This window comes from Sorex fumeus, unplaced genomic scaffold (genome assembly GCF_029834395.1).
Source record: "Sorex fumeus unplaced genomic scaffold, SorFum_2.1 ptg000035l, whole genome shotgun sequence".
Classification (NCBI taxonomy): Eukaryota; Metazoa; Chordata; class Mammalia; order Eulipotyphla; family Soricidae; genus Sorex; species Sorex fumeus.
Window position 1 is genome coordinate 34,495,695 of NW_026606092.1, and position 72,089 is coordinate 34,567,783.

General features: G+C 39.7%; 1 protein-coding gene across 1 annotated transcript; it reads left to right on the forward strand.

Annotated features, from left to right (window-relative positions):
• The first annotated feature begins 3,742 nt into the window (after positions 1-3,742).
• ACTR3 (actin related protein 3) lies at positions 3,743-55,624 on the forward strand. The gene is made up of 12 exons (XM_056117621.1): positions 3,743-3,956; positions 24,208-24,263; positions 28,915-29,039; positions 33,316-33,426; positions 37,250-37,345; positions 39,019-39,126; positions 40,109-40,252; positions 44,191-44,364; positions 47,571-47,663; positions 47,840-47,965; positions 53,347-53,430; positions 54,399-55,624. The coding sequence occupies exons 1-12, from the start codon at positions 3,913-3,915 to the stop codon at positions 54,492-54,494; spliced, it is 1,257 nt and encodes a 418-aa protein (XP_055973596.1). The 5' UTR covers positions 3,743-3,912; the 3' UTR covers positions 54,495-55,624.
• The last annotated feature ends 16,465 nt before the right edge of the window (positions 55,625-72,089 follow it).

Genomic DNA, 72,089 nt, shown 5'->3' on the forward strand with positions numbered 1-72,089 from the left:
CACCAATGTCCCCAGTATCCCCCGCCTCCATCCCAGGGAAAGTAATTCTTAAAACACATAAATGATTAAATAAATCTCATGGTAAGTGGTAATACTATATCAGTCAAAATTAAAAACTGCTTGCAGAGTTACAACTAGAGATTCCTAAGGAGGTGTCAGAAATGGGTTTTAGGTGAACAGGAATATGGGTGACCTACAAAACACATGTCTTTCATGCATGAGAACTGGATTCAATCCCTGGTGAGTATGCACATACACACGTCTGCGTTTGCACGCGCGCACACCCACACCCACACCCCAAAATTCAAAACACATAACCTGATTTTGTTCTGAATTGCTTCTTAGTTTCTCTAACAGATTAGGACAATCACTGAATCTGGGCTTCTGTGTCATTTAGGGTTACTTAAATTGAGGCAAGTAGTTGAAATTGTTACTAGCAATTTTAGCAAAGGGGATTTAATGGAAGAATGTCCTAAGAGTCACAAATGTTTGAAAGGTTGGCCGTTAGGCTTGGAAATGAACAAGAATGAAGCAACCTAGATGATGTGGATGCAAAAGAAACCAGGATGCTTTTAGGAAATAACGTGGGAAAGTCAAATAAACCCTACCCATCTACCTCTGCTTTCCTTTCTGTCTCTAAAGACGTTTGATCTCTGGCATCCTCTACTTTGTGCTTGCAGAAGGGTGAACAAAAACAGAAGGTGGTCAGAAATGTTTCTGCCGGATGTGCATCTGAGGCTCTGTATAGCTGAGGAAGGCTTTGTCACAGCAGCGGTGTAGACACTAGCCAATTTGGTATACAGTAAGCAGGAAGTAAAAAGGTCTTTAGTAAGCAAATTAGTAGACAAATTATGAGGAACAAGCACAATGGCATTTACAAGAAGCTACCAAACACTTTTTATAGTCACAGGCTTCATAGACACAGGACTATCATAGTTATGTGAAAGGGACTAGGATAGGTTTCCTCGTGCCTGTGAGATAAGATTACCTAGGACCCTTAGAAGATTCATATTCGAGTGCAATAGATTAGTAAACCTTAAGCAGTCTCTCAAACAAAACAATGAAAACTGGCTACTCACAGGTCAAACAGAGACTGCAGACAATTACCAGCAGATACAAAGAGAGTTCTATTATTTCTTTAAAAAAAAAAGAGAGAGAGGCTCTGGCAACACCACACCTATAGCTCTCAGCAATAGCTTTCCACTGTCTTTGGTGGCTTTTCAGTGTCATAGCCTCATCAAAGCCCTCTGCACTCATAAGGTCACATCACCAGCCTGGACGGGGAAACATTCTTAGTTTCTGATTCTTGAAGCCAGAGTGTGGACAGTTATCTTGGGGGGCTACCAACACGGGTGTCACCCAGCAACCAGTTCAAGTTCCTAACGTCTAGAGTCTCCGCTGTACAGATCTGATCCTGTCTGGGTGCTACTTCTCGTGTTTCTGTATTTCAGATGCTGGACTCCAGCATCTATGGACAACATGAGACTTGCTATGAAGCAGCAACAATATTTAAACAAGGGCTGAAATCTCTTTAATAGTTCCAAGACTCTTTTAAACTAAGGTTTTTTATTTTTTTTGCTTTCTGGGTCACTCCCGGCGATGCTCAGGGATTACTCCTGGCTCTGCACTCAGGAATTACTCCTGGCAGTGCTCAGGGAACCATATGGGATGCTGGGATTTGAACCTGGGCCGGACACGTGCAAGGCAAACGCCCTACCTTTGTGCTATTGCTCCAGCCCCTTAAACCAAGTTTTTAGACCGTTACATAAACCTTTATCCAGGACAGTTTGACTCTTCCTCACCTTCCACCTCCCATCCTATCTTCCTTAACTGGCTGCACTTGGACAACTTCAGTCTCTTTCAATCCATGCAAGCAGCCGAGCTTTTGGCAACTTCAGGCCTTTTGCATTTCTGGTTCCCTTTCTCTTGGAGACTCCTATTCCTTCTCACCCTTTTCTTTATCTCCTACTATCCTTCAGGCTTAACTTTTAAAAGGCATTTTGCCAAAGAAGTCTTCCCCATCTTCTACTTCTCTCTCATTTCCCACTCACTTTCGTTTCTCAAAAACCCCTGCTCTCAGCTTTTCGTTGCTCTGAGCACAATGTGTATTTTCTCACTAAACTAAGTTCTTTGCGGGCTGAGGCCGTTTATTTGTGCTCTGAGAACCAGGGTCTAGAATAAACTGGGTGAACTAGGCCTATCTATCAAATGAATGAAAAGCCCTTTTCACTCTTCTGATCCATCCGTATTCACGTTTCTGATCTTCTGGAGCAAATACGAAATCCTTTCTTAAGGAAAGTGTTTTTATTTCAGCCTCATTAAGCAGATTCATCAGGATTTATCAGAAGATAAACTCGGTCCAGATCCATCACCTGGGAACGTGGTAGCAATGCAAATGACCTACTCCCACTGCAAATTCTTTAACCAGAAAATTTCAGGTGTGTGTGTGTGGCCTAACCATCTGTGTTGAACAAATGTCCCAGAATATTCTAAAGCAAGAGAGGGCATAACTCCGGGGTAGAGCATTTGACTGCAGAGCCTTCTAATGCATACTTAAAATGAAAAATCATTGTTTTATGCTCTCGAGCTCCTTTTTTTTTTAAACCAATTAAAAATTTTTTTAGACCTTAACTCAAGGCATAACAGCATCTTAAAACTGCCCCAGGGGGACATCTGGATCATCATGCATTTGAAAGCTCTGATAAAATAAAAGCCTATTTGTGCAGAAGCCTAATTGAGAGGAATCGTGGGGCGCGGTGCGACGCCCAGGAAGGGTCAGGAGCTAAACCGTGGACAGTTGCGGGAGGCTGTCACCGGGCACACGTGTCGCCCCACAGAACCTCCGCACAGAGGCAGAAGCAGCGGCGGTGCAAAGCCTTTGTCCTTGCTGGCGCTGCGCTTCGCCGTTCAGAAAAGCAGCCGCCGCTCAACTTCTCGGAGCCTTTTCCACCAGGCCGTTTTCCAGCAGGACGCCGGCGGAAGGCACTCGCGAGAGCAGGGCGCGGTGCCTCCTCCTGCTCCTCCCCCTCCTCCTCCTCCTCCTCCTCCTCCTCTCCTCCTCCTGCTCCTCCTGCTCCTGCTCCTCCTCCTCCCCCTCCTCCTCCTCCTGCTCCTCTTCCTCCTGCTCCTCCTCCTCCCCCTCCTCCCCCTCCTCCCCCTCCTCCTCCTCCCCCTCCTCCTCCTCCCCCTCCTCCTCCTCCTCCTCCTCCTCCTCCTCCTCCTCCCGCAAGCCGGGAGGCGAGTCATTGTAACGAAAAAGCCGCTGGCAGCTTCCGAAGCGACTTCTCCGCCCCGCCCCGCCCCCATAGCCCCGCCTCCTCCTTGCATAGCCCCGCCCCCACCCATCATAGCCCCGCCCCTCCTCGCCTCGCCCCGCCCCTTTCGGCAAACCCGGCGTGGACCCGCCGCCCCGCGGGACCGGAGCCGCTCCCCGCGGGCGCCCCGCAGCGCGCATGCGCCGCCGCCCCGCCCGCCCGGAGCCGGAAGCGCTCGCGCTGGCGCTGGCGGCCTGGGCCTGGCCTGGCCGGGGCGTCGGCGCTGGCGGCCATCTTGGCTCCCCGGAGCGAGGCGGCGTGCGGCGGGGAGAGCAGTTGTAGGGCGGGGGCCGGAGTGAGGAGGAGGGGAGAGCGCGAGAGGCGGGGGCGGGGGGGAGGAGGAGGCCGCGGCGGGGCGGGGCGGGGACGCGCCCGCCCGGCCTGCCCGCCCGGGTTGCGGAAGTGGTGGCCGCTGACGAGCCGCCGCCGTTGCCGTTGCCGCTGCCGCTCGCTCGCTCGCTCGCTCGCTGGCCCCCGCCTCGCGCCCTCCCGCCACCCTCCCCGGCCGCGGATGGTCAGCTAGCTCGCCCCTCCCGCCGCCCATCCCCGGCCGCGACCCGCACGGAGCAGACGGCGGCAGCAGCAGGCGAGCGCGAAGATGGCGGGGCGGCTGCCGGCCTGCGTGGTGGACTGTGGCACGGGGTAAGGCCGGGCGGGGCGGGGGGCGGCGGGGTGGGCGCGGGGGGCGAGCGGGGCGGCGGGAGGACAATGGCGCGCCGCGGGGGGCACGCGCCGGCGGGATGAATGGGGCCGCGCGCCGCCGTGTGTGTCGGCCGCCGGGCGAGGGTGGGGCCGCGCGCCGAGACCCTCCCCGGGGCCGGGCCGGGCCCGGCGGGGCGCGGGGGGTCGCGAGCCGGGGTGGGGGGGCGCCGGGCCCCGGGCCAGGGCGGCGGTGGCGGTGTCTGGGCGCTGCCCGCTTCCTGCCCGCCGGCCCGTGGGGCTTGGGGTGGGGGCGGGGGGGGGCGTTGTGTGTCTCTGTGTGTGTGTCTGTGTGTGTGTGTCTGTCTGTGTGTGTGTCTGGGGGGTACCGCGGTGGTGGGGGGCGGGCTTGCACCCGGCCCGGCCCTGGACGGGGCTGGCGGGGGGCACGGGAAAAGGAGAAGCGCCGGCGGCTCGTGGGTTGTGCAAGCAAGCTCGGGCCGTGACAACACACCGCGGCGCTGCTCGGGGTGTGGGTGGGTGTGCGGGGGTGCGGGTGGGTGGGTGGGTGGGTGGGGACAGGCCGGGCGGGGGGGACTCGGGAAACGGGAACCGAGACCGGGGCTCGCCTCCTCGCCGCCCACCCCCCCACCTTTGGGCTCCGGGGCTGTGCCAGCTCGCGCTGCCTGCGTGCGTGCGTGCGTGCTTGCGCGCGCGGGAGTGTTGAGTGTGAGTGTGTGTGTGTGTGTCTGTGCGTGTGTGTTTGCAGCCGTTGGTGGTGGAGACCCGACTCGCTCCCGTCCGCCTTCGCGGGCGGAAAGTGTCAATGTGCGACTCCTCTTGCCGGGACCAAGTTTCTCTCCTCCCCCCAACACACACACACACACACACACGCACACACACACACACCCGCAGCGAGCAAGCGCGCTGCAACTTCCTTAGTTTTGTCAAAGCCGCTTCCTGCCCGCGCGGCCCTTTATACCCTTATAAGGCAGTTTTTTCGCCTCCGACCTGCCCGCAGCATCGCCCGGCCGCTTCCGAGCCAGCCGGGTCCGGGGTCCTGAGCGGGCTCGGCGGCCGCCCGAGGAGGGGATGGACCGCGTGCTGGACGCCCCTCCGCGGACGGACGCGGGCCGGGAGGCTCTGGCGTCCTTCCGACCAGCTGGTGGTGCCAGGGAGGTGCAGTGAGGGTCGTTCAAGTAGGAGACGCCGACCCCAAGGGTGGACACGGGGCCTTTGGCAAGGTCAGCAAGGCAGTTGCAGAACGGTTGCAGCACGCCTAGGGGGGAAAGAAAAAAAAAACCCCGAAAAACTGAAAATAAGGCCTCCTTTAGTATTAGGAGGTTTCGTGATGGTTTTTATTGCCACTCCAAAGTGCTCGGGTGAGGGAGGGGTTTCGGGGCTGAGCGCAGTGAGAATTGGCTCATCAGTCTCCCCCCACCCCCCACCTACCTTTTGTGATTCAGCAGACTTTTGTCACTTAACAGACATAGGTGCCTCGCTTTTCTAGGTTGTGAAATTGCACCGGTGTTCATGCCCGCACCTCCACGCTGCTGTTGCAGTTGCCAAAATCCCAGCCGTGCACCCGGGAAAGGAGCTGATTTATTAATACTTTCCCCCCGGGAAGTGCCAGCCTAGTTTAGCCTTGAAGTCTCCGTATGTTTGGTGGACAGCTCATACATAGGTCTTCGTCTCGTTAACCCGGGTAGCCAAATTACCTTCAGGGTCAGTTTTTAGACTGGCCTGGCCTGGCCTGAGAAGGAATCTTTTCTTAAACTTCTTCTTTTTTTTTTTTTTTAATTGTCTCTAACTCTTTCGATTCAAAGAACTGTGATTGACAGAGTTGATGATAGTTGAATTTTAAATGATGTTCCAGCCCCAGTCCCACCACCAGTGTCAACTCCCACCAGTGTTCCAGTTTGTGTCCTGTGTCATCCCCTGCCACCAGCCTGCCACTTTGACAGGCACGTTTTAGAACTCTGTGGTTGCAGCTTGGATCTCATGGTTTCATTGTTGTTGACTCTGCAGTTTGGATGTTTAGCTCTGTCACTCCCCCACATTACTGATGTTCCTGGGGCTGGTGACCCCTCTCCCCCATTACTTCCCTCGGAGAAGAAATTTTCAAGCAGGCTTTGGTGAAGAAAAATTATGTGATTTTTTTTTTTGTTCTAGAAATCGATAAGTGTAGATAATTGTTATCCTCATAAAAATATGGTAGCATATTAAGGAGAATTTCCCCCTCTCCCCCCACTTAGGTTTTTCCTTTTGAATTGTCATTATTTTCTGAATGGGACTGATACTAATAGAGGTTTAACTGCTTTAAAGGACCTCTTGTGATAGGGGAGCCTTGAATTTAAAACACTTGCTAAGTGACCAAAAGGTATAAGGAGAGCCATTTGGTCATTATTTAGAATGTTTGTCTTTTAATACTTTGATTGTTACCACATAATTATATTACGCTTTCCGCACGAGAAGTTAACTGAGACCCAGCATAATGGCTGGAACGGTTCTAAATTGGGATGTTGTATTTCTCCTTAACCTTCTTTTACCATCCCTCAGTCTGAAATTTCACCTGTAGACATCTGTTTGTTTTGCTATTCGAATTTTAAAAAAAAATTTGCCCTGTTGTGCTTAATGCAACTCTTGGAAAGTTGAACCTTCAGCTTTATTAGTCCATTGGAAGATAGCTCACATAATAAGCATCTCTAAATTTGGCCCTGACAGGGTAGCTTATATTCAAGAGTACTGTGGTCCTGGGATTCAAGTTGTGTGCCTGTAGTATTTGTTCATTTGTGCTTTAAAAAAATGCACTTATGGGGCAGAAAGATGGTAGCACGAATGGAGTGTAGCCTGGTGTGGGCCATCCCCCACCCCCAAGAAGGAAAACAGAAAGAATTCACTTAACGTTTTCATAGGTTTCTAATGCTCATTGCACAAGACATGTACGTGAAAAATTATGATCAGTCAGATTGTTCATTCCATTTCCTTATTTAAGTTAGACAAACAGTGGCCAAAAATAGTGGTCATTTATGAAAATCGGTAATGTTAGGGCAGAAAAACTTTTAAAGTAAGGAAAACAGGAAGATTAACCCCAAAATTTAGAGATCCTGGGCAAGTAAAGATGTTTTATCTTAAATGAAATAAAGAATTACTTAAGCTCAGGTTTCATGTTGTGAAAGAAAGTAATCCCTTTCAAAAAGAATTTGGAAATAATTGCTTCATGTTGATAACCATATTTACACATCTTTCTGGTCTGTTAGAATATCACTGAAGAATAGATATATTAGGTTAGGGAATCTCATCGATAGAACTAATTGCTTAAGAACTGAACTTCTCAGTTAGAAATTCAGACCTACCAATGTTGAAAACATTTTTAGAAAAGCGTTTTTTTAAAAATATCTCAGCACTTGTTAAAAGTATTATTTGCATGTATTTAACATTCAAGTCAAATAAAAGAATTCTTACACTTTTTACATATTCTTATACTGGTTGTTTGGTTACAGACACTTGTACTGTGAAATTTTCTTTTTTTTTTTTTAAAGAAACGTTCTATAAATGTCTCACAATGGTAAATTATTTCCATTGATTATGGTAGCAGAGGTTCATATTGCCAAACTTTTGGTTATATTCAGACTTAGAGTGAATTTTGTTTTCTTCTGACTTAGCAATCTTAAAATGTAAGCATATGTAATTTGGAGTCAGTGGATGGAGGACTTACTTTATTCATTTTGTGTGGCTACACCTTCTAACAGTGTAGAAAGGATAGTCTTGTGTGAGAACACTGGACACGCGTGAGGAGAAACGTAAGTAGGAAGTTCATGATTTTTACTTGAGTTCTGCATATCGATTTTAATAATCTATTTTCCCAGCCATTTCTAAGGGCAGACTCATTTACAATAGCTTGTGGCTACTTTAGAAAAAAAAAGATCCTTACTCCTTTATATGCAGAGTTTTGATTTGCTTTCTCTTTGAAGTATAACACATCCTCCTGTTGAATATTGAGAAGTACAAGAGTCTTACTTAGGCTTACCTAAAATCTTTCTCCTTTTCTTTCTTATCTATCAACCCTCCCACCCCCTCCAGCCCTGTTGCCAGATTTGAAATACTGACTTTTGGAATGTGTTTTATTCTAGTTAGTGAACCTTTGAATATTATTGTAAAACACAAGTTTGGGAAATTTTATTTTTACTGTACTTTTTTTTTTTGTACCATGCCTGGCAGGGCTCATGTCTCTCTTCTCTGGGATATCTCCTGGTGACGCTCAGGTGACCATATGTGGTGCTGGTAATCAAACCAGCATTTATTGGCAGTGTTTAAGGCAGTGCCTTAACCCCTGAACTGTCTCTCCAATTCCAGAAGTTTTTTCAGAGGAGAAGAGCCACTGCTGGAGGACTTGCTGACCACACTTACCAATTTATTTTCATCTTGCAGTTGTAACTTATTATTGTGGCTGCCATTTTTGCCTCATTTTACAAGTGAGGAGACAACAGTACTAGGAAATTTGTTTTGTTTCTGGGCCACACACCTGTTTTGCCCAGGACTACTCCTGGCGCTGTGCTTAGGGATCACTCCTCCTAGTGCTGGGGACCTTATTCGGTGTTGGAGATCAAACCTGTTTCAGCCACATGTGAAATCTGCACCTTAGCCCCTGTGCTAGGCCTCCTGCTGGTGAATTTAATGGCCTGGTTGGCCCGTAGTGAGAGTTGTTTTTTAAGACCCATCCTTGGGCTGGGGAGATGGTGAAAAAGACCAGTGGTGGTTTGGGTTCCCTGGAGGCACCGCATAGTTCCTGAATGTTGCTAGGTGTTGCACCTCTTATTGGAAACACCCCTCCCTCCTCCACAGAGAAGCTTATGAGGCTTAAGTTCTGTCTATGACACCGTGGGGGCTTCTGATCTCTGTTTTAGAATTACTTGTTTCATTTTATTTTTGTTAGTATAGTTGTATCCTTGTTTAGAGTTATCCTGTTTAAACATTCCTGGTTGTGCTTGTGATTTAATCAGAGACAGTTTATCGTCAAACGTTTCTGACTTGATATTTTTTTCTGGATATGTGAATTCCTAGGCGTTTCCTAACATTTAATCTCTAGAAAAAATTTCACTCTAGGCTTTATCAGGAAATAGGGATAGCTAACATTTATCAAGACTTAGGTGACAGACTTTTTGGTAAATACTTTGTATTTTTTCATTTACTTTTCACATAAGCCTGAGAAGTATCATCACCATTTTGTAGACTTGGTTTCATAAAACCAAGTTTTGGTTTAGAGACATTAAACTGTTTGCCCAAGGTATTGTTGTATATACATATGGTAGTCAACAAGTCTCATAATGGAGACTTTACTGGGCCTGCTTGAGCAAATCGATGAACAATGGGAGGACATAGTAACTTATGGTAGCATCTAACTTTAAATCATTAGGTATTTTTTCGAGTATTCTCTATGATGTAAAGCTGTTTCATGTTGGTAGCGATTTGAAATGTTAATAATTAGGGGGTTGGGTTTTTTTTTGGGGGGGGGGCTTTTTGGGTCAGACCTGGCGATCCACAGGGGTTATTCCAGGCTCTGCACTCAGGAATTACTCCTGGCAGTGCTGGGGAGACTATACACCTTCAAAGAAAAAAGCCCTTGCAAACCATAACAACAGAAAATAGTATATGCTGGGAATCGAACCCCGGTCAGCTGCCTGTAGGGCAAACGCCCTACCCAAGGTGCTGTTCCTCCAGCTCAATATTTAGGTATTATTTGCATTGGTAGATTGGAATCAGAGCTTCCAGCTTAGCAGCTGGCTAGGTATACTTGGAATTAAAATGAAAATGTGTAACACATGGTCTTTAAGAATCTCTAAGAGAAGGAAGCAAAAAGCCATTCAAAAAGGAATTAGAGGGCCAGAGAGATAGTACAGCTCGTTGGGCTCTTGCCTTGCACAGGACCAACACAGATCCATCCCGCATGGTGCCCTGAGCACCGCCGGGAGTAATTCCTGAGTGCAGAGCCTGGAGTATGACCCCAAGCATTAGAAGCTTGCATTTCATCAAATATTATGGTAAATATTTTGCTGATGTAATTCAGGTATGTTGTAAGTAAGGAAAGATTGTTGTGGATAGTCCAGAAAATTTTGGTGAAGGTTGGATCTGAACTATCCTCTAAGTATTCGGATGGCCCCGGGGAGGATAAGCTAAGATACAGCTCATAGGGGAGAACAGCTGCTTCCTGGGTTTAGCCCTCTTGCACCATTCCCTGACTTTAAGAAATGAGTGTTGTAACGTCATGTGACTGGATTATCTAATGTGAGAAGGAACTAATTTATTGATCACTTACTGTATACCAATCATGATATATCGCCAGTTTTTATTTAAAACTTTAAATTTAATTTCTAGAAAAAAATTAACTCTCTGGGAAATTAGGGAACTAAAAATTCTCCCGTCGTGGAGTGTACGTGTTGAATATAAGACTTTAAGAATATTTGTATTTTTAGAATGGGATTTAGTAGAATCAGATGTAGAAAAGGTATTTGACATGAAGTTCTTGAAAGTGGTACATTGTAGAACACTAGTCGTTATTGGAGGAATGACCTCCGTTAATGGAGGAATTAAGGGTGTGGTTAAAAAATTCAAAAATACCCAAATCCAGTGACTTAGAATCCCAGTTGTCTTAGATGATTTTTAAACAAGTCTTAGCATCAGTTTGTAAGAATTTTGAAATAGGGCATTGGCATATAGTAGTGGAGCAAATTAGATAAAATTGAGAAAATATGTTTCTTTTGTAGCCCAAGTTTATACCTGCTGGCATTTATATTATTTTCTACTCCAATGGAGACATTACTGGGCCCGCTCAAGCAAATTGATGAACAGTGGGAGGACAGTGAACGGTGATGGTTTGCAAGGGCTTTTTTTCTTTGAAGTTCAGGGTCTACCACTTGCCTCCTTTCATGACCTTGTACTCAAAGCTCTGTATGTTTTGTTCCTATCTGTAATTTGAAGATTATAGCATCTATTTTTGTTTTGAGATACATTGTGAAAAATATTCAGCAGTGTTTGATGCTTAGTATGGACACAATATATTGTAATTATTACAATTCACAGCTTTTTAATTGAAGTTTTCAAGCAGTCTAGGATTGAGAGTCTAGTGGATTATAAATAGGCACCAAGGTAAATTTAAGATTGTGTGAGTTTATGTGAGACAAAGGAGTTGTTAAGTTGGGATTTGTTACTGAATTAAATGATCTATAATTGGAAGCGTCCTGGAGGAAATTAAAGGTATAGGAAACTTCAGCAGTGAAGGTGAAGATTAAGGCAGACATCTTTATACTTTGTGATTAAAGCGAAACAGAATTAAAGTGAAAACAGATTGCGTATCAGTATTTCTTTTAAAACATGGCTTTTAATATGTAATTTGACTTCTTGAACATCATATTGAGAACGAACTAGCACAGGTGATGCAGTTGTGAGTGATTGCTGTGCTAATAACATTGCCTATCTTTTTGTTTTTATTTTTGAGTGGCACTTAAGGAGGGGGTGGGGTTAATTGCCCTGCCTTGTGCTTCAAGGGTGATCGTAGAAGTGGCTCTGAGGACCTTTTGGTATTAGAGATAGAATCGGAGCTGCTCAAATGTAAAGCATTTGCTCTAGGCCCTTAAGCTCTCTCCCCTGACCCTCTCTTCACCTTTTATGAGACTCAGCCCTAGGAGAGTTCAGCTGAAGGCTTAGGGCTAGATTTTTCTCTTCTGTATACGTTCTTGTCCTTACGCTTTTTCTCCACTCTCTCTTCACATGGAAACAGCTAAATGTTCTACTTGGGGTAGAGGTGTGAAATTGTTCAGATGTAGCTTTAAGTAGTATAGTTTTTGAAACAAAATTCCACTTTAATAAAGACATTTGAGTGCTCACATAGTTCTTTGGATCTTGTAACCTTTTTGTGATACTGTTGATCTGTGTAATAGCCGTTGGCATGAAGAAACAAGAGCGGGGCAATTATAATAATAATACAACATTAATATACTTTATAGGTTATCAGGCACTTGGAATTTATTATTATTAAATAATTTTGCAAGGTTAGGTGTACTGATTTTTAAATTTGATTCTCCAAAATAGTATGATTATTATTGCTTGTGTGTTGATTGATTTATATATCTTTATTTGGACCTTTATGAAACATAAACACATAGCCTCATATAATTGGCAAATACCAGGGTAAGAGACAAATAATATCCTCATTTTCCAAAGGATCATTTTGTGGAATTTTATTTTATCTTTTGTTTTTGTTTTGGGACCTCATCTGGCTATACTCAGGCTCCTGTGCTCAAGGGTCACTCCAGGAAGGGCTTAGGGGTCCATATGGGGTGCCAGGGATTGAACCCAGTTTGTCTATGTGCAAGATAAGTGCCTTACTGGCAAGACTGTCACTATGGCCCCATTTGGTGAAATTTTAATAATTTTCAGAATCGTTTGCAAATGTTCTCGGGGAAATAACTCTTGAGTAAGGCCATGAGTTGATTCTTAGTACTGTCCTCTAGTATCACATGGGTTTGTTCTTTATAAAGAAAAAGTAAAGCAAAATAAAATTATAAAAAGGCTTGAGACGTAGCTTAGCTTTTGAGAACTTACATTGCATGTGTGAGACCACGAGTTTGATCTCTATCATAACTAAGGAAAATGCACACACATGCTCACTCACACACACGATTTTAACTCAGATCTTTCCATATTCCTTGAATTAGGAATGGAATGATCTTGAATTTATATAATTGAAATTATTCTTTTTTCGCCTTTTTTTTTTTTGCCCCGTTCTTCTACTATCCTGTCCCTAGCACATAACCTCCAGAAACTATTTTCTTCATCTGTTTTGATGCTTACCATTCATTCTTAATAATTCTCTGGTTGAAAGGGCGTACTGCCCATTGTGAAAATTCAGTGCTCAAATAATGTATTTTTAAGAGCTTTTTTCAGTACAGTATTTTGAATTAAGGGATCTGCAAGGAGGATAAATGTCTGAAGAGGGAGATTATCATTAAGAAACGGTTTTGAAACTGTAAAAATATAAACTGTGCTCTAAGTATTGATCTGTGATAAAATACAAGTGTTTGTTACTTGCTGTTTTAGAACTTAGTATGATTAAATACAGCATGCTTTTTCTGTTTTAAGCATTAAAAAAATTCAATTATTTTGAGGCTTCAAAAACTAGTGACTATAAAACTTTTTTAGTGAATTAATGGTGGAACCTAATGATTCAAATGGATTTTTGAAGTTGAAAGAGACTTTAAGAAGCAATTTAATCTACTTTTTATAATTGAAACAAGTCCAGAGTTGAGAAATGTCTTTTAGGATTATTCTTAGTTATTAATTGATGGCACTGCTTAATTCTCTTAAATATGCTTAGAATTTCATAAGAGTTACATGGTAGCACTGTAGCACTGTCCTCCTCTTGTTCAACAGTTTGCTCAAGCGGCTCCAGTAACATCTCCATTGTGAGACTTGTTACTGTGTTTGGCATTTCGAATATGTCAGGGGTAGCTTGCCTGACTTTGCCATGTGGGCGAGATACTCTTGGTAGCCCGCTGGGCTCTCCGAGAGGAGTGGAGGAATCGAACTCAGGTTGGCCAGGTTATTCTTAGTTGAAATAACTGTAATTAACAGATTAAGTAATTTTTATTGAGACGGTGAATCAGGATAGTGTTTTTGTTTTAATGCAAAAATCGAACTCTATGAAACTGACTTTTTTATATATCCCAACATAGCTTTTTGTTCTTATGGAACCAGGGATCAAACCCACCATAGCATTTTATTTTATTTATTTAGGGTGGGCCTAACTACCCTCCTACACCTCTAAGTGGTGCTCAGGTTTCTCAAGGGCAGCTCCAGGTGATTCAGCAATTCAGTTCCAGGAGGGCCTGAGGATGTGGTGCTGCTCAGGCCCTGCCAATCCCTGTGCAGAGTTACCTGGGCTATATCCCATTAGTGCTGGAGGCCTTCAGGGCTCTATACAGCTTGCTCAAGGACCACAATATAACTTTTTTTTTAATTCTCTCTTTTTCTTTACCCTAATGCTAGGCATAGCATTTTAAACTGAGCGCTGGAGTCATGTATAAGAGATATTCAATAGCTAAAATGAAGCTATACGTATTTCTGCAATTTGAAAATAAATAATTGACACATTAAGATTATTCTTCTCAATAATTGTGTAGCACAAAGAAATGAAACAGTCAAACTTCCTGTACAGGGCTGTGACTCAGTAGTAGAATATCTGCCTTACATGTGTGAGGTGCAGCGTTCTACTCTTGAAGTCCTTCTCACATTCCTGAGAACAATTGCCAATCCCCCAGTAGCTGCAAATACTCTTTAACCCCTCTACTGCAGCAATAACCACCAAAGAATAAGCACGTAAAACAGAATTGTAAGAAATTTTTATTTTACTCAAATTCAGAGAACTTATTATTTGATTCCGAAAAGAAAGAGTATGTAGATTAAGGAAAACCATGGGTTATCAGAAAGTAATAGTTCACTCCCTACCTTCATATAATTAAAGATACTGTTTTTGTTTCTGAAGGGCACTGTGTGTGTGTGTGTGTGTGTGTGTGTGTGTGTTAATGTTAGGCCACACCTAGAGATTTTTAGGGTTTACTCTTTGCTCAGGGCATTGTTGGGGGATCCAAAGACATGTAATTTACCCACTGTACTGTCTCTCTGGCCCTTGTTTCTAGAGTTTTTAATGAATTTGATTCACTTTATGAAAAAAATCACAGTTTCACTGAAGGTTTTTATATTTCTTGTTTGAAAATATATATTTCTCTAGGGTCCATACCCAGCAGTGTTTGGGAAATACAGTGTAGTCCTTCGGGTAGTGAGGAGGGCAAGAGGTGCTGGGGATGAAAATTATGACTTCATACGTGTTAGGCATCTTCCTACTGGCCCCAAGAGAACTATCTCACTGGCCCCAAGTTATTTAAGTAAAAGGACTTAGTTCAGAGTACTGCTTTATAGGAAAAAAAGAGGGACTAGGTCTCAGGAACATTACTTTTAGACTTTTTTGTTTTTCTTTTCTTGGTTGTTATACAGAAGACTAGTTCACAATTGTTTGTTTCATTTGTGGGCTACTGCTGGTGGTATTCAGGACTTCCTCCTGGCTCTGCACTCAAGGATCACATGGGCTCCAGGGACCAAATGGGGTGCTAGAGATTGAACCTGGATCAGTTGCATGCAATACAAATGCCCTGGCTGCTGAACTGTCATTCTGGCCCCTGGTTGAGAATTTTTATGCCTTCTAAAAGTACTGTTGGTAGTATAACGTTTTAGAATAATTTTCGGCCGACCCGAGTTCGATTCCTCCGCCCCTCTCGGAGAGCCCGATATGCCAAACACAGTAACAACAAAGTCTCCAATGGAGACGTTACTGGGCCCGCTCGAGCAAATCGACGATCAACGGGAGGGCCTTTACCTTTACCTTTACCTTTCATTCTTAAAACTGGGTAAAAACATTCCTTTCTTATTGTCAACTTGGGTGAGTGATCTGCTCTGTTTGTTTTAGATTGCCTTGAAACTGTGAAAGTTATATTAGAAACGAACCAAAAAGTGAAGCAGGAATAAAAATTGGCAGAAAGAATGAGAGAAGTAGAAATGAGAGAAATAATACCTTGTAATGTTACAGAATTAATAGGAAGCCTAGGAAATAGACTCAGAAATATAGTAAAAAAGAGAGTCCAGGTAGCAAGATTCTCAACACAGTCCTGGTGTATATCAAGTGCAGAACGCTTCAGCTGGATACTGGCAATATGCATTTCAAACTTTCTTCATGTAGTTTAATCAAGATTAATAGTTCTGCTCCAAATTTAGATTGGCTAGACTACATAGGTCATTTATTATTTATTATCAGCTGTGATTGTGAAGGGATAAAGGGTTTTGTTTCCTGCTAAGACTTACCATTGGTGGGTTCCTCAGACTAGAAATGGGGATTCCATTCTGACAGTAAAAATGTCAATTAAAGAGTTAAAAAGGAAGGTACATGTCCCATTTCTTTGTTGTTTTGAATTTATTTTCATTTTGGTAACTGATTACTTCATTACTAGCAATTTGAACACAATCTTTTACCCTCGAAACGCTAAATTCCTTGTGGATTCCACACTGTTCTATCTAAACACTTCAGTTGAACAACAGTTGGTTTTTAAAAAGAGAATAGTAGACAATGGCATACATAATATTGAGTCTTCCGTTAGGTAGAGGTATAACTGTCTGGAAATTTGGGAGTTATGGAATATTCTGGAAAGTAGGACATAGTTTTGATAATGCAGTAATATGATAGACTATTTCCTTAAAATTTTTTAAATTAATTAGAATTGTAATGGAAGAAATTTAACCTATACTTATTCTTTTCTCACAGAAGATAATATGTATGTGAGTACATGTGAAAATAGTTCTGCACATATGTGTGTATGTACCAGTTTGGAAAGGAGAAAACAGTCCATGCATTGTTTATATTTGGAGAAATTGATTTTCAGCTAATCTAGTAGTCATCTATGCAAAGGGATAGATTTGCAACACTTCTTCCTGTAGGGATTATAAAACACGTAGAAAACAGTGCTTGTCCGCCTTTAGGAAACATGTACACGAAAAACGATAACAACGTTGTAAATGCTCTGGCAGGTGTAAGTATGAACTCATAGGTGAAAGAAGATTACATTTTTTAGTGGAGTTAAAAAAGGACTCCTGGAAGAGGCAATAATCGGGTTTCAGTGTGAATAAAGTTATTAGTAGGCAGAAATAGGACTAGAATACCAGTCAAGTGAGTATACGGCGGAAACAGTGGGTGGCGGAAAGTAAAGATCACGTTGAAGGGTGCTGGGGCTTGACACTGGCGCAACGAATAATGGAATGTTTGATGAGGTACGGGGAAGTGAACAGATCTGACAAGGTGCTCAGTCCTTGCATGGAATTGAAATATTTAGAACTGAATTGGGGAAGCCCATCAATTTTTCAGGGGTTTAATAGATATTAGACACATAAAGTACAAAGTAAAATAACTGCCACATAATATAAAAACTAGTAGTAATAAGGGCACCGGGAATAATTGCCTATGTAGGTGAGGAATAGCTTTTTTTTCTGTTTCCAAAGTTCTATGACTAGTCTAATATTTGACCGGCAGTTTAGCAGGAGGGAAATCTTCTATTCGATTCAAGACTATCAAAGATAGTCAGGGCCAAAGAAATGATAAAAGCAGGCAGCTTTTAACTTTTCAGGCAAACAATAAATTCATGAAGAATAGAGAAATCCAAGGGGATTGAGATTATGGTAGGAGGTAGTAAAGAAATTATCCAGTTGATTTTTACAGCCCTCTTGACCCTGAATTCCTTGTCTCTGGTGATAAGGATGACATTTTGTTACAGAGAGCTTACCTTTCAAGAAGCAAGTTTATTTCCTGCTTTTAAGACCACAGTGTAGGATCAGTCTGTCTTTCTACTGTTTCTCAAATAACTTTAAAAAATAATCAGAAAAGTATATTTTAGTTCAGCTTATTTTGTTTTCCTTCATGTGTTTTCAGTTCTTTGGAAATAGTTTCATATTGCATATAAAGAAAACAGCATGATTTTGTCCTTGAGACTTAGTTTGGTTCCAGAGGTGAAATGAACAGGAAATGATTTGGGACATACAGGTATTTTGGATTTTATTTTTTATTTTTATTTTTTTGAAGGTGGGGGCATTTGGCATTACACCCAGGGGCATTTGGGGGTATTCCTGGTTCTGCTCCAGAATCACTCCTGGTGATGTTCAGGATTGAATATGGGTGCCAGATAGTATGTGGTGCCAGGGATTGAACATGGGTTGGCTACATGCAAGTAAGTACTTTATTCTCTTTAGTATTTTTCTGACCTCGGTACCTATTATGAGACTGATAAGGTAAGGGCTTTATTTGGAGGATGGTTTATAAAAGAGTTGAAGATCAAATTCTTGAAAAACAAATATGATCTCATAGATCAAATAGTAAGAGGACTCTGGATGTAAATTAAAATGCTAAATTACAAGTTCTGATGGCTGAGTGTCTCTTTTTTTCCCCTCACTCCAAATTATGGATTTGTGCTAGTATTAAATAGTGCCCAAGAAGTATTTCCCATCTGAAACTTGACTGAATTATACATTTGAGGGAGGGTCCAGTTAGGAGATCTCCTTACATAACTGAGATATTCCTATTGAGAGCTATGCGAATCCCAGATATTTTTTTATAATGTGTCATTTCAAAAGGATTTTAAATGAGGCAGAATGGCTTGGAATTGATTTGAAAGTGTTATGATAGCTTTTTAGCAAAAGATTGATTAAAGTTAAATTTATGCAGTGTAGTCAGAATCTGTTTTTCTTTTTCATCCTGTTTTGAATAGTTCTATTGAAATATAATTCCCATGCCATAAGATTTACCCTCTTAATGTATGTAGTCGACTGACTGAAATATTCGTAAGAATATGTAAATACTTGCACCATCAATTTTAGTCACTGAACTTACCAAAAGAAACCTAATGCAAACCTAACACCTCATTAGCTGTTAGCGCTTCTTTCTACCTGCTTTCTACTCTTGGAAACTATGAATTTACGTTCTGTCATTATGGATTTACATATTCTGTCCATTTCACGTAAATTGAGTCATATACTTTGTCTACTTTTTTTCCATCCCAGGTGAGCTCTTTGTTATTTTTTGATGTCTTTTTAATTGAAAAGTAAAAGAACAAACTCATCTTTAACTGTCAAAATAGTGGTATTGCTGAGTCAAATGGGAGCTCAATTTCTAGTTTTTGTTTTTGTTCAGTTGTTTTTTTCTTTTTTCTTTTTGGGTCATACCCAGCGATGTACAGGGGTTACTCCTGACTGCACTCAGGAATTACCCCTGGCGGTGCTCAGGGGACCATATGGGATGCTGGGGATCGAACCCGGGTCAGCCATGTGCAAGGAAAACGCCCTACCTGCTGTGCTAGTGCTCCAGCCCTACAATTTCTAGTTTGTGAGTAATGTCCATATTGTTTTCCCAAAAGGCTGGACCAGTCGTCATTCTCACCAACAATGAAGGAGAGTTCCTTTCTCCCTGCATCCATGCCAACACTGGTTGGTTACTCTTGTTCTTTTGGATGTGTGCCAGTCTCTGTGGTGTGAGATGTTATCTCATTGTTGTTTTGATCTGCATCTCCCTGATGATTAGTGAAGAAGAGCGTTTTTTCATATGCCTTTTGGGCCGTTCAAATTTCTTCTTTGAGAAAGTTTCTGTTCATTTCCTTGCCCCATTTTCTGATGGGTTTGGATATTCTTTTTTTTGTGTGTGTGTGTAGAATTCATTCAGGGCCTTGTATTTCTTTGGTATTAACCTTTTATCAGAAGGGTATTGGGTGAATATCATTTCCCTTTCCGTAGTTTCTTTGTATCCTAGTCACTGTTTTGTTTGAGGGGCATAAAGTTCATAGTTTAAGATAGTTCCATCTCTTTATTTTTGCTTTCACTTGCTTGATAAGTGGCATTTCATCTTTGATGATACCTTTAAGCTTCAATATTGTGGAGGGTTTTGCTGACCTTTTCTTCAGTGTACCTTATGGATTCTGGTCTGGTGTTGAGGTCTTTAATCCATTTTGATCTGACTTTTGTGCATGGTGTTAGATAGAGGTCTAAGCCCATTCTTTTTGCATGTAGCTTCCAGTTTTGCCTGCCCCACTTGTTAGAGTCTTTCCTTGGTCCACTTCATATTTATTTCTCCCTTATCTAAGGTTAAATGATCATATATTTGAGGGGGTGGATATTGAACCCTATTCCATTGGTCTGCGCATCTGTACTTTGTCAGCATTTGTAACTGACTTTTCTCATGGGACAGGTATGAACTGGTATAATCTACGTCTGGTGGTGAATAGTTGAACTGTTAAGGTAGCAGAAAAATTGGGAAAACATTACCCAAATTTTTTTTTAATAGCAGAAATGAGTAGAGGAATAAAAGAAAGTGGCCTAGTATTAAGGGAATTGGTGTGGGGAGGAAAATATTATTGAAGAATACCTAATAAGTGCTGTCCACTGCTGACTTCTCTAATTCTGTCAGCCTTGTGAATTCAGTTTTAATTTTTCTGGGTCAGGAAAGCCTTTGGTCACTGTGTAGTAGATAGTGGAACAAAACTTCCTTTCCTTCCTTTCTTCCACACCAGGCTGTGCTCAAGGTTAACTTTGGTTCTGGGCTCAGTTGATAACTCCTGCTGTAAATAAAGCAGTGGAAGAGATTTGAGCCCAGATTGGCTGCAGTCAAGGCAGCCAATTGCCTTATCCACTGCACTCTCTCTTTGGGCAGTGGAACAAATATTTCATTTACGATTTTGAGTCTAAGATCCATGTTCTTTCCACTAGTGAACAGAAGTTAGATTTTAAGCCACAGGCTTTCAAGTACTGGAAGAATGTTGCTTGTGTTTTTACAAGTTTGGGTTTTTTCTCTCAACTGTGTTCATTTCTTTTTTTTCTTTTTTTATGTTGGATTCAGTAGTGACTTTCATGTAATGAGAAGAACATTGAGGGGAGCTGGAAACACTAAACAATTAGAAAATGTCTTCATAGTTCATACTGTGAATTAGTTATTGTAATCTGGTTCTAATGGTTGTTAACACAAAGTGTTAAGAAATCTATAGCTTACCTGAGAAATAAAGCTTTATGAAAGTTGGTGTTGGGTTCCTTTGAGGGCCTCTTCTTTTAATGTGAAATTTGGCAGTTGCATGTATATTGTGTGTCTCTGTCATGCCCTTTTCAAGGTTTATGTTCCCTTGTTTGAATATACCCTGTTTTGTTTATCCATTTATCTCTTAATGGATGCTTGGGTTCCTTCCACCTTTTGGCTGATATGAACTTTGGTACATAAATATCTTCACATTCTTTTGAATTATTTTGTGTATATACTTAGAAATGGCAGTACTAGCTCGGGTGGTAATTCTGTTTAAATTTTTGTGTAATTGCAGTGTTCTTTACAGGAGCTACACTCGTGTGTGTGTGTGTGTGTGTGTGTGTGTGTGTGTGTGTGTGTGAAGTCTTCCCATTAGGTAACCAGGGAACCCTTTGTGATACTCAGACAATGCTGGCAGCTCAGTGTTGGGTCTGAGGGTACATCTGGGCCTTGCTAGGATCATGTTATTAGTAGTGCTTGGGGGCTTCTGCTGCTGTATGTACTTGGCCCTGCTATGGGGGCATTTGTTGACAGAAATTGAAACAGGGTCAGGTGCATACCAGCCCTAATACACCATTTATAGTCTGGAAGAGTTGCAGTTTCTCTATGTCCTCACTATTATTATTTTCTGTTTGTTTTAAATTTGGTGTTTGAGTAATATACTAAAGTGTTACTGAGATTTTCATTTTGATTTGTGTTTCCTTAATTATTGATATTAAGTATCTTCATGAACTTTCGTTATATCTTTAAAGAAATGCCTGTTCTAAAGTTTTGTCTATATTTCAATCATTTTTGGTGTTGAGATATTTCAAATATATGCTTATTTATAATTTGTAAGTCATTTTTTCTACTCTGCGAATTGCTTTTGCACTTTTTTTTTCCTTCTGATTTTGGGGCCACACCTGGCAGTGCTCAGAGCTTACTCCTGGCTCTGCTCAGGGATCACTCTTGGTGGTTCTTGGGACCATATGGGATGCCAGAGATCAAATCCAGGTGCGCCGTGTCAGAGCAAACATTTTGCCCATTCTGCTTTCGCTGCAGCTCAGCTTTTGCACTTTGGCATAAAACTTACGAGTTTTTGTTTTTGTTTTATTTATTTTGTTTTATGTTTTTGTATTCAGGAAATCATTGGCATATCCACTGCTCTGAAATCTTTCTACATGTAGGCTCTTGATCCGTTTTTTCATTTTTATGTGTGGTAAAGTTAAAGTAAGATGAAGCTTCAGTTTCATTCTCAGCTAATTCTTTTGGAGTAGGGCACACCGAGTGGTGCTTAGGGACTGCTCTCTCTGGACTCTGCTTGGGAAACTTTTTTTTTGGGGGGGGGGTCACACCCGGCGATGCACAGGGGTTACTCCTGGCTCATGCACTCAGGAATTACTCCTGGCGGTGCTCGGGGGACCATATGGGATGCTGGGACTCGAACCCGGGTTGGCCGCGTGCAAAGCAAACCCCCTACCTGCTGTGCTGTCACTCCAGCTTTTTGGGAATCTCTCTTAATGTTGCTTGGGAACCGTACAGAGGCCAGGGGAGATTGAACCCTGACCTCCAGCATGCAAAACATGCACACTGATCTTTTGAGCGATCTCCCAGGCTCCTGTTTTGCTCTTGTTTATGGATTTGTACTTTTTTCAGCACCGTTCATTGAAAAATTACCATTTAAAAAATTTTTGTTTTGTGGTGCCACAGCTGGTGTTGTTCAGGGCTTGCTTACTTCAGGCGCTACACTTCAGAGATGATTCCTTGTGGACTCGGGGGATATACAGGGTACCTGGGTTTGAATCTTAGTCAGCAAAACAAGCACTCTGCCCATTTTACTATCGCTCAGGCCTTGGAAAAGATTATCTTTTACTCATTTGAATGGTTATGGCATGCCTGGTAAGGATCACTGGGAGGGTTGATTTCTGGGTTCTGTTCTATTTCTATTTTGGTTGCAGTTGCTTTATGGTTACCCTGTCTGTAATCAGGAAGTGTGCTACTTTTCTTTTTTCAACATAGTTTTGACTGTCAAGGTCATTGGCGAGTGTATATTAATTGAAAATAGATTTTCTTTTGTTTCTGAAAAACCATTGATAAGACTTTGATAGGTACTGCAGATTGACTTGAATAAACTAACTCAAAAATCTGAAAGTTGGTTTCAAGTTCTGTTCTCATTCCATGCTAATAAATTTTATTCAAGTGGCAAATTTAAGTAAAAACCAAGCCAAAGGGATTGCACGTTAAGAAGAAAAACCTGGCCAGACATCATAAAGGAGGTAGGGTGCTTGCCTTGCAGTGCAGCTGACCATGATGTGATCCTTAGCAACATAGACAGTCCCGCAAGCACCACCAGGAGTGATTCCTGAGCATAGAGTAAGGAATACGCGACTTTGGATGTGTCTCTCCCCTCCTGCTTCTTAAAAAATAAGAAAATATACAAACCCTTTAATCTCCTTTTTGAGGCTTAACATTTGAAAGAAGAGTTTTGGCTTCAGACCCCCCCCCCCATTTTTTTTTTAATTGCTCTGGAAAAGTAGGGCTGAAAATGGTTCACTATAACGGTTGGTCAGTTTAGGGGTTTTTTGTTTGTTTGTTTTTTCCTTTCACCCAGCAGTGCTCAGGGTTACTCCTGGCTCTGCACTCAGGAATTACTCAGTGGGAGAGGTAAATGTATACATGCTTAGAGAATTTCTTAATATACAATTTTTTTTATTCGAAATGTTATTTGAAGTTAGACATTGAACTTTGCCACTATGGCAACATTTGGGGAAAATAAATGTTTGATGTAACATATTCAAAGGTTATGCTTTTCAAAGCAATTTAAAATTTTTTTTCCTCTCCTGCCCCATTGCCTAGTTCACTTTCTAAAGGTTGCAACATTTTAAATTTTTTTTTTTTTCCATAAACATTCACTGTCTTCACAGTGAATTTATTTATTTGTATTTATCTTCCTTTTTATTTTTGTACAACTATCAGAATACTGAAACCTGACGTTTGTTCAATTTAAAAGACTGTTGTGGGTGGGAGGTTGGGCCACTTCTGGGCTAATTAACAATACATTTAGAGCTTATTTCATATCAATCTACAAAGACCTTTAGTTTTTTTTTCTAATAACTGAATAGTACTTTATAGTATGAATTGGACTTATTTACCTTTGTCTTTATTTTATGGTTATTTAGGTTATTTCTGTCATTTGCTGTTACAAGCAAGATTGCAGCAAACGTTCTCATGCAGTTTGCTGACTGGGTGGTAGTGCTGGTATTTGGGCATCATATAGCAATACTTGGGGTCACTTTTGTTTCTGTGTTTGGGGTGTCTTCTGGTGGTACTCCTCGCTGTCTGCTCAGGGTTTGTCCCAGTAGTTTTTCTCAGGGGACCACCCAGTACTGGGGATTGAACTGGGATCGTTTTGGCTTTGTATATAAATTTGTAATTCCTAGAAATGAAATTTCTGGTTCAAAGCCACGTGTATACATAATTTCGAAAATAGAGATAGATATTCAGTGAATTGAAGGTCGGGTTTTTTGTGTTTATTACCCATTTGCTATGCAAATGGAAATCTAAGAACTGCATTTATCGTTGCTGAGATCTTAGTGAAATTCTTACACAATTCTTTTTGTTTTGCAGTTATACTAAACTAGGATATGCTGGAAACACAGAACCACAGTTTATCATCCCTTCCTGTGAGTATCTTAAGTTATAAATAAGCTTATTTAAAGATCTCTTTCTTATTAATTAAAGAGGATAAACTGTTCTGACATATGATACTCAGTTCTTTGAAAACCATGGTTTGTCTGTTTCAGCTTTTTTACTCTGCATTTGTTAAATGTACCAGATCTCCCTTTCCCTCCCTCCGTGCCTCTGTCCCTGCCTGCTTCTCATATTCTGCTCTTCTTCTTTGTTGTTACAGTGGCCAGAGTGGTCATAGCAGGGTGAGAGCAGCAGAGCTTGTTGTACATCCATCGGATTGTGATGTGGTCCAAGTGTTACGCTCCCTTAGTTATAGCACTCCACATATGCTCACTGGACGTAATACTCTTAGGTGTTCATGGTTTGGGGACTACACCTAGTGGTGCTCAGGACTTACTCCTGACTGCTCAGGGATCACAGAGGTCCCTGAGTGGAATTATAGGGATCCTGATGGGCTTTGGGGACTTCATGAGATGCTCAGAATCAAAACTCAGGTCAACCACATACAAGACAGTAACTTCTGTACTGTCTCCAACCCCTTTAGTTGTGATGCTTACTCACATACTATTTATAGTACTTGTTGGCAGTCACTGCAGTGCTCAACATACGCTCACCAGGGCCATGCTTCTTGTCTGTGGTGCTCATAGAACCTTTATTTGCAGTGTGCACGCACCTGGCTTATGTGTATGGCTTCAAATCACTTGCTTTGCTAAGAATCACAGACTGCAGGACTTCCAGTCTCGAACAGAGTCTTTGCCAGGGTCAGGCATAGTAATGTGCCCCTGAGAATTTGAACTTGTGACCTTTGCGTGCCAGGAACGTGTTCTTAGCCATAGAGCTATTTTCTAGACCGCAGTTATTTCCTCTCTCCTCCCTCCCTTCCTGCTCAGGAGGTCTCTTAGCAAGTTTTGTATAGCCAGGCCTGATGCTCAATGCATGGACCTAAGAATTGTAATGCTACTTAGGTCCTGTAGTCTTGGGATTACTTGGGCCACCCCAGCCATCCTCGGGGTTGGAGGGATGGGTGTGGGGGTGGGATCTCCAAATCTGTTTCCAAAGGTGATCAGTACCTTCCAGGTTTGTGTCTGATGATGTTTGGGGACCATGTTGTACCAGGAATCAAACCAAGGTTAGATGTAATCAAGGTGTGTGCTTTAATGCCTCTACTATTTTCTGACCCCAAATATCTATTTTTTAAAAGTCAAAATTTAATGAGCTGATACTAGTTTCCGCTTTGGATATTGCTTTTAGTAATATGCAGGTATTTCTTAAATAGTGTATCCCCCAATCACATACCTATGTGATATGATAACAATTTGATGGGCTTGTGGTCATTTATATCCTTGACTAGTGTTCATTTTTCAAAATAAAGACTGCATCTCATCTTCAGCAATTTTTTTTCCAGCTCACTGTTACTCTCTAAGTATACTTATTATCTTTTTGTTCTCTCCTATTTTATTCACTTTATTGTAGCTGACTTACCAACTTTTAATCATTTTCTTCAAGTGGTTTGGAAAAATAACCTAGCATTTGGTTTGCTAGTGATCTTGCTTGTTGGTATGAGTTTTATATCTGGCCCTTAGTGGACATAGTTTTTGTACTTGGCTTTCAAACAATTCACCTTTTGTTTGTCGTGGTTGTAATATGTTCTTCTTGTCTTGCCTAATCAAGACTTTCACATATCAGATAATAGACTTCTTGAGCCATTGCTTAGTCATGTTAATTCCTAGACAGTTTAATTTGGAAAGTGTCGTTGATTTTTCCACAAGTTAAGCAGCTGTTTAAATATTTTTCTCATTCATTGGTAAGTGAATTTAAATTTTTTGTTCATTTATTCAAGTTAGAGGAAATGGAAAAATGAGCAAAGTATGAAAACAGGTTTAGAATTTTAAAATTAGTGAAATTGAGATAAAGTTTTAAATTAACTCGACTTTCCCAAACTGCTGTTCTTTAGTTGGACACTTACTCTATTTTTTGTTTTATTTTAGTTGTACACTTACTGAATTTAAACAGGTCAATTGTTTTCTCAGTTGTATTTCAGCGGTTTAACTGGGGATTGCCACATGCAAGACCAGCATCCTAACCTCTGTGTTATATCTCTGGTTCCTGTATCTCTAGACCGTATATTAGTTTCTTAAGGTTTCTATAAACAAGTACCAAAAGCTGCTGACTTAAAACAATAAAAAATTAGTTTTGGAAGCTTGAAGTCCAAAACCAATGTCCATGGTCTTGCTGTGTTACTGTTTGTGATGTGTTTAGGAGTTCTCTGCAAATAATCTTTCCTTGCTATCATTACTATGATTGTCTACATAGAGTCTTCTGGTGTATAAGTCTCCTAATAATACTAAATAAAGACCTAATAAACTAATTTTAATTTGAAAGATCTATTTACAGACAGGATCATGTTATACGGTAAGGGGGTTAATACTTGAAAAATCTTTTTAGGTGAACAGAATTCAGTCCATAAAATGATGATTTTTTTTGCAAAATACCTTGTTGTCATTAAACATGTATTTCTGGACATTACTGAAATGCCACTATCATTGTCCTCCAGTTGTTTATCGATTTGCTGGGGCAGAGCAGTAACATAGAGGCTAGGGTGTTTGCCTTGCACACGGCCGACCCGGGTTCAGTTCCTTTGCCTCTCTTGGAGAACCTGGCGAGCTACTGAGAGTATTCCGCCCACACAGCAGAGCCTGGCAAACTTTCCGGGACCGTATTTGATGTGCCAAAAACAGTAACAAGAAGTCTCACAATGGAGATGTTACTGGGCCCGTTAGAGCAAATCGATGAACATCGGGAGGACAGTGCCACAGCGCAGTGCCTCTGAAATGCTGCTCTGTTTGCAAAACGTGGCTTTGCTTATGTTCTAAAATGGCCTTAAGTCTTTATTGAAGGCCCATGTAAACTTTTTATTTCTCTTTGAATTTTTGCTTTGAGATTTTAAATTGATCAGAGTTGACTTTCTTTTTCTTTCCTCCTTTCTCCTCCCTTTCGTACCTTTCTTAAAATGACCAAGGGTTGTGTATATCCTTGGTTGCAGGGTTTGCCCTGACTCACTCTATTTAGTTGTAATACTCACATATTCTGGATATAGTACTCTAATATGGTGCTTGTTTGGGATCGAATTCATAGCTACATGGTCTGCACATCTCTTTTAGTGTAAGTTGTACTTACCATTGACCACATTCTTTCGTGCTCACGTACACATGGCTAGGCATCAGAAACTACACAGACTGTAGTGCTGTTGGGACCTGCTGGGTACGTGCAGGCAGCAACAGGAGTCAAATAATGGTCTCGTGCTTGCAAGACAGGTATACTTTTCACCACTGAGCTCATTTGAACCTTAGGATCTCATAACCATTGTATCCATTCTTTCTCTCGTCTTTGGCAAAATGTGCAATTTTGGTTTCATGTTTCTTTAAAAAATTGAAATGTTTTCATTTGGGGGATTTTTTGAGCCACCTGGTGATGCTCAGGGGTTACTCCTGGCTCTGCACATAGGAATTGCTCCTGGCAGTGCTTGGGGGTACATACAGGATGCCAGGGATTGAACCTGGGTTGGGAGCATGCAGGGCAAGTGCTGTACTATTGCTCTGCCCTCCTCCTGAAAGTGTTTGATTTCTGGTCCCCTCTCCCTCCCATACAAGTTTTATATTTTGGAGGATGTCCCAAGCAGTACTCAGAGTTCCTGGAGGACACTCCCGGTGATCCCTTTGCCATTTTAGCTTACGGTTCAGAGCTAGGGCTCAGGGAAGCGCAACTAATCAGGCCTGGCCTTGCCAGAGACCACCAGGCCACCAACCCTATTGGTTTTCTGGGTAGGGTTGGAGTAGTGACATATCCCTGGTCTTTGACCTGACCAATTTAATTAATGCCGAAGGTCTTAATGTTTATAATAATCAGTAGTTGTAATATTGCCACTAATGAGTATGAATGCTAGTTCTGGGATGCTTATAGATGTAGATTGACTAAAAAGCTATATTTTCATAAATCTTTGTTTCCTGGGAAATTATAGCATGCCATCTGAATGTCTTTGTAGGTTAAAAGTAAGTTTGTAGAGATTATCTAGTACTTAGGAGTAGACAAAGTGTTTAAAATTTCTTTCCTTCTGTATTTTCTACCCACCTTATTAAGGATATTCATTATTTAAGTGAAAGTGCAGTGGTTGAATACTAGATGAACAGTGCCTGCAGATAATTACTTTGAATAAAGGACTGCTTTTGCTTAAGGATTTGGACGTTCATAACCAAATTAAACAATTTATAGCAAGTCTTACGTCCAGAATTCCAGCTGAATTTCTGAAGTTTTTTAAGGGGGTTAATTTGAAATTTAAAATTTCCCTTTGTGTATCTGATAAAAGTTTTAACAGATTCCTGTGTCATATTACTCTTAAATTACTAGTCTATAGTAGTGCTGTTAGCATTATAAGTATGAAGACAGGCTTTTTATTTTTTTTGCATTTGAAGTTAAGATTTTTTTTTAAAAATTTTGTCAACAGTTGCTAATGTCTTTGTGCTTTTTCAGATTGATAATTTACATTGTGGGATCATGTTTAATAACACTAATGGAAATTGTGAGTTAAAAGTTAGTCTGAATTTTTTGATTATTTTTAAGTTTCTATAAATAACATTTGTTTTAAAGGTATTGCTATTAAGGAATCAGCAAAAGTGGGTGATCAAGCTCAAAGGAGGGTGATGAAAGGTGTTGATGACCTAGACTTCTTCATTGGTGATGAAGCCATAGAAAAACCTACATATGCAACAAAGGTATTTTTTTTATCATATGTATAAATGACAATTTCTTTTAAAAAATTAGAATTTTTTCAGTGATCATGCCATCTGGAATTCATGTATAGGTGATGTCTTTATGGTAGTTATTTCCTCTTCCTTGTAGCCTCTTTCAATAATTTTGCTTTAACTCTGGTCTTTTTTTCTCCCCAAAAGGAAATTTTAATTCATTTAACTGATCAGTGGTTTACTTTTCCATCATCCTAAATCTCAGAACCCTCAGTATAATCTGCTTATTCTTACCTCAGTATTGCCTCTTACCTTTGTTTAAAGCTGTGTATCTCTCTATTTATGGGGATGCATCTCCAGTGGTGCTTAGGGACCTGGTGATCTGGGCTCACCAACACTCCAACACTCAGTCCATCAGTGTTGGCCTGAAAGTTCAGTGCTTGGGTTTGCTGGTGCTGGATGCCATCAGGGCCCCATCAAGCAGTGTCCAGACACCCACCAATCCAGGGAGCACCAGGGATTGAACTTGGAGTTTTGCACATGCTTTTCTACCCCCGTTGATTCCCTCTGAATTATCTCCTAAGTTCCTTGAATTGTTGCTTTTTATTTCTGTCCCTTTATTTTCTTTCCCTCCTTATTTATCCCACCCTCTTTTTCAAGTTGAGGGTGTACTTGTTAAAGTGTGTGTGTGTGTGTGTGTGCGCGCGAGCGTGTGTGTGCGTGTGTGTATTTTTATATAGTAAGCTGTAGATAAGTCTTAATTACATGCACAAAGTTTTTGTGGCAGTATAAAACTGTTTTAGAGCGAATTTAGTAAACCACGCTTCATAGGTGCTTTCTTCTTGTCATCACCCTCACCTGCAGCAAAACACTGAGACCTAGATTATCTAATGTTTAAACACTATTTTTGCCATATTTTTAGATTTTCTCTTTTGTTATAATTGACTAATGAACAATTCTTCACTTAATCACTTAATCCCCGTTATTCATCGATTTATTCGAGCGGGTGCCAGTAACGTCTCCATTCATCCCGGTTGCGTGCTAGCGTAGCCCAATGGTATCTGTTCGTTTTAGGAACATGTAGAGCCTCAAACCGATCATTTAGGGTCTTGATGAAGAAGTCTGACCATCTTATAGGTGGGCGTCCACGTGATCTTTTGATGTCTCGTGGAATCCAATCAGTAATGGCTCTAGTCCAGCGGTTGTCTGTAAACCTCATTACATGTCCAGCCCATCTGATTTTTGATGTCTTGGCAAATGAGACAGCGTCTCTGATTCTTGAGCGTTGACGAAGATCAGAACTCCGGATTCTATCTCTCATTTGAGTGAATCGTGATATTCCAAGCATAGTTCTTTCGATTCCTCTTTGAGAGACCCGAATAGTAATGAACAATTACCGTCTGTAAAAATATTCTCTGAGTGTCACAAACACACTGAGGAGTCAGAAAAATGTCACTCCTGAATGAAAATTGTTATAACGTGATGGAAGGAAGGCATTCAAGAAATAGTTACAAGCTATAAGGTCAGAAAGAGGAATGTACAAGATGGTCTGGAATGTATGTCTTGAGTAGCTAACCTCGGTTACAATTAAGGAACATCTTTGAAGGAGTAAATTTTTGTTAAGTTGAGGCTTGAGGTAAAACAGAAGTTGGGCCATCGGGAGAGATAGTATAGCATATAGGGCATTTATCTTGTGTACAGTTCAATACCTGGCATCCTCTGTGGTTCCCCAAGTCTGCCAGAAGTGATCCCTAAGTAGATAGTGATTACTGAGCACAGAGCCAGGAAAAAGCCTTGAGCACTAGAATGTGGCCCAAATAGAAAAAAGTTAGCTGTACACATTTCATAGGGAGAGTGCCTTTTAATCGGCAACTCCAGTGTTCTTGACAGCATGGGACAGTCTGAAAATGAGATACTAATATGCTGAAACAGAAAATGGAGTGAAAAAAGAGTCAGGCGTAGGTAGCCAGGATAGCACTGTCCACTGTCGCACTGTCCTCCTGTTGTTCATCGATTTGCTCGAGTGGGCACCAATAACGCCTCCATTGTGAGACTTGTTAACCAGGATAAGTTTATTTAAATGTTGGTAGTCCTTGTTGGAGATTTGGAACTCTCCCCTAAGAAAACATTCATAGTTTTAATTAGAAATATAATGCTATTGGGCTGGAGAGATAGCACAGCGGGTAGGGTGTTTGCCTCGCACGCGGCTGACCTGGGTTTGACTCCCAGCATCCCATAGGGTTCTCTGAGCACCACCAGGAGTATCCCTGTGCCTCGCCGAGTGTGACCCAAAAAGCAAAAAAAAAAAAAAAGGAAAGGAAAAAAAAGAAATATAATGCTATTGATTCAAAGCACAAATTGTGATCCTTCTGCATGGCAGGAATTCTTCTGGTGTTATTTTCTTTGTTTTCAGTGACTTAACCTATCTGAGTTTTAGCTTTTTCATCTATGAGATGTACATATATATTATTTTTATTAGTACTTCAAATTGTTGGGAAGATTATGGAGATCATGTACATAAAGCAGTTATTGTGCTTTGAATGTAAAGAATACTCAGTATGTATGGGCAGTTTTTATTTTAGGGGGACATACCATGATTCAGGGAAAACTGGATTATTTGAATTAAATGAAAGAAATAGAAGTCATTTGGACAACAGCAATGGCAGATAGAGAGAAATGGATATTTTTTGTGCATTTCACACATTAAATTTAACTTTTATTTTGGAAGGCTTAATTTGTAAAAGTAGAAATAATATATTAAACCTCCATTTTCCCTTCACTGAAGTTTAGCAATTATCAGCCTATAGATAACCTTGTTTCATCCTCACTGGATTATTTTAAAATAAATTTTAGATATTATCATATTTATAAATACCACTTAAAGAGAAGAGTTTTGAAACTATAAATATTGGGTTTAAACACAATGAACAGTTGACATTGCCTAAAATCTTGTTACTGCTATGTTTCCCTCTTATTTTTTATTGGTTAATTTAAATCAGAATTTATACATGCTTTATTCAGTGGATTTGCTAATGTGCATGTTTCTTTATAGCCTAAGGATAAGTGTACATGTGTATGGGTATGTGTGTCTTATGTATGTGTTTTGACTTGGCAGTTTCTGTATTCTGTTGATACATTCTTGTGTCATTTAATATGATGCTCTACTTCTGAATTCACTTTTTGTTATAAAATACTTAGCCTAGGAATCTGTTTTGATGAGTCTAAGTTTCTCAGTAAGGTAGAATAAAAAAGTCTAGACTTAAGGACTAAAAAAGAATGATATCGGCGGTGGTGGTATTAGTAATTGAGTAGAGTTCCTAGCTCCTTGAATGCCTCTGACCATTTTTTGATAATAAGAGCATTTAAAGAGAAACACATTTTTACCGGGATTGTATAGGGAGGAGAGGGCAAGTATAGGCTTAAACATGACTTAAAAATTATTTTTAAAATTTATTTTAATTGGGGGCTACACCTTGTGTTGCCCAGAACTTACTCCTGATTCTGCATTCAGGGGTCACTTCTGGTAGGGCCGGGGGACCATACGGAGTGCAGGGGATTGAACCTGGTTTGGCTCTGTGTTAGGCAAGAACCCTGCCTACTATCCTCTCTCCAGCCTTGAACTACCTGTAAGATCTCTGAAATACTGTTAACATTAAGATAGTTGGCTCTTAGAACTTAGAAACTAGGCCATCTGGATACAACTGTTTGGATGGAAGGTATGGTTTACTTCTTAAGTGGTTGAGAATTTCTGCAATGGTGCATAATCGGGAATAAGCCTAGGGTAGTTTGAAATTAATGTACTATTTCTTCAGTAGAGAAAAATCATCTAATGTTTCTGATTACAAAATTTTCAGATACAAAGAAAGTTTAGTGACCTGTGCAGATTATATGCTTTTTATTATTTGCTAAACAGTTTTATTTTGTTTTTGAAATTAGACAACTTTAAACACATTGTAGAAATAGACTCATTTTAAAACAGACAGGCATCTCCTACAAGTGATCTGCTTTCATCACCACATTCTGTGGTCGCTCAGAAGTTGTATTCTTGGCTTACTTCCTGCCTTTCCAGGGTTCTTGAGCTCCCTCCTTGGCTCCTCTTGGCACTCTTCTGTTGCTGCCTCTGTTTAGATCCATGTTTCTTGGTGGACTGGTCCCCTCCCCCTCAAAAAAAGTTATTCTCGTTTATTGTCCACTAATGATAATACTCTCCTTTGCTCTTTGGCAAGGTTCTTTTTTTTTTTTTGGTGGGGAGTTAGTTTTATTTATTTTTACTAATAATATTTTTTTCATCTTTTTGTTTTAATAGTGGCCAATCCGCCATGGTATAGTTGAAGATTGGGATTTGATGGAAAGGTTTATGGAGCAAGTGATCTTTAAATATTTAAGGGCAGAACCTGAAGATCATTATTTTCTTTTGGTAAGTGTCAATTATAATCTTATTGAGTAAATTTCTGAAGAAACCTGAGGTTGCTTTCATCCTCTCTGCACTTTAATAAAGCACTCTTTATTATTTATTAAAGCTGAGGTTGGAGTGACAGTACAATGGGTAGGGCCCTGGCCTTGTACTTGGCCAACCTGGATTCAGTTCTCCAGCAGTGCATATGATAGCCTGAGCCTGCCAGGAATGATCCTTGAGCACAGAGCCAGAATTAAGTTCTGAGCATAGCCAGGTGTTTCCCCTTATCCTCTCTCCCCATCGTCATTTATTTTGAAAACCCAATAAAGGTGTATTACTTTTAAATACCTCTGAAGTACCAAAGTTTAGGCAGTTAAGAAGTTCTTTTGTTAGTCGTTTATGATAGGAATAGTAAAATTCACCCGGAAAAGTTGTAAATATTTCTTTTTATTGTTAACTGGTTTATTGGTTTACTTCTTAGTTAACAAAATACAAATGTGAAGACTGTAGAGATAGTACAGGGTATAAGTTGTTTATCTTGCTTGTGGCCACCCTGGGTTTAATCCCCAAAACCCCATATGATCCCATGAGCACTCCCAGGAGTGATCTCTGAGCACTTAGGGCGGTGTGGGGGGAAGGGGTGTTGGTATGCCACCACCACTCCTGGGAAGACTAGCAGCCCCTACCCATACCCAACATTTTTAAAAATTTTGTTATGGAATATCTATAAGATAGACCATTACAAAGCTGTCCATGATTGGGTTTCAGTCATACAGTGATCCATCAACCCATCCCTCCACCAGGATACATTTATATGACTTAAACTGTCATCAAGATAGAGAACTCCCAAACTAGAAAGTTTTTGGGGGTATTTTTTTGTCTTTTTTGGTTTTTTTTTTTTTCCCCTTTTTGGTTCACATTTGGTGATGCTCAGGGGTTACTCCTGGTTCTGCACTCAGAAATTACTCTTGGCGGTGCTCAGGAGAAATATATAGGATGCCAGGATCCAACCCCAGTCTGTCACATGCAAGGCAAATGTCCCATCCACTGTACTATCACTTTGGCCATACGACCTAGAAAGTTTTGTCGTACCCTTTTCTAGTTACTACCTGCCTTTGTGCCCTAGAGGTGACCACTGTTCCTGCACAAATTGATTTTACCTATATTTGAGTTATATAAATAAAAGCCATACAATATATGCACTTTGGTAGGATTTGTTTCATCGAGCATAATCTTGAGATTCATCCATTTTATGTCCATACCTCACTAGACATCTTGCAGCTTTTTTACTATTATGAATATTATGAGCATTCTCATAAACCTCTTATGTACATGCATTTTTATTTTTCTTGCATAAGTACCCAAATTTATGGAATTGCTGTTATAAATTAGCTGCATGGGTGATTTTGTTTCTTTGCTTATAAATTTTACATTGTTGGAGGGCTCTTTTGTCCCCCTTCCCATCCAGGACTGTGTACATGCAAAATATGAGTTGTATGATACCCCTGCCCTGCAGAGATTATATCCTTTTGCACATTCACAACAGTGTGTTAGGGTTTGGTTTGTTATGTATTCTAGCCAACATTTGGGGTATTAGTCTTTTTTAATTTTAACCATTTGGATGGGTATGTAAGATTTCTCATCTTGGTTTTAATTTTAATTTTTCTGAAAAAAGTACTTTTTTTCCCCATGTGCTTATTAAATATTTTTCTTTGTAAATTTTCATTTTGTATGGTATTTAAGTTTTTCTTAGCTGAGCCTGAGGTCTTGGGGGGGCCCCTACTGGTGATTCATGGCCAGCTGAGCCTGTGATTCAGTATGAGGCCCTAAGCTGCTGGGGTTTACCTGGGCACCAGGAACACTCCCTGTGGTACTTGAGGCAGGGGGCAGTGGGGGAGATATGCGTTGCTGGGGATTGAATAGGGATTGGGTATATGACAGGCAAGCACCTTAACTCATTCACTATTTCTGGCCCTATTTGTACCACTGAAATCATCACCTTACTCTTAAACATAGTTCTTAAACTTTCTAAATAAGTTTAAACACAGGTAATTTCTCTGTTAGCGCCTATGTTATCTCTCTGGCCTTCTATTTATTATTAGATCATTACCTTCTTTTGAACATAATTCCAAACTCATAAATAACCACAAGTAATTTGCCTGTTAAAGGTCTTTCTCAACTGGAGATAGAGCTCAGTGATATAACACAGGCTTTGTCTGTATCATGCCCTGGGTTCAGTCTCTGGTGCTGAAAAATAAATGGGGATAGGGGCTGGGGGCTGGACAGAGATATAGCTAAGTGGTTGAGCACATGCCTCATACTCATCAGACACCGAGTTTGATTCCTAGCATGACAAAACAAAATCTTCTTTTTTCATTTTTGCTATTGGAAAAGTTTATTCCCACAAGTTTTTGCTTGGTTTGGTTTTGGGGCCACACCCAACATGCGCTCAGCTCTACTCCTGGTAGAGCTTAGGGGATTGTGTGGGATGCTGGTGATTGAACCTGGGTTGGCAACGCACAGGGCAAGTGCCCTACCTGCTGTCCTATCTCTCCGACCCAGTTCCTAGTTCCTAATTTTCTTTTATTTTTTTTCTTCGCTTTCTTTAAAATGTTGGGGCCAGAGCAGTAGTACAGTGGATAGGGCATTTTGCCTTGCGTAGAGCTGACCTGGGTTCAAGTCACGAATGCTCATATGGTGCTCTGAGCACCACCAGTAGTAATTCCTGAGTGCAGAACTGGAAGTAACGCCTTACCATCGCGTGGTTTGACCCTAAAATTAACGCCCCCCCCCCCGCCCCGCGCGAAAAATTTCTTCTGTAGTTGACAGTAGGAGTAAATTCAAGTCTTTATCGGTTTTATTTTTATTTGAAGTTTGTGTTTTTTAAATTTAAAGAATTATTCCTTATATGTTAAATATAAACACGTGTGTTTTTCCATGCTTCATCATTGGCAATATGCTGCTGCTCTAGTTCAGTGATCTTGCATACCACCCGGGCCATTCTGGTGGTATTGGGGGGGGTCCCTGGGATATATGTAGTGGCATTCAGGACAACGAGTGCTACACCCAGCAGTGATTTTAGGGGACCATGTGGTATCGGGATCAGTCCGCCAAGTGGGGTAATCTGGGTTATCTCCCCAGCTCAAGTTTCCTATTTAAGCTTAAAGGATTTGGGACTGAAGTGATAGTACAGCGGGTAGGGTGTCTGCCTTGCATGTGACCGAACTGTATTTGATTCCCAACTCCACAAATGATCCCTGGAGCCTGCCAGTTGTGTTCCCTGAGTGCAAGCTCTGAGCACTGCTGGATGTGCCCCCAAAACAAAATGACAAAATAAAGGAAAGGATTTGAATAACAGTGAAGCAAAAGCTAAACCTGAAGTTCAAGATTATAAATGCTGCCCGAGGTTCTTCCTAGCTTAGTGGTGCTATTATGTTCTAATCCATACTTAACTTGAAGTTTTCTAAGTAATACAAACTGAGAAGTGTGTAAATATTTCTGTTTAATGCTTCATCATCATTTGACATATTTTCTAGGAAGCTATGTTACAAATTTGTAGAATCTCAGCTTATTTGCTATAATTTCAGGCAGGCCACATGTATTCTGCTAAAACACATAGATAAGAATTCTTTATTAGAAAGTACTGTTTTTTTCTTCTTTATATGAATAACGTTATTTTCATACATGTATAAACCTGTTTGATTTACTTTGATCTGTAAGTCTATCTTTGTGCCTTTAAGTTTAATGACTTAAATATTGTGTTTGAAATGATTTGTTTATCACTTAAAATTTGTAAAGATATTAAAGTCATTTGATTTTCTCTCTTTAAATGTTAATTTGATAGACCGAACCTCCACTTAATACTCCAGAAAACAGGGAATATACTGCTGAAATAATGTTTGAGTCCTTCAATGTTCCAGGCTTGTACATTGCTGTGCAGGTAAGCAAGCTATTAAGTCAAAAAAATCTGACTCCTAAATTTCATTGGGCTTAGTTAATACTTACTGTCTATGTACACACACACACACACAAATGTACGCACACACACATGTATAAAACAACCTTCAAGCATGTCATAGTTTTCTAGTTAAACAATATAAAGAATCTTAGGGAACGGAGTTTCTAGGTACCAGCAAAGTAAAATATTGGAGGAAATAAGTTAATGGTCTTTAAGTACTTGAGGCTTTTGCATTGGACAGAACTAAAAGAACTTCAGTTTACTTCGTCTGAAATTTCATATACAGATTAATTCAATCTTGAAGTATTTGTTGTATCCTTTTTTATATCTGCTTTTTATTTAGTACTATATTTTGAAAACCCTCTCCGCTGTATCCAGCATATTATAAATTCTTTCATACTGTAATACACATACTAGGTGTGTATATGAGCGATAGCACAGAGGGTAGGGTGTTTGCCTTGCACACAACTGACCCATGTTCGATTCCTCCGTCCCTCTTGGAGAGCCCAGCAAGCTACTGAGAGTATCCCGCCCACATGGCAGAGCCTGGCAAGCTCCCCGTGGCGTATTTGATATGCCAAAAACAGTATCAAGAAGTCATTACTGGTGCCTGCTTGAGCAAATCGATGAACAAAAGGAGGACAGTGCTACAGTACTATGTGTATACACACACACACACACACACACACACACATATTCATACGTGGGTGTCTGTTTAACCTCATAGCAAGTGTGATAAATGGCATCATCACAAATTTTATTTTTGTTGGAAGGTCACACCCAACATTGCACAGGGGTTACTCCTGGCTTTTACTCAGGAACTACTCCTGGTCGTGCTTGGGGGACAATATGGGATGCCGGGAATCGAACCCGGGCTGGCCGCGTGCAAGGCAAACGCCCTACCCGTTGTGCTATCGCTCCAGCCCCAATCACAAATTTTTAATAAGTACATAATCCATTGTCTAGTTCTTTTACCCTACAATGGTAGTAGTATGATCCTGTGTTAAAATAGAAGGGTCCAGCTGTCTTTCTAGGTCCCTATCAGATATTTTGTGCAAGTAGATAAATCAGATTTATGTTACTAGTTATAGTCATCTTGAGCCATTTGAAATAAGCTTAAAAATAATTTTCACACTTAGTGAATTGTACTTTCATTGTCAGGGATGTTTTAGATGGTATTATTTAACTAGAAGTGTGAGTGGCTTTATCTGTGGGTAAATGACTTGTAACATTTTCCTAAATGCATGTTAATTGTAGAAAATTTGGAGTTGATCTTATAAGAGTGATATTTAATAGTAGTCTACAATTTAATGATTCTGGTGGTTGTGTACTTACCTTTTACTTTTACTTTGTTGAAACAGGCTAGCCCATATAAACATAGATTTAGTTTGTGGCAATTTAATATTGCACTATTTAGTCTCAGCGTTTTGGACAGTAAGAGAAATGCCCCTCAATAAAGTATAGAATGTTTATAAATAATGTTTTTTAAAGCATATATAAATTCATATCTGTTTTAATGTTAGATGTAATTGCATAATTTTAAAAGTCTTGTGGATTTGCTTTCCACAATGACTATATTTAAAAAATAAAGCATACCTATAAAATGTTATATTTTTCTTTGCTTTTGTTTTGACTTATTTTTACCTGCTTTCAAGGCTGTTCTTGCCTTAGCTGCATCTTGGACCTCAAGACAAGTAGGAGAACGGACGTTGACTGGTACGGTAATAGACAGTGGAGATGGTGTCACTCATGTCATTCCTGTGGTAAGACAACTTTAAATTTACTGAGTAGAATTGTTAAGTAACAAAACTGACAAATTAAATGAATGAATACCACTTCTGAGAACTTTTATTGGTTCATATTACACTTTGATCTGGCCATTTGTGTAACTAAGTATTTTTATATTTTGTTGGAATTATTGTTAGAATTTTCAGAAAAATTTTAAGATGTTTCTTTTGCTGTAGGCTTATATTGCAATCACAGAATACTAAGAAAATTGTTTAAAATAGTTTCTAATTCACACTATGAATTTTAGTATCTAGAGTAGAAATAGTTACACCTTTTCTTTAATATGAAATTCTCTTTTCTACCCTCTGTGTTCATGTACTCTTCTTAAATTGATTTTTAAAACATAGTTCTTATCATATTTAAATTAATGTATTAATTTATTAAGTTGATAGTTTTTCTTAACTGATTTCAGGTTGCTCCACAAATTAAGTAGCAGCGAGTTGTAAACATATGACAAATGACTGTTAATGACTTTTGTTGTATTATTTGCATTTAGTTAAATGCTTGAGTTATAATTGTGGTTCAAAGTTTGTAAAGCCTATTAAGAAAAATTCATAAGATTGAGTTCATTGTTTTATGAAATTGGTACTTGTTTCTTTACGAAAGATGATAGTTTATGAGTTAATGATCAAATCTTGCAATGCAATCTAATATTTTCCAGAAATTATAAAAGATTTAATAAAAATGTGAGATAAATTTTGCTATCTGAACATTCATTACTTCTGGAATTTACTTCTATGTTGTTGGAACATTGCAGTCTTGATTTTAAAATCATCACTAGAATAATAAATCTAAGTATTGTTATAAGTTCTACTATAAGTAAGCCAAAGAATGCAGTTAAATAAAAACCAGAAGAGTCCTTCTGGGCTAATACAATTGAGAATATAAATATTAATGATTAATTTTAGCTCATTTTCAAAACGTTTCATAAAAAAATAAAATATTGTTTTCTTCTAGGCTGAAGGGTATGTGATTGGCAGCTGTATTAAGCACATTCCAATCGCAGGACGGGATATAACATATTTTATTCAGCAGTTGCTAAGAGACCGAGAAGTAGGAATTCCTCCTGAGCAATCCTTGGAAACTGCTAAAGCAGTAAAGGTAAAAGAGTAATAATGCGAGTATAATTCACTTAGAAATTATTGTCATATTTATAATGATAGCATGAAAAATTCTCAAGTGAAGAATAGTTTTTTTAAAAATCTGTTAGACAATTACTACTAATTATATGCATGTTTTATCTCTCGTGAAAACTATTGAGATTGTCAGACTTGTCAGTCTTCACATTTCACATTTAAGAGGACTCTTAAATAGGAACATTTTTACTCATTTACTTTAGCATATTAATATTTTTTTCTTTAGTGAAATAGTTTGTGTGCTTTTATTTAGCAATAAAAATAATTTGAAATAGTTAATGATTTCAACTTTAGACTGTATTTCATTCCCTAGAATAGAATAGAATAGAATAGAATTCCCTAGGATCATGAAGCTGATTTTCAGTGAAGTCTGTGATCAAGAAGTAAAGAGGTACCCAGAAGGCAGGACCAAACTGGTAGGGAAGGGTGTTTTGCTTCTGGTCCCCAAAACACCTGCAACAGCACAGAAGATAGCACAAAATTCCGCTTCTTGCTGCACAGAGGAAATGAGTGAGAATAATTAACTCCAGCAGAATCTCTCCAAGTTTCCAAACAGAGATCAAGCATTGCAATGCCAGTAAAGGGAGAGGGGAGGGGGGCAAAGTAGAGGCACAGGATGTAGCTAGGAGTTAATAAGGAAGCAGTAGGCTGAAACCCTATGGCACTGCCCCGTGAATCCCTTCTCTCACAAAGCCTGAGCAGGAGAATACAGCTCGATGTAGCAAGGTCTTTGGCTGGGGGTTGCAGAGTGCACATCTGTGGATTCGACATTCAGATCCAGGGGTCTGCCCGCAGCAGATGAAGAAAAAAGCCGTTGTTTCTCCCTTCACATTTGACCAAGTTCAAGTATTTTCCCAGTCAGAGAGATGTCATCAGAATACTAAGGAGAACCACTTCTGTTCTGTGTGCTGCACAAATTTCAGGTCTGCGGCAACAAAGCTGAGGGAAGGCATTTGAGAACTGGAGAACAGGGGGGCAGTGCCGGTCTGTACTGCAAAGTCAGCAATGGTGGGAAGCAGAATTACTCAGCCCAGTAGGTTTTGTTGCATTTGGCCTATGTGAATGCCACCTAGGCCTGCACAAAATCAGACACACCCTTTGCTGTCAGTGCATGAGACAATGAAGAAGTAGAGGATTCCACAATATTTGATTTCTTGACTGGATTGTGGCCCCATACAGGAGTTTGTGTGTAGGGTGAGGGAGTCGTGAAACCTTTGCTTAAAAATTTTTATTTTATAATTATTTCTTAATACTTGGGTTGGTTAAAAGTTCCTTGGGCCAAAAAGTATTATCAGTGAATAAAGGTTCAAGAAGCCCTTCATTAATGGACCAAGACATAAGCCTGGAAAGAGGAAAAAGTGAGCAAACAAGAACTCTCTAAAGCTCTTGGATGAAGATTTTAAGATGTCAGTGGTGAGGATATTTAACTGCATTTAGGAAAGCAGTAGAAGATACCTCCAAAAGTGAAACAGAAAGGGTGAGAGAGAATATGAGAAAATTACAATCAGAAAAACTGAAGAGCCCCGTCGGTGAACTAAAAAAAGCACAATATCTAGGTGGGATCAGCAACAGTACTATAGAAACTGAGTGTGCTTCAGGATAATAGGCACGATCTAACAATTAAGAGAGGAATAAAATAATTAAGATAAAAGAAGAGACCATTGGAGTAATTTCAGGAGAAATGACGTCTATGTTGTAGGAGTTCTGGAAGAAGAAAAATAATGGGAAAGAATTCTTGGTCAGGGGCCAGAGAAATAGTATAGTGGGTAGGTCGCTTACCTTGCACGTAACTCAGTTGGGTTTGGTCCCAGAACCACTTACAGTCCTCTGAATGTCATGGCCAGGAGGGCTTCTTGAACCCAGTGCCAGGGAGTTAGCCTTGAGCCCTGCTGGGTGTGGCCAGACAAAATCATTGGTCATATAAGTTCTAGTCTAGATTTTCTCAGTTTGAGAATATGCTCATATACTCAGAAACAAGAATTGGAAAGAGTTCCAAACAAAAAATATACCACAGGGTTGGTTCCTAGGCAGCATGCCAGAATTAAGCCCCGAACATGGCCAGGTATGATTTAAAAACTTTCAAAAAAGAAAAAAAAGACATCAAATAAAGGTTTTTGCTCTGTGAAAGGAAATGATGAATTGAAAAAGTCTTTTCAATGAAAGGAAATATTTTCATATTATGTATCTAAGAATTGCATATATCCAGGAATTTATAAAGCACTCAGAAAACTCAGCAACAGCAAAAAAACAACTCTATAGAAAAATGATGAGAGTTGGTCAGCAGGCTTTTCCCCAAAGAAAACGTACAAGTGCTCAGCAAACATGAAAAAAGATCATTTTCATCATTTTCACTGATACCATGGAATTGCAAGATGAGATATCAAATCAAGATCACATACCATCTCACACCAGTGAGAATGGCTCTCTTCCAAAAGTCAAAACCGTGGGCAGGAGAGATAGTACAGTGAGTAAGACACTTGTTTGCACTCATCAAACTTGGTTTGTTCCATGTGGACCCCTGAGCCACCTGCAGGTTTGATCCCTAAGTGAAGAGTAAGTGAGCTCTGAGCATTGCCAGGAGTGGCCTCCAGTCAGAAATACCAGAAACCAGCTAGTGGTGGTGGGGATGTGGTGAAAAGAAAACCTTGTTCACTGTTGGTAGGGATGTCATCTGGTATAGCCCCTGTGGACAATAGTGTGGAGTCTTATCAAAATATTCAAAATAAAGCTTCCATTATGACGCAGAGATTCTCCTCCTTGGCTTCTTTCCAAACAGAACAAAAATGTTAATTTGAATAATCTTGTTCATTGCCACACTATTTGCAACCACCCTAGTGCTCAATAGTAAAGTGGAAAGAGAAATTGTGGTACGCACAGTGAAATGTTACTTAGTCCTAAAGAAACTAACCGTGGCAGCTCCCTGCAATCTGCTTGAACTGGAGGCTGTCATAGTAAACAAAATGAGTCAGAGGGGAGAGGTCAACATTCATGTATGGGATATCAAGAAGCATAGTAAGAGTAATAGTCAATAGCCATTGAAGATAAACCCTGAGAACTGTGCCTATAAAACTGAGTCTACGTAATGGGGGTGAGAGGGTTGAGAGGGGCCCTAGAGACAATTGACACTATGTTGGCAGGTATGGTGCATTTACATTGTATTCCTAAGACATTATTAGCTCTATTTAAATAATGATGTTAAATAAATACACAAAGGACGTGTACTTTTAAAATTGCAAATTGACTTATAACCAGTTTGATGAAAATTTTTTTAACATATAACTCAGTGTAGCAATTTAGGCTTATAGCTTTATAGTGCAAGATAACAGATTGTTTTTAACCTTTAAATATGTTTTTGTTTATTATTGGGGGTTTGGGTGGGGACTGCAACTTCTGGTACTGTGGGAGTTGTTGGCATTGCTTAAAGGAACCAGGGGTCCATGTTGGGTGTCTCAAATGCAAAGCCTGCGTAGGCCATAATCAGTTTTGTTCTATGGAGTTATTAAACTATAACTTATTACATAGGGTGATAAAACAATAGTTATCCACTATTGTTTATTCTCCAGTTCTGTTGGTATTCTGTTTTCTTTCTTTAAAATATGTCTGATTCATTCTTAAATCATAAAATAGGGGAGAATATTAATCTCATGAAATAACTAAAATGGTAGATAGCAATTCTTTTTCAAACCTTACCCGATTCGTGTATGAAGCCAGAAATTATGTATTGGAGATGAGTTACTTTTATTACCCCTATGATATCCAAACAGTTTTCTCCATTTTCTAGTTTTGTCTTAAGGTTAAGATTTTTGTTTGCTTGCAAAATAAATATGATATTGAAAGTATGCCATCTCTTTTTACTTTTATAAAAATAGGAGGAAGACATTATTCATTATTTTGTTTTTCTAGGAGCGTTATAGTTATGTCTGCCCAGATTTAGTAAAGGAATTTAACAAATATGACACAGATGGATCAAAGTGGATTAAACAGTATACTGGAATCAATGCTATCTCAAAGAAAGAATTTTCCATTGATGTTGGTTACGAAAGATTCTTGGGACCTGAAATCTTTTTTCATCCAGAGGTAGGTTATGTTTTCTAATGCAACTGTTTTATAATAGCATAAAGTATGAAAAAATAGGATATTAAGTATTAATCACAGGAACCCCCCACCATGTAAAATTATTACCATCCAGAACTTCCAGTAAACTATCAGCAAAATATGTATGTATCTATTAATTACTTTTAGTTTAAATTATTTTTGGTCAGTTACAAGTATGGCTTGTCTTTTTTCTTAATCTTCAGTGAGCACATATGATTCTTTTCCAACTTTCCACTCTTTGATCTTGTGTTTATCATGAGATTTCAAGTAGTGACACACTTCGTTTAGGTCTGAGCTATGCAGTTTACTGGAAATACTTTCATATCCTGTGTGTTTTCCTTCAAGCTGTTGCTAAGTTATTTTCTTAGTTTTAAGATACTATTATTTCTAAAATGTGGTCTTCCAGGTCCACATTTAGTGATGCTCAGAGATCCATTCCAAGATCTATCTCTTAGGGTCTAGGGATGGAACTTGAGGTGGGTTGTATGGTGCCCTACCCCTGTACTCTTTTTCTCTGGACCCAGCTTTATCTTCTGAACTTACTATTGAGTTTTAAATCTCTGGTAACATTAATCTTCAAGAGTGTCCCAGCTTTCACTTTTAATTACACCTTTTCTGTAATGCTTTTTTTCTCTTTTGTGGTGTTATCTTCGTGTCCCAGGGGGATATTGAGCATAGGGGTTTTTTTGTTTGTTTTTTTAAGTTTCGTTCTTTCCGCATTGTCTTTCTCCTACCGGTCTTGTTTTCTCTTTGTTTCTATTCTTTCAATTTTCTTGCCTTTTATAGTATAAACTACCATTCAGGAACCACTCATCTAAGAATCACGGTCACTGTCACTTGTCCTCCTGTTGTTCATCCATTTGCTCGAGCGGGCCCAGTAACATTTGAGACTTGTTACTGTGCTTGGCATATTGAATAAGTGATGGGTAGCTTGCCAGGTTTTGACGTATGGGGAGATAGCTCTCTGTAGCTTGCCAGGCTCTGAGAGGGGCAGAGGAATCGAACTCCGATTGGCCATGTTGGCCGCATGCAAGGCAAACGCCCTCCCGCTGTGCTATCGCTCCAGCCCCATTTAAGAATAGGTAGTAAAAACCTTGTTGGAAATCAGAGCTTTATGGTATGATCTGTTAACTAGGGTCTCTTCACATGAGGAATGTCCCGTGTGTGTTTCTTTTGATCATATTGGGTAAACCAGCTGCCAGCGAAGACTCCTGCCTGAAGGATATAGCAGCCAAATGGGGCAAGAATGCTGACATTTGTGTGTTAACAGTAAACTGCATACCATCACTTAAATCCCTCAGCTTTTGATTCTGCTTTATTCTTTTTAGAAAATAGGTGAACCAGTTTTCTTCTTGGATAATGAGGAAGCATATGATGGACTTCTTTGGAGAGGAACTGGGCATTGAACTGGTTCTTAGACTAAATTAGTTATCCCTGACCTCCTACTCCTTCAGTTTAAGAATTAACATATGTAGCTTAAATGTTTGAAGAGTTTCTATGGACTTTGCCCATCTCTCTGATACTAGTTAAACAAACTTTTGCTGTTTCTTCCTATTATGTCCTCTCCATACTTTGGAGGAATATGCATATAGGAGGAATATACCTTTTATTAAAAAGTTTTTTCCAGATGTTTTTAATGAGTTTGGGGGAAGAACAAGATTATACATGTGTGTTTAATTCACCACATTTTTAAAGAGCAAACCTGTGTTTTTTGTATTATGAGCTATCATTTCCTATGTGAATTTTAAGATTTTTCCCCCCTATGATTTTAGATAATTCAGTTGTAGATAATTTGTCATTTGAAGGATTTATTCTTTTTTGCTTTAGTTGGATTACAGGATAAGCATTAAAAGTTGAAAAGTGAATATAAATAAAATACATAATAAGAAATGTTGAGCTACTAAACTTGTCAGCAATACCAGAACTGTTCTTAGATGAAGTGGATTTGGTACTATGATTCTTTGAAAAAGGAAATTCTTATTTTTGCCAAGTTATTTAGTTATGTATTTACCTGGGTGCATTCTCTACTCCCCTTCTCCCCCAGAAGAACGTTTTTTCCCTTTGATACTGAGACTGAAGCAGTGATAATTTAGAGACAGAATTATTTCTTTTGCTGAAAGTGAGGAAAAGTTTCCAGTATTCTTATAGGGTTCAAACAGATTGGTTTGCCCATCAGTATTACATAAACTATAGCAGTTTATTATTTTTGTCCACTTATCTTTTTCTTACTCTTTCAAATTATTCAACTGGTTCTCACCATGGGTTTTGCGGTACAGTAGGTCCTGCAATTTTTCAAAAAATAGATTCAAATCAGACCTCATTTCTTTCTGAATTAGGGCGTTTGCCTTGCACGCGGCCAACTTGGCCGACTTGAGTTTGATTCTTCCGCCCCTCTCAGAGAGCCTGGCAAGCTACCAAGAGTATCTTGCCCGCACGGCAAAAGCCTGGCAAGCTACCCGTGACATATTCGATATGCCAAACACAATAACAAAAGTCTCACACGGAGACGTTACTGGGCCCGCTCGAGCAAATTGATGAACAACGGGAGGACAGTATTACAGTGCAGTGCTAATTTCTCTCAGTGAATTCAGGTTATCTGAATATTTAAAGACAATAGTTTTTTTTTCTGTTACTAGTAAAGAAAGCTACTCTCAGAATGACACACAATAGTAGTACAGGAATGAATGACTCTGTGCCCTAACTTAAATTTAGGGAAAGACTTATAATAAGGGTAACATCTGTCTTTGTTTTTTCTTTTCTTTCCCTTTTTTTTTTTTGGCAAATACTGAAGAGTTTGTTAATGAATGGAAAATAGAACATGTAAGATCTGAAGATCTGAACTAACAGGTTGATAACATTAAAATCAGTATTATAGAATATTTTCTAATATTTTCATATTCGGGGGCATAAATCTTTTAAGCTAATGAACTTCAGCTTGAAGTTCATTAAAGGATCATAAAAGCGTATATTTAGAGAACTAAATATAGAGATCTCATAGTTGGAAGTCTAAAAGGATTTAGGTTATCATTTGGTCATGTAAAATAAAAAATCCAGGATTCTATTTATGTTTCTTATTCTTCCTAATCATTGACTCTGCCATTCCCTCTCAGTAATCAAAAGAATATGTACTTGTTGAATATGTGCTGTTATATTTTTCCTCAAAGTATATATCCAAATTTATTTTTCAGTTTGCTAATCCAGACTTTACTCAGCCTATCTCAGAAGTTGTAGATGAAGTAATTCAGAATTGTCCTATTGATGTAAGACGTCCTCTCTACAAGGTCAGTATTTGTAGCCAAAAAAAAAAAAATTTGTCCACTGTTGATCATTAAATTTGAAAATACCTATTTCTAAAGGACATGATATGATTTTATACCACTGTTTTATTTTAAAGTTTTCCTCCTTTTTCAGCATAGGTTATACTTACTTTTTTTTTTTTTCTTCCCCTATTATATAGAATATTGTCCTCTCTGGCGGTTCAACCATGTTCAGGGACTTTGGGCGTCGCTTGCAAAGAGATTTGAAAAGAACTGTAGATGCCAGACTGAAACTAAGTGAGGAATTGAGTGGTGGTAGATTAAAGGTTGGTTTTCTCAATTATTGGGATGTGGGTGCCTTGATTATTGTAATTGAAAAGGAAAATGTCTGCTAATGCTTGCTGTTTTTTAGGAAACTAAAAGAACCCCATCACTGTGTGGTAGAAAGTTACATATTCATGGCTATAGATAATAGAATGCTTGTATGTTTCAGAAATCTTTTTTTTTTTTATGGATCCATAAAATTTTTAAAAGTCCTATAGTAAGATAATAAAGCTGAGTTAAAAGAGAGATAAGATTGCTTGGCCAGTTCTGACTCCCATAGCATCCTTCATAGTGTAAACTAAGTGATTGGTTCAACAAAAACATTAGTATAAACTTAATAGCTTTTAATTAGTATAAACCTAATAGCTTTTGCATTGCATATCTTAAGTTTTTTGAGCTTGATGTCAAAAAGGTAACATTTTAAAATTAGGTAATATTTTTATATTAAATTGTCACAAAATATGTTTCAGCTTGTTAAATGTGGTATCTTAAAGCAAAACATTGTGAGACAAAGTTGCTAAGTAATTTTTTGTTTGGGGGACCTTCCAAACAGTGTTCTGGGAACCTGCAGGCCAATCGTGTGGGGAAACCAGCTAGATTATTCAGTTTGGGTCTGAGGATGTAGAGTTATTCAGTCGTTGGCCTGGGGACTACTTGGGCCACCACTGGCTGCTCAAGGTCCCTTTATACCCTAATGATGCTGAGGAGGGTAGCATGCTATTTTGGGCATTTTAACTGGTAGCCTGCATGATGTGCATGCAAAGACTGTGTCCCTCACCTATGCTGCTCCCTGGTCTTAAGTGATTATTTTTTAATTTTATTTAACTTGGGAAAATTACTAAGAGTTATGACTCCATTTGAGGCTACTATAGTCATTTAAAATTATTTAAAAATACAAGTTTTCTCTCTGGAGATTGCTTGCTGAAAATTTACATGACTGTTTTCGGCCCCTGAATAGGGATTATAACTTGGAGTACAGTGAAAGTATGCCTAAATTGTTCAGTTTCTGATGACTCATTGCATGTATAAGAAAAAAGCAATGCTGATTTTTTTTAAGTATGGTTTTTCAAAAATGATTAATATTTTTAGGTTTCTTCTACATTCCTAAATAAGAAGAGATTTTTTTCCTTCCACTAATAACTACTTTGTTGATGCATCTAGTAGTAAAGGAGAAATCCCATATGTGAACTCTAACTTCTTCCCTTTTATTTTCCTTGACAGGGTCATTTTTATAAATCTTTATTTAAATCTGATGTCATTCTTTTTCAGTCTGTTTTATAATGACAAATCAGATTGGTATATTTACTTTATTGAATTACCGTTAGATTGACCATCACAAAACTATTCATGATTGGGTTTCAGTCATACAATGTTCCAACACCTGTCCCTCCACCAGTGTACATTTCCACCACCAATGTTCCATTTCCCTCTCACTACCTTCCTACAACCTGTTCTATTCCTCTTCACCTGCCTCTATGGCAGGCACCTTTCTTTTTCTTTCTTTTGTGCATTATGGTTTGTAATACAGGTACTAAGAGATTCTCATGTTCGTTCAGGATATTTTGTATTTTTATCAGGAAGATACAACCGGAGTAGCTTTTTTTAAACTGGGCGTTGGCTTTGGGGTGTTGACATGACTTCCTGGGCTTCAGGAAGTACAGGGAGGGTTGCTGGGAGGTAGCCCATCAAAGCCCACTTTGAGAAAGCCTGGTGATTTCAGTCATAAAACCTGGATAGCTGAATTTTCAGCAGATTAATATCTCATTGCAGTTCATTTTGAAATTTTGGGGCAGGGGCATGGAGGCAATTTTGTATTGTGGAAGCAAGAGACTGCCTGCCCTAGGCTCTGTTTGGATGGGCACTGGGCCAACCCATCCCCCGTACTTATACCTTGGTCTGTTCAGCCTTGCATGGGTCCGAGATTAACTGTGACTTTGATCTCTGTCGAGATTTATTTATAAATTCTGAAACAAGGATGGTCGAAGATCTTACATGGTGACACTGAAGTTGGTTCATGAAGGTGACTGCCGGTGCTTCTAGGAGTATAGGGAAGTGGGGGGTGATCGCCCACCCCAAGTCTGAGGAAGCCTGGATATTTCAGTCACAAAACCTGCAGATCTGAATTTTCCAGTATGTTAATATCTTGGAGAAGTTCATCCTTAGACTGTGGAGGCATGATGATGATTCTGGATTGTCGAAGCAAACAACTGCCTAGGTCTCTGGATGGCACTGGGCTAACCCACCCCCTCCTGGTGTACCCTAATCTGCTTAGCCTTGTATAGGTCTGAGAGTAACTGTGACTTTTGATCTCTCTTAAGTTTTGTTTATGGGTCTCTGAAGCAAGGCAAATAAATGAGTTTATATTCCTGAAGCTGAGGTGGTTTGTGAGCGTGACTCCCACATACCCAACTTTTGGCTATGTCGGGGGAAATTTGTTCCTGAGTTGTTGGAATCCAAGCCACAGCCCAGTGGCCCAGTTTGAGATACCAGGAAGCCTGAGGCTGCTGATACACTGGCCCTGCGGGTCCAGGTTGATCTGGCCACTCCATTTTCCTCCACCCCCACCCCCGCCCCGGGGCTTCTGGCAGCAGCAGCACAGGACGGAGGACCAAAGGCTGCTGCTATTTGCGGCCTGGGCCATCGCGGCAGGCTACCTCCCCCAGTCCAGTAGAGCCCGCCCAGGGAGCATACCCCGCGTCTTAGGTCTCCAGACAGTTGGCGTGCAGGGAGGTTTTCCTCCATAATGTGCTCTGGGCTGCTTGAGCTGGTGAGGGAAGAAATGGCATTGGTGCCGTCCCACTGGCAGCAAATCTGCATTTTTTTCTTTTGCTTTTTGGGTCCCACTGGGCGATACACAGGGGTTACTCTTTTTGTCTGGGATTTACTCTACATGTGTATGTTTAAATTAGTCATCACTTTTCTTTGATCTGAAATGAGTTCTTAGTTGAGTTCTTAGTCTTTCAGAATTTTTTTAATCTTAATTTTTTTTTAATGGTTGTGGGCCATTTTTTGGATGTTTCTATATTTGACATTGCTTACGTTTCCTTATTTAGTTTACACAGAAGTTTCTGGTGCATTGTATCATCAATTACACGATATGATTTGTCTTATATGTTTACTTTGATCAGTATTTTCCTGGGTTTTCTACTGTAGGGCGTTCGCCTTACAAGCGGCCAACATGGCCGACCCGAGTTCGATTCCTCCGCCCCTCTCGGAGAGCCCGGCAAGCTACCGAGAGTATTCGATATGCCAGACACAGTAACAACAAAGTCTCCAATGGAGACGTTACTGGGCCCGCTCGAGCAAATCGATGATCAACGGGAGGGCCTATTAAGAAACTATGGGCATATACTTTGAGGTTATGTAACAAGCCTTTTCTCATCAGACTTTCAACAGTGGTTTTATGCCCAGTTTTTCTTGTGGTTTCCAATTAGCATTTTGCAAATTCCATCATACCTTCTGTGGTTTTCAGGCTCATTTATTTATTTTTGGAGGGTTTTTTTGCTTTGTTTGCATACCTGGCTGTGCTCAGGGCTTACTCCTGGCTCTGCATTCAGGGATCACTTCTTGGCAGTGCTCGGGGAACCATATGGGATGGTGGGAATCCAACCTGGGTTGACTGCTTACAAGACAATCGCTACCCACTATACTATCACTCCACTCTCTTTTTACTATAAGAAGTATGTTCCCCTTTCCCTTGTTTATGCAGTAAAATTGGTAAGGAACTTCTGATTTCTCATTTTATTCTATACACTGTATTATTAGTATTACTGTGATAAAAATACTAGAATATCAATACTATATTGATAATCTAATTAAGCCAGTAGGAATCATAAAGAAGGCTTTTAAGTTCTTTGCATGTGGCCCTAATATTCTGTAACTCTTTTAGTATAAGATGCTTTTAATCGTAACTTATCTCTTCCAGATTTAGAATTAGCTACCTCTCCCCCCCCTTGCAAACCTTTGTTTCTTTCAGTAGGTCTTCACTGCTTGGTGGGAGGGGTGGAGGGGGGTGGCGGGCCTGGAGAAGGCCTGGTGTGGGGGGAGGACATACCAAGTGCTGCTCAGGGCTACTCTTTTATTAGAAAATGAATGTTTTTGTTTGCTTGGTGTTGGTTTTTTTTTCCTTTTTGTGTCACACCCAGCACTGCTCAGGGGTTACTCCTGGCGGTGCTTGGGGACCATATGGGGTGTGGGGTGCCAGGGCTCGAACCTGGGTTGGCTGCATGCAAGACCAACGCCCTACCCACTGTACTGTCACTCCGGCCCGAAAATAAATGTTTTAAAGAAATTTACTTTAGGCCTTCTCTTTCTAGAGTATTACTGTACTCTGGGCTGGAGCCATAGCGCAGCGGTAGGGCGTTTGCCTTGCACGCAGCCAACATGGCCGACCCGAGTTCGATTCCTCCGCCCCTCTCGGAGAGCCCGGCAAGCTACCGAGAGTATCTCGCCCGCACAGCAGAGCCTGGCAAGCTCCCCATGACGTGTTCGATTTTATGCCAAACACAGTAACAAGTTTCACGATGGAGACGTTACTGGGCCCGCTGGAGAAAATCGATGAACAACGGGGAGACAGTGACAATGACTGTACTCTGACTCTACTCTTGCTTTTAATAAGCAGCCTTTCTTACGTGAAGAATAGTTCTACTCTTCTGTCAGTTATACCTGTGGTCTGTTCTGTTTCTTGAGTATATTTGTTCTCTAGTAGACCTTTTTTCTGTACTTAATTTTTAAAAAACAAGTTTTAGATTCTGGATATAGTCATTGCTGTTGAAGGTTAAGTACCAATAGGCCTTCTTTGGGATCCGAGTTAGGATATATGTTTGTGTGCCTTTATGCTTCTGGATAAATTAAGGATTATTCAATCATTTTGATGTTCTTAAATACTGGGTGGGTTGTTCTAACTTTGCTGTCTATGTCTCTCTCTCTCTTTCTCTCCCCCACCCTCCTTCCCTCCCCTTCTCCCCCCTCCCTCCCTCACATACGCTCATACATGTAATTTTGTTTTCTCTGAGAAACCTGGTTTTCATTACCGATATGTTTTTACAAGAATGTACAAAGTTTCAGAATTTTTTATACATATCATCGTGAGAAATGACAGTTCAATACTGGCTCGGTTTTAACTTTTAGTTTGAGGATAGTTATACTACTATGTTCAAAAGTTACTTAAATTCTTCCCCTACTTCACGTGGTTATTAGAAACATTTTAAAAACTCCAATTGTTTATTCTCTATTATGTATTTGTCCTACGGGTCTCCTATCTTTTTAGAGAGTATACTTATGTGAACTCATTGCATTCTTGTGTACATTTAAAGTTTTGTGATACATAAACTGTTATATCAACTTGCCATTAAACTGATCTTATACTGTGTACACTTTTTAGCCAAAACCTATTGATGTGCAAGTCATTACACACCACATGCAGCGATACGCAGTTTGGTTTGGAGGATCCATGCTTGCTTCTACGGTAAGAGGGATGAAACTCTTTCAGAATTTTGTTTATTTTTAGATAGAAGAATCCCACTTAGTGTTAATGCAGTTTGGTAAAGCATGGCACTTTACCTTTTACTAACATTACAATTTTACAAACACTGCATGGGAAGACTTTAATATGTGATACCTATGTACATAGTATTTTAAAAAGTAGAAGTCATTTGGATTTCTGTTTATTTTTCTTTGCCTATTTAGAGTAGCACTGTAGCACTGTCCTCCCTTTGTTCATCGGTTTCCTTGAGCGGGCCCAGTAACGTCTCCATCGTGAGACTTGTTGTTACCGTGTCTGGCATATCGAATACGTCACGGGGAGCTTGCCAGGCTTTGCCGTGCGGGCGAGGTACTCTCGGTAGCTTGCTGGGCTCTCCGAGAGGGCCGGAGGAATCAAACCTGGCTCGTCCGGGCCGGCTGCACGCAAGGCAGATGCCCTACCACTGTGCTATTTAAAATGTATCTGTAGAAAAAAATGTTTTTAGCCCAATGGTAGTATAGTTTCCATTTTTATTTGGTTTAGTGTTTTTTGTTTGTTTTTGGGAAACATACCCAGTGTCCTTACTCCTGGCTTTATTTACGGATCACTTCTGCTGCTGCTGCGGGGACCATATGGTGTGTGTACAAAGGATAGGGTAGGGTAGAGCTGGGGTCAGCCGCATACAAATCAAGGACTTACTCCTGTCCTGTCTCTCTGGCGTGAGAGTCCTTAAACAGAACACTTAAACATTCATTTAGAGCATATCGCAAAATAGATCTTTGTTCTTTATAAAGACTTACTTGGGGAATGTGGCTCAGCATTAGAGTACGTGCCTTGCCTCTCTATAGAAGCCCCAGGTTTGATTCGCAGTGCTACAAAAATGAAAGAATAAACGGAAATACATATGATTTTAAAAACTTAAATGTTTCATGTATTTACTTCTTCTGTTTGTTTGTTTGTTTGAATTTCAGCCTGAGTTCTACCAAGTATGCCATACCAAAAAGGATTATGAAGAAATTGGACCTAGCATTTGTCGTCACAATCCAGTGTTTGGAGTCATGTCCTAAAATTGGCTTCATGGTTATTGGGGTTAGGGAGGTGGGAAGAAATAATCTTTCTGATTACCTGTTTTGTCTGGATGGCTGGTTTTAAGGTTTTAAACCTGACTTGAAATAACAAGACCAAACATAATTATACAGGAATATTTTAATAAGTATATCAACATGTGAATGTAGAGGAGAGCCAAAATAATTGTGTTTTTCTTTAGATTGAATATTTGAATCTTATGTGTAACAAAAAGAAGTGGGTTTTAGTTCTTTCTGTGCCCTGATATTTTGTATATTATTGAATTATCCAAGATTTGATGGGATTTATCGGTATGTAGATAGCTCTATAATGCTTGAATTGTACACTTCCAAGTGTGCAGTGCAAGAGCTTGTTTATATTTCATACTTTTTATACTTTGAGGAAAAAAAGTCGAAGAAAAACTAGTATTTGAGGAAAAACAAGTGACCAAGTAAAGAATAAATTTCAAAAAGTAGCCTCATGAGACTTGGCAAACACACTCATGGGATTCCAGTTATTACTGATTGCTTCCATCCTCCTGATCCCCACAATGGTTTTCTTTGCAAGTGCTTTTGAAACTAAGAAGCTAGTGTCTTGGATTAACTGATGCCTGCTAGTGCTTTCTGATTACTTGCATTCTGTTTCTCGCTTTAAAGGAAAAGTAAAGACAAGACTGTTGGACCAGTGTTGCAGTTCTGTAGTATCATTTCTTATTAATAAATAATTTGATTACCAAAATTGGTAAATTTAAAGCCTAATACCATTCTAATAAAGGCAGAAATTTCTTTTTAACATTTGTTTCAAGCTCTTTAATCTCTTTATAAGTTAACTAATAAATCTATTTTCTTCAAACCTCTGCAATAGTTCTTTAAAATCAGAATGGTTGGTTAGCAAGCTCACTTTTTTAATGTGCTCTATACAAATAATTGTGTACTTTTAATATGTTGAGTGCTTTCATTTTGATAACTGGATCTCCATTTGATAATTTTCATTTGTATAACTCATTTTCAGTCTGAAAATTTTTTTAGTGCCAGTCCCTGACATACCATGGAAAGTTAATTTTCTTTGCATTTAAAAACACCTGGATCATGAAGAAAAAGTAATGAAAATAAATTAAAACTGAATTACCTTTTCTAATGTTTTTTATTTTTTTTTTTAAAGCTCATTCAGTTTTGTATCTCTGTATTAGATATGATTTCTGTTTCTGTTGGCATAATGAGATTGATTTATTGGAATTTATATGATATATGTGGTAGAAGTTTTCTTGTAAACCTAAAATTTACCAGTTATTTATAGATTACTAAAATGGGCAGTGTTTATAGACTCTGGAACTTGCATAATAATACCAATCAACACTCGAATTTTATTTTCCATGAAAAAATGACACATGAAATTAGAATGCCTGTGTGAAAGTTAAACAGTGGGTTTTTTGTTTGTTTTTAATATTAAGATAGAATTGAGGAATAAAATTTAATTTTTATTTAGAGTGAATCTGCATATTTAAAATTATATTTAGCATTTATATGAATCGTGATCCTTTTGAGTGTGGTAAGTATAGAACTAGCTGCTGTGGGTTGGAGTGATGTGCTGGTGCTGGTGGTGGTAGGAATAGTATAAATCAAAGATCGTTTTTACTTGAAATTGTATTTCATGACATTGTAAAAAAAAAAATTCAAATAGTACCAAAGAAATGATAGTAAAAGTAGGAATATTTTCTATCATATTCTGTATCATTTTCTCATTATTACACTGTTAGAAATAGCATAATTTCCTGTGCATATTCTATATAATGATTGTACCTCCTTTATTTTACACAAAAAGGAGTTTACTATATAATCTTCTGCACTTTGCTTTTTCATGGATCTTTTGATAAGAACCAAATTGATAAGCATTAGAATTTTCACCCCCTGGGCCCCATATAGTATTAATAGCATTATCATAAGTGTTTTTTCTACCTAGAATGATCGTTTAGTAAGTGAATGTGCTAGAAAGATGCTTATAAAATCTTACTCAGACATATACAAAGATGTTTCCGACATGAAAACATGAGGAGAGGCCAGAGAAATTGGCCTTGCGTTGCATGCAGCTGACCCTGTTCTGTCTCTGGTACTGTCTGTGGTCCCTTCAGCACTGTCAGGAGTGACCCCTGAGCACCACTGGGTATGACTCAAATCTCCTCTTGCATCTCCTAAGAAAAGAATACCTGAAAGTCAAAAAATGGTTTTACAACTGTTTTACAATTGTCCTTATTTCAGGAAGAGAAAGAATTCTGACCTCTGTAGTTTTGTGCTACCCTCTTGGCTTTGTTTCTGTAGCTGTGAACTATGATAGATGCAATGTAGAGGTCAGCCAAAGTAAATTAAAGTCTGTGAGCTTGATTTATTGTCAGTCATTACATAAGACCAGTGATTAAAATTTTTATTCTGGTTCTACAAATTGATTATAACTCCTGAATTTTTTTTTTTTGGTTGTTACTGTTAAACCGTGGAAAATATGAACCTAAATTCAGTTTATGCACAACTATACTGAAATAAGAGTGCAATTTTTATGAGTTGTGAGAATATGATCTGGAGTTTTTCTTTGATTTATAGTAGTAAAGCTGATATCTAATACTTCCTTTTTAAAGTAGACATTGGTCATTTGGTAAACATAACAGATGGAAATTAAATAGATGATGGTTATATAACTTGATGCCTGCTCTTTAATGAGTTTTCTCTACATATCCTTAAGTATTAAATAAATGGCATATACTGTACTCACCTTTTTCTGTTTTCCTTTCTAATAAAGCAGTTACCTACTCAGGCCTCCTAATACAGTTTTTTTTAAAAAGCCACTTTAACATATGGAAATAACTTCCTAAAGTTTTTTCTAAATCTGTCTTCAGAAATCATATCATTCATGGAGTGAAACACATATGTAGATTGAAATTTCTTTATAATTTGTTTTGGTTTTATTAAACTTAGTTAATACAGTTGATCAAGGGCAGATTTTGGGGTTTTTTTGGGCCACACCCAGCACTGCTCACGGCGTGTGCTTGGCTCTCTTAGGGATCACTCTTGGTGGGCTTAGAGGACCATCTGAGGTACTAGGATTGAGTACAGGTCGGCCTCATTTAGGGCAAGCACCCTACCTGCTGTACTATTTGTCCTAGCACCTAAGGCAGATTATTAAAAGAAATCAATCACAAGGAACTTTTACAGCAAATCCTGAAAATAAATATTTTCTAAAGTTGAAGAATTTTTCAATCTGCTTATGGATCTGGGAAGTTTTTATGACTTAGTGAAAAAAGAATTTCATTTCTAAGTCCATGATACTGTTTTTATTGTGTATAATTTGTGTTTCAGTATACCAGAATTTCATTATACTCTAGTTGGTCTTGGTAGTATCTTAGCAAATATAAATGAAATCTTTGGTTGTTGTTGATATACTTAGCATCATTCAGTTTGAATGGTATATATGCAACTTGTGAACTGATAATTCGGTTTAAATTTACAAATGTACTAACATTAGTCTAGTGAGAAAGATTCAAATGAATGACTTGGGGGAAGGGGAAAAAAAAACAAAACAAAGTTTTAAAACTTAAGAGAACGATTTATCTGTTACTCTAATTGAGCAGATATTCTTCACCGGTTGCTGATGTTCTACCACTTTCTGTGTCTATTCATTGCAATGAAAATAAGTTTCAGAGTCAACTTAAAGTTTTATTTTTACTCAGAAGGTAAAATACACTTAAACTTCCTGTATATTGCATCAGATTTTGTGCCTCTAATTCCAGAGACATTTTCTGACTACAGAAAAATGGTTTAAATACTGTACATGAAGATGAATAAGGCATTCATTCCCGAGCTTACAAACTAGGTAATAGTTTTATAGACAGCTTCAGAGGAGTGATGAATATTTTGCCAGGGAGTTCAAAAATGTCTAATAGAATTCCTTTTCCTGAAATGGTGGTGGCAATAGTTGTTTTGAGACTTTCAAACTCAGCTGCACGGTAGTACTGTTTTCCCATTGCTCATCGATTTGCTTGAACGGGCACCAGTAACATCTCAACAAATTGTGAGACTTGTTACTGTTTTTGGCATATCGAGTATGTCATGGGGCGCTTGCCAGGCTTTGCCATGTGGGCAAGATACTCTTGGTAGCTTCCTGGGCTCTCGGAGAGGGGTGGAGGAATCCACCCTGGGTCCTCCGTGTGTACAAGGCAGATGCCTTACCCACTGGAATGATAACATAGCGGTAGGGCGTTTGCCTTGCATGCGGCCGGCCAGGCCGACCCGCGTTTGATTCCTCTGCCTCTCTGAGAGAGCCCGGCAAGCTACCCAAGAGTATCTCGCCCGCATGGCAAAGCCTGGCAAGTTCCCCGTGACATATTCAATATGCCAAACACAGTAACAAGTCTCACAGTGTTACTGGGCCCGCTCAAGCAAACTCATCTGAATATCTCTTTAAATTTTAAATATGTAAATATAGCAATTAATAGTTGAAAAAAATTGAAGTTGAATATCATACTCATTTGATATTTCCAGAAGTGCTTTACATGTATTGTTTGGGATATACAAGTAGTTCATCAAAAATGCTGATGGGGTTTGGGGCTAGAGTGATAATACAGCAGGAATGGAGGACATTTGCCTTGCATATGGCCAACCCAGCTTTGTTTCCTGGCACTGTAAATGGATCCCTGAGCACAGGGCCAGGAGTAACCCCCTAGCACTGCCAGGAGTGTCCCCTAAACTTAACAAAACAGTGTTGATGGGTGAAAGAGAAGATAAAGATTGATTTTCATTTTGAAAATAAAATTTTGAATTACTTTAATGTGCTACAGATTGCACAGCGGGTAGGGCGTTTGCCTTGCACTCGGCTGACCCAGGTTCAATTACTCCATCCCTTTCGGAGAGCCTGGCAAGCTACCAAGAGTATCCCTCCTGCACTGCAAAGCCTGGCAAGCTCCCTGTGGCATATTCGATTTGCAAAAAACAGTAACAAGTCTCACAATGCAGACGTTACTGGTGCCCACTCGAGCACATCGATGAAAAATGGGAAGACAGTGCAACTTTAATGTGCAACTTTTTTTTATATTTCATTAGAATACCCATATTGACTTAAAACTGAAGTATTATTTTCTATTCTACTAGGGGTCTTTTGCCGAAAAAAAAAAATATATTGAGGGCTGGAGCCATAGTACACAGCAAATTGTGCACTTGACTTTCACACAACCAACCAGATTTTGATCCCTAACACCTCATATAGTGACTGCCAGGAATGATTCTGCCTGAGCACTGTTAGGGTGGCCCCCCAAACAAAAAAAAGTGACATTCTACATAAAATGGTGAATTATTACTGAGCATAAATTTTCTAAAGTAGGAATTCATGGGTTCTTTAGATCAGAGGTGAGAAAGATCTGTTCTGCAAACCATATAATAAGGCGTATAAAATCTGTCCCTAGTGCATCACAGTACAGACACATGTCGCACTTCTTGTCAGCTGCCTGCAGCCCCTCTACCTTTACTGTATGGTCCTTGAATGATGTTATGAATATCCACATTACTTTTGGCAGAAATAAGGTTACCAATCTCTGGATTAGAGTTTTGATAATTTTGAGATTTCCATTACTTCAGTGGTTGTGTAATAAAGCACTTGTGCTAATTTTAGTTGTGTATACCCTAATATTTTGTTAACATTCAGACATAAAGAGTAGAAGTAATATGCATGTCCAGCTCTAGCTTTTAACAATCAAATTTTTAAATTTCATTGTTCACATTTTATTTGGGGTTGTGTGGGGGGACGTTCCTGATAGTGCAAACCTAAGGGATCCACTGTTGACACAAGTGCTGCTCAGTCATAGTGGTTCTGGGGCCACCCAGGAACTGGGGATCAAACTCGGGGCATGTGAGTGAGCTCTTTGACTAATCTCCCTCTACCCAACGTTAGAGATGAGAAAACACACTTAGACATTTTAAGTGATTTGGCAAAGGCCACAGAACTAGTGACAGTACTTGGTAATGATTCTTACTCTGTTTAATATATACTGAGTAATAAGATTTATTGAATCTCTTTTCAAAATGTGTTGCTGCTGCTTAACCTGCTCTGACCCATTCTGTCATCAACATTATTGTGTTAGATGCTGCTCACTAAAGGGGAGGTTTCAAATGTCTAAAAGTCTGCCAGATCAAGCGTAATTCCTGTGTCAGGCTAATGTGCTGAGATAATAGGCAGAGCTTAAAACGTAATTTATTCGAGAATAAATTAGATTTTCTAAGGTAGTAATCTATTGAAAAGGAAAAAAGGATACTGAGTATAGAAAACCTATTAGGTCTTTAACCACATCTAAGCCAGGTAGCATATTTGAACTTTTACATATTTTGATCTTCATCAAGCTAGTTTGTGCTAAGTTTGTGTACCATGTTTCAGATCTCACTAATATTGAATATTTATTTGCAAGTGATAGGAAAGAATTTTTGTGAATTAGAAAATGCCTCAACTTGGAAAACATTTTAGGTTGCAGATAAACAAAAGTGAAGTTTCTTACATCATATGATCTTGGTGTGTGGCAAGTGTTCAAATATTCCAAATGAGTGAATGAATTGTGTAAGTGGTATTTGTGGTTTTACTGTATTTTATCCAGTAGTTAAAAGGAATATTTAAGATACAGTTAACATCTTTATTTTTAAATTGAAGTATCATTGGTATATAATAGGTTTCAGGTAAGCTTCCTTATAAATCAACAGTTATTTATACTACCTTGTGTTTGCCACTGGAGTAGTTTCCAGCATGATGCCTGTAAATTAGGTTACATATTTGGCATACATTAAAGTTCTGTTTATACATCCCTTTAGAGTTGTTTTTTCTTTTCCTGTTTTCTACTCCCTTCCCACCAAGTAATGTTGGTGTGGAGGAGTTCTCACCAGGGATTTTCTTTTTAGAATATATATTTAAATATATATATATATTCAATCATGAACAACTTTGTAAATCATAATCCTTAAATTCTACATATGTATCATATTATTTATATGTAAATTTTTTAATCTTGGTGCCTTAAATTCTATATATAGAATCCTAGAATTCCTATAAATTGTAGAATTTAAATTTTAGAATATACAGAATTTAAGGCATCACAGTTTACAAAGTTATTCATAATTGAGTTTTAGCTATAACATGTTCCAATGCCAATCCCACCACCAGAATAACCTTCCCTCCGCTGCTGCCTGCAGGTTCTCTCCTGCCTCCCAGCCTGCCACCTTAGCAGGTACTTTTTTTTTTTTTTTAATGTTTCCAACTCCTGCTTGCAGTGTTGTTGGCTCTGTGGTTTAGACACATACACCTCACCTCCACATTACCAATGTGCTAGGGGCCCCTGTGCCCTGTCTCTGTTCCCCACCATCCACCTCTTTTTATTCTCAGCCCCCCGCCCCCAATTCCTTATTTCCCTGTCCTTCTCATTTCTATAGGACCCAGGGTAATCTAGGTATTTCCCGTTTGATGTCTTGGGTTCCCTCCTACTGTTGTTATGTATACAAATAAGTGAGATCATCCAGTATTTGTTCTTCTGACTTCTCTTAAAAATGATGTCCTTCACTTCCACTCAAGTTTCAGCAAACTGCTTGATTTCATAGTTCCTTTCAGCTGCATAATATTCCTTTGTGTATACACTTTTATTATTCACTCATCTCCTTGGTTACCCGACCAGGGATCCCCTGCATTTCTATGCAGTGCCCTGAGGATGTCATGCTGCTACATTTGCCCTGGTGCTGGGAGCCTCCATGACTGCTCCTGAAGGTGCTTGGGGAAGCACAAGCTGGGAATTGAATGGGAATCAGTTCAATGCCTAGCATGTCTCCTAATCACTAGCCCCTATAGCTATCTTTTAAATGTTTATTTCAAGATGGTTCATTACAAAAAGCAAGGGGTTAGCCCTTTTATGTGTATTTTAATAGTCTCCAGATCAAGGATATGCTAATAGTCTTAAAGTTGAAATGTATGCCTATGGTTTTAGGACTACTGGTGTATCTCAAAAGAAATAATGCCCCTTAATCCAAAAGTACTATCTTCTCATACCTATTTTTCTTTATAAAATAGGAAGTTGTGACTAGACATAGTTACTCAGTCCATTGGAAGCATGAAATAATTGGTTTTATGGGATCTTCTTCCCCACTCCCCAGGAAGATTATTTCTTTTACCCAAGTATAAACCTTATGTCTAGTTGTTAGTATTCTAATACTCTAGAAGTGACTGCTGACTTGTGACCTATTTTACAAAGGCACATGGCCTTTAACAAGACATCTTGCCAGAGACCGAGAGTAGCAGCTATTGTGTTTGAGTTCAGATCTTCAGTCCAGCCGCTGCTGCTGTCCTTTCTCCCCTCATCCATATCAGAATAGATGTGCTGCCAGCGAAAGCAAAGTTGATCTCTGAGTTACGGAAATAATTTTCCCCCCTACTTAAAATGTCGAATGTGTACCTTTGGATTTTTGTTGGTTTTGTTTTGAGCCGCACACAGCTGAGCTAAGGGCTTTCTCTTATCTCTGCTCAAGGATCACTCTTGAGAACCATCATCGGTACCTGGAATCAAAGCTGGGTAGGCTGCTCACAAGGCAAGCACCCTACCTGCAGTACTATCTCTCTGGCCTAGCTGTTAGTCCCTTGGCCAGTAAAAAACAAAGTTGCTGCTTAAGCTTTGACATAATTTTCATTGGCATTAAGTAACATCAGTTTTTTTTTTTTTTTTTTTTTTTGTGTTTTGTTTAGGTGTAGGGTGATGGGCACATGCCGTGTTTGAGTGGTGCTCAGGGCTTACTCCTGATTTTGTGCCTAGGAATCACTTTCAGCCATACTTGTATGGATCCCATGTGGCTCCAGGGATTGAACCAGGGTCAGTCAGCACCTTGACATCTGTGCTATCTCTGGTCCCTATAATGTCAGTTTAGAACATTAGTATGCTAAGTCCTTTTCAAGGTGTGGAAATGTAATGTGAACAAAACAAAAAAACATGGTTTGATGCCTTAAAAGAATACCCAGCTATAGCAAAGTATATTAAAACTTTAATGTCAGAAAAAAGTGGTTCAGAATCCTTTGGGGTTGGGGAGAGGGATGGAAAGAGGGCGGGCACACCTGGTGGTGCTCAGGTGCTGTTCCTGGCTCTGTGTGCTCAAATCACTCTTGGTTGTCACCCACATGCAAGGCAAGTTTCTTAGCCCTGTACTATCTATCTCTTTGGCCCTGCTTTAGATTCATATATTAAGGCCAGAAAATATAAGGGGTGAGAGAAACTTTTATCTTTAAAGTTTAGTTTTTATACAACTATGCTCTATAGAAACTCAAATTTTTTAGTTTAGACTGTAGATTTAATCTAGACTGTACATTTACTTTTTGGTTATCGAGGCCATTGGAAAGATTCCAAGCTGCAAAATGTAAAATTGGTTTTCTTCCCTTATATAAACATGATAAATGCTTTAATGCAATTATGAGGATTTGCAATTATGTCTCAAATCACCCATAAACTTGTGTCTAATATTTTCTTATATATATATACATATAAACAAGATATGAAGGTTTGTTACCCAGAAAATTAAAGCATTTTAGTTTTGCAACATGTGATCTAGAAATATATGAGTCGTGTATTTGTATGAAATTAAGCCGTATGTGGTAACACAGATTGGTTTAGCCAGTTGTTCCTACCATCTTAGCATAAAACCAATTGAAGGCATCCTTAGCCTGCAATACTTGAGCTTTGACATAGGAAAGGATGGAAAATTGTGGTTGGGGTTTTATAATCCAGAATACTCTTATTCAACACACACTCTTTTCTAAGTATTTAAATTTCTTACACATTTTCCCATAAGAGTATTTTGATTTTCAATGGTAATTCATAAGATTACATCATGAACCAACTCAAAATTCATGTTGCTCTGAGACCTAGTTATGTGCTCTGTTTTCCTACGTTGTTGACTGGGTCATTTCCTTTCCGTGAGCAACTTTACTGCTGTGCCTTTATGGGCTCAAATGAACAATAGAGCAAAAGGAAGTGGTAAAAACTCTTGAAGTTCATGTGATGCCATTTTAGCCTGATAGCAAAGAAATGAACTGGTTATTTTTCATGAGGTATGTAAAGATTTTGCTTTCTTCCTTGTGTTACATTTTAGAACAGAGGTCTAAAAACTTACGTGCCTACTACCTCCTTTGCAGGAAATAATAATTTACAGTGTCTTCTACTAGAAACCCACTATAAATTAACACGTTAACAGTGCTGCTGCCCTGCACGTTTTTACATTTTCCTCCCTTCTGGTGCGTTGTAGTACAGCCCCCTGCCCCCCCCCCCCCCCCCAAATTTATCTCATATATGTTGGACTCAAAATAGGCAACACAAGCCTAGATAATAACACTTAATACCTCCTGTTCTAAGTGACTCAAATTTGAGCATGAATAAAATGAAACCTGCCTGAGGGTAAATACAGATATTTGGCTGGGGGGATGGAATAAATGTATTTTTTGATGGTTCAAGTATTGCCATGCATTGGAAAGAGGGAGCTTGCAAATTACACTGGTTCTAAGACACTTGTAACATAATGTACAGTAGTCACTGGTTTTAAGAGGGTGTTCCATACACTGAAAGAAAACAGGACTGGCTGACACTCCCATCGCTGTTGCTCTGAGTGTATCTTTATGTCTCCCTTGAGATGAAGGCCATTTCCCCATTACATGGTTGATGAACAAATACTTGTTATGGAATCCACAATCTACTTGAAGAATGATTTTGGGAGAAGGCGGGGTTACACTGGTAGTGCTCAAGTATGACTCCTGTCTCTGTGTTCAAGGTATCGTTTCTGGCAGGGTTTGGGGACCTTATCTGGTGCTGGGGAGCAAACCCTAGCAAGCACCCTCTCTTCTGTACTCTCTGAAGAGTAATATTTAGGGCAGGGTGAGAGGCACATGCCGTGTATTGAGCCAGTTTGTTGCCTGTGCTTCAGCTCTGTGTAACCCTGGTGGTCCCCAGGTTCTGCTGGATGTGACCTGCTGCCCCTGAGCATTTCCAGGTGACTCTAGTTGCCATCACACCACTGGGCCTAAGTAGTAGTATATTTCTAGGCCCCCAATACTACTGAGCCTGAACAATGCTGCAGTCCTGGGCCCAGCATTTAACCATCTAGAACAGTTAGTCGGGTATTGCTGGGAGTGACTGCTCGCTGGCAGTTGTGAACTCTGCTTGGGAATGTCTCCAAAACAGATTTTCATTTAGTAATCTGAGTTTAGTTTTCATCAGTAGTCAGATATTGACTGATAAAGGCCTGCAAGTTGGCATAAAGCAGAATCACAGTCAGACAAATATTTTTGTGTTCAAATTTTTAATTATTACATATGGAAAGTCTAATGTCATGACTTTAGCACTTGTGAACAACTGTTCTTTTGTGCTGTCTGTTCTCTAGTTTACACCCACCAGACCAACTTACAAATGACTTTTGCAGTGTGTTAACATTTCATGATGAGATGAAGTAGGAAGTATTCCTGTGAGACAAAAGCCTTTTACTTAGAGGGGTACTGCAGGGTCAAGTATGGTTAGTTTTCCACTCCAAGTAGTTGTATTATGTTCTCAATAATGTATGTGATTGTTTAATGATGATATATTTGAGCAAAAGTGATTGAGCATACATTATTTGAGCAGTAAAAACTTGATGGGCCTTTTTAAGTGATCTATGCCTAGGATTTGGTAAGTTGAAAAGACTGATTACTACTATTCATAAAATGAACAAACTCTGAAAGTCGTGGGTTTCACAGTGTGATATTCATGTAAGCAGGATTTATACAGAAGGCAAACACATGTGCATAATTGTCTTTTTCCTTTGAAAGTTCCCTCTGTGGGGAAAATTTTGTTGAATGTATTTCTACTGTAATATTACCCCCCCCTCCCCACACACACACACACAATTTTTTTTTCTCACCAAGGAAAAAAAGCCTGCTTTAGGTTTTGTAAATGTGAGGATGCCTTTTTGTTATTGGGTTGAACCCTAACTCTTACTTGATTGGTCTAATCTGAATTTTTGTTTGGGCTTGTTGTGCCCTCTATCTCTCGCTAATCAGAATTGGTCCAAAAAATATATTTGAGAATTCATGTTATCGGAGACTTGGTAGGTGTGCAGAGTACTTTGTAGTACTTTGTACATTCCTGTTGGATAACAGGGTTATCCTTGCTCTCCCCTCGGAAGCTTAGGTTTATTGAGTTAATCTCACAACTGTGCCCATACACTTCCATCAAAGGGACAGCAAATTCTTCAGGGTGCTGGGAGTTGGAATACTAGCCATATCCCCTACTAAGATGGGACAGAATCTGGGCCTAGCCAAACTCCAAGAGTGTTTCTTGAGCCAGATTGAACAGTCCAAGCCATTTATGGATTTGATTCAATATTTCTCCCTCTCCCACAGAAGAGGACCCAGAAGACGGCATTTCCAGAGACCAACTCCCAGCCTGCTTTAAAGTAGTTATCAAATAAACCCATGGTTCCTAGGTGAAGGGACTCTAGAGAGCAAGATTTGGAAAGAAGTTAAGAAAAATGTCTACATTACATCTTAGAAAGGGACTAAGATCCCCATGGAATTCTGGGTTACATGGGAGATTGTTAATTCTATTCTCCAGTTTGGGAGAAGTACAGTTGAGAAGGAGAATATTAGAAATAAGATGCCCTCCTTTTAGAGCCTAATCAACAGCCAGGTATGAGACTGCATTGACGAGGCACGTGGGGCCTCGTGGAATGGGGGATGGTGGGGGCCCTGTTCCCCACCACGACAATGCTCCGGGTTGCCACCCTCAAACGCCTCCTCCGGCTTCTGAATGACCATGATCCCAGAGGCACACAAACCAATCTTGGAACACAGGGCCTTTTGGCAGTAATCCCTCTAGTTTTATTACTAAAATATTAGAAATCCAAATTCGTGTGGCCGCTATTGTGGCCACATGACATCATGTGTTCTTCATAATCAGCAATAGAAAACACATTATCTAATGATGTCTTTTTGGCAGGTCTGAATGTTGGGGGAAATTCCAAATAATAATGTTGTGTCTTTTGTCATGATATTGAATATGATCAACATAGAGAGGGAGTAAAATGGAAATCTGCCACACAGGTGGAGGGTGGGTGGGAGGGGGGTATACTGGGGTTCTTGGTGGTGGAAAATATGCACTGGTGAAGGGACGGGTGTTTGATCATTGTATGACCGACTGAGACTTGAACTGAAAGACTTTGTGACTGTTCTCATGGTGACTCAATAAATAAATTTAAAAAAAAGATAAGAAATAAGATGCCCTCAGCTCCTCCCATACCCAAGTCCAAAAAAGACTCAACATGTTTCCAGTAGAAATGCACTCTCAATGTAAAAATATTTCTGATGCTGGTGAATTAATGTTTCCTACTGAGAGACCGCCCATTTCTTCCATATATTTCTACTTCCAGTGTATCAGATGAAAGTGATGTGGATGATGAGCCCACTGCCACTTAGATTCTGAGTCCAAAAGTGGTTCGGTAGAGGCTTCCTGCTACTCAGCCAAGAGGCCTGGAGGCTGTTTGGGATGTGCTTCCAATTGCCCAGTCCAGCTGGAGGAGAAGCAGCCTCCATCTTTCCAAAGGGTTAAGAATGGATTTACTCAGCCATTTCAAAAAGGCCTGTGCTTCTTTCGGACGTACGTCTCTGTACTCTAAGGATTATCCTATAAGATGGAGTAGAAGTGCCTATTGGGTTCCCCAAGATTTTCACATGGTTGCTAAATTGTGTTTAAACCCTTCTTGGTATATACAATGGAAGATGAGAACTGAGACTTTGAAACTTTGAGGTCTTTGGGGACTAGAAAGTCGGACTAGATGACAGCGATGACTAGGTGTAGAGGGCTATGGGACTACGATGAGATGAGGAAGAAAATGTAATGAGTTAGAGGACTTTGAGGTCTAGGAGGAGATCAGCATGATAGAACTATGATGACTGGGACTATGACCAAAACTACAACAATTGTGCCATAAGAGGAGAGATTGAACTATGCTGGGGAGGAGAAAGAAATAAACTGGGGCCCAGTTCCCCTGTTTTTCCATTCCCCGGTTTCTCATCCATCTGTTGCCATGGTCCGGTCAGAGGGATGGTTGTGGCCACTGAATGCTTGAGTTGCTCACTTGCACCCACACCTTTTCCTCGTGGGAACTCACAGACTCTTGGAGGCAGCTGTGAACATTACTAACCATGACACAGCAGTAGATGTTATGAGTTGTCGTGAAAATGAGAAAGTAAGAATTAACTCAGACTGAGGAAATACAAATCTGCCTTACCCTTCATCAGACATAGTTAAAGGCTGCTGCAGAACCCGGCATTGTCTTTCTCAAGAGCATGCTGCAACATAATGTGTCATGACAACTCTTTGCAGGGACTGCTGGTTTCTTAGAGAAAGTTTGTTCTCCAAGGTTCCATTATTAGTTAAAACTTACACATTATCAGAAAGGTTGCTGTATGAACAATATTAGTAGGCATAAAATGCCCTTATTTTCACTTAATTTACTTTGACGTAGAGACATTCCCTTTATTTTTTTTTGTAATTTTATAAAGTAGTTCACAATATTTTATTACATTTAATATTCAAGCTCCAATCCCACCACCTTTACAGCTTCCTACCACGATATTTTGTGTGTTTCCATCCCAAACCCCAATACCTGCCCCAAAGCAGAACTGAAATAATGTATTTTGTATTGTTTATTATGAAAAACTGCTGAAAATGCCACAAAAAAGTCTTCTTAGAGGAAAGAATGTGAAGATAGTTGTATTTCACCCAGGCATGAAACCCTTCTATAAGAGATCACTAACATGTTGTTAAAGGTTGAGCCGTGTGTGTGTGTGTGTGTGTGTGTGTGTATTTCCCTCTAAGGTTGGTTTCCTCCTACTTTGAACTCCATCAAATGTGGTGCGGAACTGTTGGATTATGGGTAGGGGTGTCCTAAGAATTGTCCAGGAATAGGTTCGATCATGGGTAGGCTTGACATGAGCATGTGGAGAGCAGCCATGAGCATGGAGGCAGTTAAGTTTTGGAGTTTTTTGGCTGCCCGGGCTGGGTCCCTTGGGGTGGGGAAAGGTCTCACCCCCCCGCCCCAGGGTTCCCCGAATGAAACAGCTTGGTGTGGGATCTGGCAGCATGGTTATGGCAAATGTCATGTTATGCTCCCTTGCGAGAGAGAAAGACATCATGATATCTGCCCTTGATTTCTGGATGAGGTACAGAGCTTCAGGTATGGGTCTTGGAGAATTAGCATTCCTCATTTATCTTAACATTTTCCTTTCCAAGGTACAGGACCCTGGACCCACTTTGCAATCCAGATCTAATGTTCAGTCTTTTACATGGAGGGGCTGCATGTGGTCTGAGCCTTTCACATTGCTGATTTAAGTTGTACCTTTTCCGAGTAGATTTTCCACATTATCTGAAATATTATTCTTATTTATGGATCAATAAACTTGGCTTTATCAGACAATCAGATTGCCCCAGAAAATCTTAGGCTGATTGATGGGGGAAAGAGATATTTCCTGAGTGTAAAGTACAAAGGGGTAGAGAGATTGATGTTAACTGAACATATAGGACACCACAAGCCACACCCTGCCAGCATCAGATAATCTCATCGACCACCGTCACGGCTGCTCCTCCCAGACAGGAGTATAAAAGGAGACTCCCACAACCATGCCACAGAACTCTGCACCAGGCTGTTTCCACTTGGGGAATCCCAGAGGGGGGTGGGCAAGAGCACTTCCCACACCAAGGGACCCAGCCCCAGCAGCTGATCTCCACAACCCAACCACCGTCATGCTCCAGGCCGCTTTCCGGATACATCACGGGACACTTCCTACCCATTGTAAATAGTTACCACACCAAGTATGATGGAGTTCAGATAGTAGGCAACAGATCATATATATATATATATATATATATATATATATATATATATAGAGAGAGAGAGAGAGAGAGAGAGAGAGAGAGAGAGAGAGAGGAGTGCACAGCAAGCTACCGAGAGTATCCCGCCCACAAGAGCAGAGCCTGGCAAGCTACTCGTGTCGTATTCAATATGTCAAAACCAGTAACTATAACAACGGCTCTCATTCTCCTGACCCTGAAGGAGCCTCCAATCATTGGGAAAGACAGTTAAGGAGAAGCTGCTAAAATCTCAGAGCTGGGACGAATAGAGAAGTTACTTGAGCAGGCGCTAAAGTAAATTGACGAACAAAGGAATGACAGTGATACAGTGATAGGACACTTTCAAAAGCTACTTTCATTAATACTTTATTAGCCATTGTTATTTTTTATTGTTTGGTTTGGGGGCTACACCTAGTTATGCTCTGAGAATAAGATAGTACTGGGATTGAACCCGGCAGGGTCGAAAGAGGCGTCCTGCATGCAAAGCATGCACTCATATTGTGCTTTCTCTTGCCATAGACATTGTTACTTTTCTAATAGTTTATTTGATATTATGCAAGAGAACAAATGTATAATTAGTTTTTCTCAGCTCAACTTGATCTGTTCAGCCCTAGACACCATTACTTCTCTCCCCACTTTATGTATAAACCCTGTGGTATGCAAAGTTGTTAATGATGATTTTTTATAGATTCCCAATATTTCAACACTAATCTCAGCACCAATATCTTCCCTTTCCCATTGTCCCCATTTACCAGCCACTCCGATAGTCTGCCCCCATCGCAGGTTCACAATAATTTGTTTTATATTGTGAGACTTGTTACTGTGTTTGGCATATCGAATACATCATGGGTAGCTTGCCAGGCTTTGCATGCGGGCAAGATACATTCCCATTCTATCTCGCGTGCTGTTAGTATAATAAAGTTTGGAGATCTAGCTCCAGAAAATCCAGAATATTAAATTGGGTTGTGAGCTTACATGGTAGTGGTGGTGGTGGTGGTGGGACATAGGTGTGGCTGCCAGTACTTCCAGAAGCATGGGAGGTAGTGGGAAGTTGCCCACTAGGACTCTGAGAAGGCCCAGAATTTTCAGTGCTCCCTGGTAATCACCCCTCAAAACAAAAACAAAAAACATGGTGTACTGAGATTTTCAGCATGCTGGCATCTCTGTGGAACTCTTTCATGAAGATGGCGGAGTCTGGCCAGAGGCATTGGTGATAGCTGTTGGGCTGTGAGTCTGGCCTCTGGGGTCTTGCTGGGATGGGAACTTGACCCACCCCTGTTCTGAGATCATTCAGAAAGTCTTAGCCAGGTTTGGACACCATTGCTTTTGTTTTTTTAAAATTTTTATTGGTGAGACACCATGAAGTACAGTTGTAGACTTACAAATTTTGTGCTTGGGTTTCAATTATACAATGATCAAGTACCCATCCCTCCACCAGTGCCCATTTCCCACGACCATGGATCCCAGGATCTCTCCCAGCTCCTATCCCCTTCATCGCACTCTGTCTCTGTGGCAGGGCATTCCCCTTTGTTCTCTTAATAGTTTTTTTGATATGATACATAAAACCAAATTTGCAATGGACTTTTTCCACTTTGACAGTTCTTTAACATTAAATTTGTTAATGTATTTACATAATAAACACTGCACATATCCTTGCATTTAACTTTTAATGGTT

Excerpts from the sequence above, each read along its gene's own strand:
- ACTR3 (XM_056117621.1), top strand. The coding sequence starts at position 3,913 with ATGGCGGGGCGGCTGCCGGCCTGCGTGGTGGACTGTGGCACGGG. Across the intron at positions 40,253-44,190 it reads AAACTGCTAAAGCAGTAAAG|GAGCGTTATAGTTATGTCTG; the intron begins GTAAAAGAGTAA and ends TTGTTTTTCTAG. Across the intron at positions 47,966-53,346 it reads TGAGTGGTGGTAGATTAAAG|CCAAAACCTATTGATGTGCA; the intron begins GTTGGTTTTCTC and ends TACACTTTTTAG.